Here is a 71,122-nt window from a genome sequence, read left to right as displayed (position 1 = left end):
CTCTCTCTCTCTCTCTCTCTCTCTCTCTCTCTCTCTGTCTCTCTCTCTCTCTTGCAAGTCGGTAGGGAGATGAATGGTCAGTCTTTTGTTAAGACTGCATAACCTCTGACCTAGGCAAAAGCAGATCTCTATCTCTCGGTGCCGGTGCTATCTTGTGGCCTGGTTGCGCAGTCCGGTAGGACTGGAACAACTCGAATAGTTGTTGTACTTTTTCTCCCATACCCTAGAAAACCCCTTTGATAACCCCAACCCTTCTTTCTCTGTCTCTGCAGATCCGGTCGTAAACTCCTTTGATAACTCCAACCCTTCTGTCTCTGTCTCTATAGATCTGGTCGTAAACTCACCCCCCTCTCCCCATCCTTTGTCCCAATATCCCATATCCTATCGTAAACTCACCCCCCCCTGCCCCACCCTTCTGTCCTTGTCCCCACATCCTATTGTAAACCCCCTTCACACCCCTTTCATCTCTCTCCGCAGGTCCTGGAGTAAAAGCCCCCCACCCCGTTTTATTTTTTCACTTCTCCACCTTATCTCCACCCTCTCCGCAGGTCCTGTTGCAGATCCCTGTCCCCATCCCATTGAATACTTGTTTATTGACGGGTACACTCACAGCACGACGTGCGAATAGTGTGTGCTTGGTCATTTAAGTGTTGGATATAGATAATAAGTTATCACAGCCTTTTGTCGTTCAGATAGAAATCAAGAAAAGTTTCTTTATCGATAAATAAGTTGTGAATTCCCGAAAAACCCAAACAATCTTAGTACTTCGCATCCCCTGTGCTGCGACCCCCACCCCCACCTAACCTCCCCCTCTCTCTCTCTAAACCCCCTTCACACCCCTTTGATCTCTCTCCGCAGGTCCTGGAGTAAAAGACCCCCACCCCTTTTTATTTTTTCCCTTCTCCACCTTAACGCCACCCTCTCCGCAGGTCCTGTTGCAGATCCCTGTCCCCATCCCATTGAATACTTGTTTATTGACGGGTACACTCACAGCACGACGTGCGAATAGTGTGTGCTTGGTCATTCAAGTGTTGGATATAGCCCCTGTGCCGCGACCCCCACCCCCACCTAACCTCCCCCTGCAGGCCAACCCCGGTACCTGCCTCAACGCTCCCCCTGCTAACCTACACCGGCATCTACCTCTACGCCTACCCCTGCTGGTTTGCAGCGGCGCCTATCCTGTACCCTCAACGCCTCCCCCTGCTGACCGAAACAACGCCTGCCGCACTCCTGCCGCAACACCAGACAGCGGCCCCCAACTGCTCACCCACGCCTAGCCCCAGCAGACGCGCCTTTCCAGACATCATGGCCTCGCTCGATGTGCTACCTCGCCTAACGGAAGCGAGACCTGACCCAGATACCCCGGCCCAGATGAGGGCGGCAGTAGCCAGGTATATGGCAGCGAACGCCCTGAAGGACAAAGCGTTGTCCACTGGACAACAGAAAACTTGGGCTAAGCGAGAAGAAAAGTACAGGAAGGAGTGGGAACGAGTTGGAGTTTGGCCTGTTGGCGTAAAAGTCACCACCGGCCTCACAACAGCGGCCTGGGAATACACCCTGAAGGAGAGCGAATGGGCTGCGACGAGACGCGCAAACGAGAACAAGGTACGAAACGCGGATTCAGTCGACTACAGGAAAAAGAGGGAGAGCTACGCCCGAGCCCTACTCAACGCCTACAATGCGGCAATAGACATGGAAGTACGGAAGAGGGAAGGGCGACCAACCGACCTTTCCCGCCAAGAGGACACAGTGTTGAAAGGGCTGCCTGCAGCACCTCACATCGAAGGGCGTGCGGCCCCACTAACCCTAGACGGAGCAGACGTGGGGGGCAAAGAGGCGCCATGTGCAGATGACAACACCGGCCTCCGCAACAACACCTACCCCAGCCTCGAAGAAAACACCCCTTTCCCAAACAATACAAAGGCCCCACCACCATACGGCTGCTATGACCATCCGGCGCCTCGAGATTCCAAAGGCCCTGCCCTCCAATTCCCAATGCTCCACATAGAGAAGGGGCCTGTGGACATCTCATACAACGATCAACCCCCACCGTCGTTCGCAGGAGAATGTCAAGATTACGGTGGCGTTGAGTACGACTCGAAGAAGGGGCCAAAGGACGGGACCGACCGCGTGATAAAAGGGAGGAGCGGCCCGGGTGCCATAATTGGTCGAGAAGCGGACCACCTTCCGGGCGCAACGAATGTCGGCATGCCCCAATCCTGCCCAACAGAGCAGCAGCAACAACAGCTGCAACCAAACCCACAACTCTACTGGACGCAGCAGCAGCAGTTTCAGCAGCAGTTTCAACCCATCACACAGCAGCAGCAGCAACAACTGCAACCAAACCCACAACCCTACTGGACGCAGCAGCAGCATCAGCAGCAGCAGCAGTTTCAACTCCACACGCAGCAGCAACAACAACAACAACAGCAACAGCAGCAGCAGTTTCAACTCAGCACGCAGCAGCAACAGCAGCAACAACAGCAGCTGCAGTTTCAGCAGCAGCTTCAACCCAGCACACAGCAGCAGTTTCAGCAACAGTTCCAACCCAGCACCCAAGAACAGCAGCAGCAGCAGCAGCAGCAGCAGCAGCAGCAGCAGCAGCTGCAACCCAACCCCCAACCCATCTCATCCACCATACAGCCCAGCACCCAACAGCAGCAGCAGCATCAGCAGCAGCTACAACACAACCCTCAACCTAACTCAACCCAGCAGCAGCAGCACCAACAGCAGCCGCTACAACCCAATTCAACCCAACAACAGCAGCTACAACCCAATCCCCAACCCTACTGGCCGCAGCAGCAGCTACAACCCAGCACCCAACAGCAGCAGCTACAACCCAGCACCCAACAGCAGCAGCTACAACCCATCCCCCAGCCCAACTCAACCCAGCAGCAGCAGCTACAACCCATCCCCCAGCCCAACTCAACCCAGCAGCAGCAGCATCAACAGCAGGAGCTACAACCCAATCCCCAACCCTACTGGCCGCAGCAGCAGCTACAACCCAGCACCCAACAGCAGCCGCTACAACCCAATTCAACCCAACAGCAGCAGCTACAACCCAATCCCCAACCCTACTGGCCGCAGCAGCAGCTACAACCCAGCACCCAACAGCAGCAGCTACAACCCATCCCCCAGCCCAACTCAACCCAACAGCAGCAGCTACAACCCAATCCCCAACCCTACTGGCCGCAGCTGCAGCTACAACCCAGCACCCAACAGCAGCAGCTACAACCCATCCCCCAGCCCAACTCAACCCAGCAGCAGCAGCTACAACCCATCCCCCAGCCCAACTCAACCCAGCAGCAGCAGCTACAACCCATCCCCCAGCCCAACTCAACCCAGCAGCAGCAGCTACAACCCATCCCCCAGCCCAACTCAACCCAGCAGCAGCAGCTACAACCCATCCCCCAACCCGACTCAACCCAACTCTACGCACCCCAACATCAGCTACAATACAATCCACAACTACCGCAACAGCAGAAAATACTACAACCCATCCAGCACCAACAAGGAAATCCAAACTGTTCCAACCAAGGATACATGGGGAACTCGAACTCCCCTAACATTCAAGGACAAGGACAAGACAACTGTGTAAACCCGCAATGCGTTCAAGAGAACCCCGTAAACAATGATCCAAGTACGGGGGCCATCCAGAAGACGAATGGCACTCCCGCCGGAGCCACCTCGGGACCTAAACAGGATCAACCTTGTGAAACAAGATCTGCCTCCCAACCCGCAACCCGAGGAAAAAACCACGCAACCAAGACGGATCGCCGCACTAGGAATACCAAGACGAAGAGTACCAGTCCGAACCGGTCGGACGACGAATGCTCAGACGAAGAGGACACCGACCTGATGGCACCCCTGATGACGGACGCATGGGACAGGAAAATATTTTCCTGTTGGGGACACCGAGAAAGGCACGTCCTGGCCCGCCGTTTGCCTTCGATCACGGCGGGAGCTCCGGCCTGGATCAGGACGTTCGAGGAGGAGACATCAGGTGATGTCCTGGCCATAGGAGATGTAAGAGCCATCATCGGAAAAGCCCATGGTTCCGGCAAAACAATAGAACTGGAAAGAATGACCCATACTACCCATGTGCCAGACAAAGCACCCTTCGACATATACCGGAATGCCTTCTGGGATAACCTCAAACGACAATACCCACCAGACCTCAGTGCAGTGGGAATCCAAGGCCTGGCCATCAAACCAGAAGAAACCATCCATGATTACGTAAGAAGAGCCGAAATCCTATGGGCAGACAAAAATGACTGCAGCCCGTACGAAAGCAACCTGGCAAACAACACCTTCCGAAAGGCGGTCTTGAGTGGGCTACCGCCCGAGGCCCAGACTGGACTGGAGACGGTGGTTGGACTGTGCGTCAAACCAAAAGCAGAGTGGATGGAACACCTCATTCACCACCTCAATCTAAGCAAAAAGAAGCAAGCAAAGAAAGACCACGACGGAGGTATAGAGGAAATATTCAAACAGATGTGCAGGGTGAACATAGAAAAGGACGTGGAGGTGACCCGGCAGCTCAAGAGAGCCGAAGAAGACCAGGATTACGAGGCCATGATGTCCCTAACGTCCGAAGCAGTCCCTCAGGTGACCCCACTTCCAGAGTGGCTACAACAGGGCAACGAACTCACCGCATACGCTGCATACGTGGCCGACGTCATGCAACAATCAGGTCAACAAAGACGGAACCAACCATACAGAGGAGGAGGAGCCGGAAGAGGAAGAGAAAGGCCAATAATTCAATATCCATGCATGCATTGCAGCCAAATGGGACACTGGATCAAGGACTGCCCCAAGTACCACTCCGACAGGGTCCAATCTAAGTTCCCGTCACAACCACAAAATCGGAATACTGGCCTCAAAAATCTGCCCGCATCGGGCAACTCCATGTTGAACTTACAACGATAGGGCTGCCCAGAGGACGAGCAGGCGAGAAAGGAACTGGGTCTCGGACAACCTACTGTGGAAGCATACGTAGGTGGACACAGATGCACGTTTCTAGTGGACTCGGGAGCATCCGTATCAACAATCGGAAGTCTCGCGGGAAAAACACCACCACTCTCTCGCCGCTCTCTAAAAACCATGGGATTCTCTGGGAAATCCATGGAACAACCGTTCACAACCCCACTCGACTTCGACATACTCGAACAGAAAGGAAGTCATTCATTCCTATACGCCCCAAAATGCCCCATCAATCTATTAGGAAGGGACCTAATGGGTTCCCTACAAATCACTCTTGCCTGCAACTTGGGAGGCATCACCCTATACCACCCCGCCAAACCCGCACCAGATGAAGCACACATGTTCATGTTGATAGACGACCCGAAGCCAGAAGCTCATGAAGATGCCACCATCTACTGGCAAGAACTGACGGGAACAGCACAGACGACTCCAGGACTGGAAAGCACATATCGAGAGTGGGAAATGTGGATCCAAGAAATCGGAGAATACAATGAACTGTTGGACCCATTACACTGCACGCTCAACATCACACACGAGCAGGACCTGACCTACGATGAACCGTGGTACAGCCAGAAAGATGGACAGCTGGAGGACCTACGATGTGGAGATATATACCTGGGACCCGAAGGAGTGGCGGCAGGAGTCGACCTCACAGAAGAACAACTATCCTGGTTCCAGCTGGAGCCAGAGAGTGTCCCTCATGTCTCCCTCTTGGTCAGCACAGACCACCAACCCAAACAACTCGGACCAATGGTAAAAAGAGCACAAGAGGTCCGTGAATGGCAAACCACAGACAACCAATATCTACACAGAAGCCCAAATGCAGAATTCTGGAGAATATCCTCACGTACCACGAACAAGGCAATCGGCCGAAGAGTGGACGGACATCGGATGGTGATCGACAACACCACCAAGAGCAACGAGCCAGAAGACCCAGAAGTGACCACAATGCTTACACGCATCAAGGAGACGGTGTGGGCAAATGGACCGTATGATGTGGGGCACACCCCGCAACACAACATTGTGGTGAACGTGAAGAATCCTCATCGCCCGGAATGGCGACATCAGTACAGGATAAAGCCAGAGGCGGAAGAGGGAATCAACGACACCATAACGGGCCTGCTGGAAGCAGGTGTGCTGGAGAAGACCACCTCAGAATGGAACACACCGATCCTGCCAGTGAAGAAAGCCGATGGGCTGACCTGGAGGATGGTGCATGACCTGAGGGCCATCAACATTCGGACCATAGCCCCCCCGGAGAAGGTCCCTAACCCATACGTGGCCCTAAACCCAATAAGCTCTGAACATCAATGGTTCACGGTGGTGGATCTCGCCAATGCATTCTTCTGCATCCCTTTGGCCACTGAGTCAAGACAATTCTTCGCTTTCACATATAGAAATCAACAATACACGTACAAAAGGATGCCACAAGGTTTCCGAAGCACCCCCACCATCTTCAACAGCTGCCTCAAGGAGGACCTTGCAGGCCTGGATCTCCCTTCAGGCACGGTCCTGATACAATACGTGGACGACCTCCTCGTGGCAGCTGAAACAAAGGAAGCTTGCCTACAGGCAACTGAAAACTTGCTGCAAACAATAGCACAAAAAGGATACAAACTCAAGAAAACAAAACTACAACTAGTGAAACAAGAGATTACTTTCTTGGGGAAAGTAATAGGAGGGAATAGAAGAGAGATCGGCAAAAGTCACAGAAGCGCAATCAAAACCTATCCAAAGCCAATCACTGTCCGACAAATGCTAGCATTCCTAGGACTGACAGGATATAGCCGGACCTACATCCCTGATTACACCGGCGAAACAACTACACTGCGACAACTCATCACCAAAGCAGGACACAGAAATCTAAAAGCCCCCTTGGAATGGACCCCTGAAGCAGAAGAAGCATTCACCAGGCTAAAACAAAGCATGTATAGTGCCGCGGCCCTGGCCGCCCCGGACTACAAAGAACCTTTTCACCTGGATGTGTCAGTAAAAGACTGTGTGGTCAACGGAATCCTATGGCAGAAACAGCGAGGACAACGGAATGTCCTAGCCTACCACAGCTCTGCCCTGGAACCACCAGAAAAAGGACTCCCCGAGTGTGGAAAAGCTATATGCGCCATCGCCAAAAGCCTGGACAAGACGGCCTACATAGTAATGACACACCCAGTTGTGGTCCACACTATCCACGGGGTAAAAGCATACCTGGATAGTTCAGACTACACAATCACCACAGCAACCAGAAACGCAAAACTCCAGAGAATATTGGGGAATCCAATGGTCACCTTCACCACCCAAGGAGCCAACATGACGGACACCATGCCCGGACCCAACGATGGAGAACCTCACACATGCTCAGAAGAAATAAAGAAGGCAGTGAAGATTCGACCAGGACTGAAAGCGGAACCCCTACAGCCAGTGGACATGACCTTGTACACCGATGGATGCTGCTACAGAGCCGCCAATGGGGAAAACCTGGCCTCATGGGCTGTAGTGGAACAGACCAAACAAGGAATATGCAGCACTCTGGCTAGTGGCATATTAGAACAGCCCGCTTCAGCACAAAGAGCCGAACTATATGCTATGTGTGAAGCTCTACGGATAGCCAAGGGGCGAACGCTAAATCTCTACACCGATTCCAATTACTCATACGAACTAGCCCACCTAAACGGACAACAAATGATCAACAGACAGATGATCACCAGTGCAAACACCAAAGCAAAACACACAGACCTAATCTTGCTGTTAGCCAAAACAGCCCAACTACCTCAAGAAGTAGCCATCATGCACTGCCGAGGACATCAGAAAACAAAAACAATGGAGGCAAGAGGAAACCACGCAGCGGATGAAGCAGCTAAGAAAGCAGGCGGATACGTCCCAGTAGAACATCTAAAAGAAGGAGGATACACCCCGGTGGTACACCAGATGATGGTCAACGAAGAAACAGTCCTGGACCCAGATGAACAGATGGTCAAAGAAATGCAAGGAGGAGCAGGACCTTATGAGAAATCGGCGTGGAGAGGAAAAGGGGCCAGACAGAGCCCAGATGGAATATTCTACTCCACCACTGGAAAGCCGGTTGTCTCCTCCAAGGCCCTGCTGTTCCTCCTAAGGAAGGAACATGGATTGGCACACGAAGGAAAAGCCAAGACCCGGGAAAGGATTGAAAGATACTGGTGGCATCCAGCTCTCAAAGCTGTGTGCGACCAGTATGTCCAGGACTGTCAAACGTGCCAAGCCTGTAACCAAAGGCAGGGATACAAGATAACCAAAGGACAATTCCCCGTGCCCCAGCTCCCATTTCAAGAAATTTACATTGATTTCACAGATATGGGACAAGAAAACAGAGTTGACGGAAAACGGTTTATGTTAGTAGCCGTCGACAGGTTCACTAGATGGGTAGAAGCAATTCCGGTTAAAAAAGAGGACGGGAAAACAGTCATCAAATGGTTAACACAGGAACTCATTCCCCGCTGGGGATACCCAAAGCTTATCTGCTCAGATAATGGTACTCACTTCGCCAACGCCCACCTTCAGGAGGTGGAAACATACATAGGACTCAAACATAGATTCGGCTCAGTATATCACCCCCAATCGCAAGGCCTGGTAGAGCGAGCAAACCAGACAATCAAAAATCAACTAACAAAAATACTCAAAAGCAACGGACTGGAGAAATCTAGGGACAGCACAGAGGAGGTAGAAACTCGAACCTTAGGACGCATGCAGGTGAATCAGCTGACAGGGAAAGTTAAAGAAAAGACAGCAGGAAAGAAGATGACCTGGGTGACAGCTCTGCCATTGGCATTAATGGCCATAAGATCCTCTCCCTCTAACACCACCCTTCTCAGCCCCCATGAATTAGTCACAGGACGTCCCATGCAAGGACCATACAGCCCACCATCCAAAGGACCCCCATCTGACAGGTTTGATGAAGTAATGCAGGAGTACCTGCAAGCACTAACTCAAGCTTCTTTAAGGTTGTATTCCCAAATCACAGACCAGAAGCCGTCCGATCCAGAGGATCCATCACCAACGTTGGTGACACCTGGCGAGTGGATCTGGGTGAAAAAACACCATCGAAAGACCCTAGAAGACCGGTGGGAGGGGCCATACAAGGTACTCTTGGCCACACCCTTTTCTGTTTCTGTAGAGGACCGACGCGGAGCCCAGTGGCACCACCTGAGCCGGTGCCGCAAAGCGGATACTCCTGGCAGATCGTGGACTGAGACCCTGACCGACCTAGCTGCACTCCAAGCCAAGGACAAACACTCCTCATCCCAAGACGATGGGCCACAGCGTACCCTTGGTAAAGTACCTGGTAGGATTCCTTCTGGTAGTCCTGTTCCAAGAAGGAGCGGGAGACAACATCGCCAGCAGGTACCCACTGTCAAAACCAGCAACAACAGGTCAGGTCTGATTAAGGTACTGTCAAGGGATAGAAAGTATCTTTGAGACAATATATAGAATAAAATGCCACCATTTGTAGCACCTGTGTCTTAAGATAATCAATATCCTGGATTTACTTGAATAATTAATTATTGAACCACCAAGACGAATTGTGTTTGTTATTATATAGTATTGTTTGGTTATAAGTACAACTCGTTATTTCTGAATCGCTGCATTAATAATGGTACAGTTGATCTTCTTTGAGGCGATTGTTTTACAGGCCACCTGTTACTGACACGACGACGACGGAGAACCTGTTTGAAGGCTCCCATGATGTAGGAGTAACCCCTCTGAGTTGAGCCCTTGACAAGGAGGGACGAGTCTTGGGTTCATGAATTACAGGCCAGACGGCGACAGAAAAAACAATGACTGCAATAATAACAAGCCCAAAACCACCCACATGAACCGGCGCACCAAAACACGAAGATCACCTGAACCCCCCAAATCTATGCCCAAACCACCCACATGAACCGGCGCACCAATACACGAAGATCACCTGAACCCCCCAAATCCATGATAGCTTGTCAATTATTTTGAAATTTTAAAATTGTATTATGTCTACCAATTTTTACTTTACTTTTACACATGATGAAAATTGTATGGCCTTGTAGCACATAACCAAAAGTATTAGCTCAGGATTTCTATGAATAGTTTTGTTTGTGTGATATTTGGCCATGTGATTGTATGATAACAAGATTTATGTTCATTGTTGTATTGTTAAATAATGACCTGTATTTCCAATGAGACCCACAAGGTGGATGCCATTTCAGTATTATGAGCCCGTTGTGGTTTTTCCCCTCTATTCAAGAGTTTTCCACAACGGTAGATGGTGTTGATCCTAATTTGACTGTTTTCGGTGTGGTAAATGGTGTTTATGATTTAAAATATTATTGTATGGTCATCTGAGATGACCAAGGAGGGACTGTTACGTATTTTAAGAATCTAAGCTACCCACACATAGACCCAATGAAGACCAAACATATTAGCCGTAAATACCATACATAGCCACAAGGGGAGCCTTACTGAAGGCTGCAATAGATACTTTATCCACAGAGGGCAGCACCACAGACCAAGCGAGGAAAACCGAGGATTACGTCCCACCGGTTTTCTCCAAGTCTTCCGGTCCTCCGAGTCCATAAGAAAGCCTCCACATCTTGGAGACAGGTAGAACTCTCCAGGCTGAGCTAGGGCATCGGTGGGTTAGTGTCTTGGACCAGCTAGGAGAACACTCTCGCACGTGCTAAGGCACATCTTCAATCTCTCTTAACTTCAGAGCATCAGTTTACCATACCGAAAATACTTTATACAAATAAAGTATCTTTAAAGCTATTCCTTTGGATTCGACCCCTCTTTCCTTGAAGAACATAATAGTAGCTATAGAGTTGCCGTGTAGTAGGTGGATTGATAGGTGAAAATCAATATTAAAATTAATTTAGCCCTACGCGAAAATATTCTATGGATAGGCCTACAGATTTTATGGCCCTTCTTTCTATAATGTAATTGGTTGTGGGGTGTGGCAGAACCACTATGAACAAATATCAGAAATCACACGGTTTATTCTTATCCATCTACACCTAACCTCCAGCAGCTCCATCTCCTCAAAGTTGACATGGGTCTGGCAAATGTTGCAAGCTTTAATAAATCCTGCCATTATGCTCACTACTTCTAGAAACAGAACAGAATGGAATCTTAATGGAAATATCAAGACATGGATGGACAACAATTAGAAAAAAAAAACTTGGAAACAATCACCAGCTGCCGAAAGCACTGCGATGCGCTATACATAACGTTATAAAATATAATAAATAAATAAATGATTTACTACAGTAGCCCAGGCTGTGACACATAACAGTTTCACAGGGGCTTTTAGATGAGTGAGCTAACGTTTGTACTTACAGAAAGGTAGCTATAGAGTTGCCGTGTAGTTGGTGGGTATCATGTGTCACATTATACGTGTTGATTTATAACAACGTTTAATTCATTTGCGTTCGTGATTTTCACACAAGCCCTCTGACAACGTCCCAGCGAGCCAAGTCCCAGCCAACAAGTCCCAGCCAATCAGGGATGAGCTTCCCGCTACCACCCTGCAAAAAAAAAAATTCCCTGCCCGCGGTCAGAGCAGCTAGCTGCGGTGTTGGTCGTCCCTGTTTCACAATTTCTAGCTGAGAAAATCCTTCTCGAAAAAGTATTTTTCAACAAGTCGACCGCAATATCCAGTCCTTCTCCTCTGTCATCCATTGTAATTAAAGTGAATCTTATCAACAACAAAAAACGAACCTAATGATCTATATTCTATATCATTTCGCTGCTAGCTAGTTGTAATTCCTTTTGTTTTCCTCCTGATGGCGCCAAACAACAAGGCCAGCTAGAAGGCCTAGACGTGTAAAAGGATACGCCCAACTTGGCATACTCGAAATCTGATTGGTTGAAGAACATGTCAATCAACAACATAGTCCTCATTAGCGTCAACAGCGAGGGGATTCTCAGGATTCTGAAGGCCCCAGCTAGATTATGTTTTACCCGGCGACAGCGCAGGGAAATAATCTGATTGGATAAGGGCTCTAATATATATATTATCGCGCTGGAGGCAACGCAACTGAAGGAAAAACAAATAAATACGTATCTAGACTTATGTGAACAAACTTATTAAAATAGATAGAATGAATGAAAAAATATATATATTAGAAGGTATAAATTATATATTTATAAAAATAATAATATAACTTTGTAAGTGTGGCAATGTCCATGCTACACACCCCATAGGTGGCTGCCACACTCCCAGTAGCTTTACTGGGCTCCACCAAAACAAGGACGCAGGGGGGCTGTATTGGAACCGTTTTATGCCATGGTTGAGTTTGACACCCAGCAGGATGTGTGCTGTGCTGCCAGGCCAGAGATCTCTTCCTGAGTGTGTGTGGTGGTGACGGCTGGTTTAACCTGTACTATACAGGTTAAACCAGCCGTCACCACACACATCAATGTTTACAGGCTGTATGTATTGCTCAATGTACAACAGGTTTGCAGCCCTACCCAGAGGCCAATCATTGGGACTCGGGCCAGGTTTGGCTGCTCCCACCAGCCATCGTCCACACACATATGTTTAGAGTTAGGCAGATAGCCCTTTCTGAGAACTTCATCGTAAAGTCAACCATAGGAAGACTATGCTTCTGCAGTAGCAGGATCATTCGCCACCAGTAATGCAACACGCTTGCGCAGAATGCACATATCATGCTTGACGCATACACATTTGTGTTTGTGTTTCTGATTTGTCACTGTGGTCTCTGTTTTGTCTTTGTTCTTACCATTTCATAGATGCCGTTGTGTTTCCCATTTATATATGTCGTGGTGGTTTCTGCTTTGTGTGTGATTCCCGATCCGTTGTTGGGATTTCCTAAGTGCCATTGGCTCTTTTGGGGCGGCAGTAGCTCAGGAGGTAGAGAGGGTTGGCTGGTAACTGCAAGGTTGCTAGTTCAATCCCTGGCTCCTCCTGGCTGAGTGTCGAGGTGTCCCTGAGCAAGGCACCTAACCCTAACTGCTCCCGACGAGCTGGCTGTCACCTTTGCATGGCTGACTCTGCCGTCGTTGTATGAATGGGTGATTGTGAGGCAATATTGTAAAGTGCATTGGGTGGCCACTGGTTACAGAAAAAGTGCTATATAAATGCAGTCCATTTTAATTTGTTGTTTTTTTATTTGTTGAATTAGCATTTAAAGACCATATTTAATGAGATAGGCCTATACAAATAAAACTATGAATTGCAATGAAATACACAATTAATGGTTCTTGCCACCGAAATCCACAGACTGGTTTTAAACAACATAAATAGATGAAATATGTTACAAGGTTAATTCAACAATTCAATCAACCATGCAATTTAAAATGAAAGACTATTTCAAATTGAATCAACTTTGTAACACTTTTTACAAATACAATCCACGCATATAGCACATTGCACGTGCATTGAGCCCATCAATAGATGTGGGCCCTCAAAGGGCATACTAGATAATTAACAGGTAATATACACGTGCATTAAGTTAACGACATAAACAGATGCCCTTGGGAGGTCGCCACTGTCAGGTGTGAGAGGCCCAGTACACAACTCGACCTCATATGAAATGCTTGAAAAAAGCACAACTGTCTTAGGAGGCTGTGATTCCATACACATGAATGTTTCTATCTATACTATATATATATTTCTATACATTTCTATAGAATGTTGCTAGGGGCATGTGCTCAGCTGTGCCCACTGGGTGGTTGAACGGCGGCGGCTCGCGGCGGCTGAGGTCATCGCGCGGCGGCGGAGGCGGAGCAGACCGCCTCCCTCCACCGCCTCCATTTTGAATAGCGATGTAACGGGGGCTCCGCCGCGTCGTTAGCGTCGACCAGCCCGCTGCACGGTGTCAACAAGCCGCATCCAGACACCCTTCGACATGGACGACCTCTTCAGTCCGCGGAGGTAACTCGGCGAACTCAGAAGTTAGCGTTGTATTCGCGGTAATTCGCCGCCGCGTCGCCATATTACCGCGGTTATACGGGGGACGTCTGCGCGCCTGCGTGGAGCGCTCAGTGTGTCAAATTCGGTGAAGTTATTCGCTAAGACGCTAGCCGAATATCAGCTTACTGTCGTTAGCCGCGGAGCTAGCCACCTCGTTAGCGAAACCAGACCTGTACCAAACCATGGAAAACAATGCATTCCTCCCCGTTCGTGGAACCAAATGTTGTAAAATATACATGCACGATATGTACCGTACATGCATGCACGACTGACGGACATAGCATCCATTAAAGCGAACTAAAATGCTGATTACGGAGTGGATCCGCTGTGGTGGCCGTGTAGGTTATGTCAACAGTCGGGTGGTTAACGTGACATTACCGAGGGGAGACCTCTGATCATTGCACTACAGAGCTAGGGACGATGGTCACTGTGCAACGTGACGTGTTTTTCGTGTTAACAGGCTGTTTGATCGACTGTTTTGAACTAAAGGGTGGAAGTTAATGGCTTTATATAATATATAATATAAAGGCTGTAGATCGAACGGGTCCCCCGTGTCAGAGGAGGGTTTAGGCCACAAACACCAGGCTACTACTGACCGACCCAGTGCTACTGATCTTAACTACAGTGGATCATATCCGGAACACAGTCTACTTGTAGAGTATTGTATGAAATGTGTAATGACGCCTTAAGTTATAACTCACGTTACTACTGAGATCTGGTTTAAAGCCACCTGACAGTGGTGGACGGGGAGTCGGTGTGAAACATCATAAAGGGTCTCAAATGTAGTGACAGTCACCCTGTTAGGATGTTCTCGTCTCCTAGGGGTTTGTAAAAACAATAAATACATTAAAAAAGTAAAACAGTGATTTCCCCCCCCCCTCCAAGTAGCCCTATTCTGACGCTGATGTTTCGATTGTCTTGTTTATGTCCAGGAGCTTGAACAGCACCCAAGGGGAGATACGAGTGGGACCAAGTCACCAGGTGAATTCATAAATCTTAATAATGATCAATCAAAAAGTTAAACAATTAGCTAAATCAAACATTTAACCTGTTCATTAGTAAACAAACCAAAGATGGCCAATAAAAAAAACATGTTTATTAAACATGCATGTGTTATCTAGTCTAGGTAAAGTCATACACTTTTTCCACAAAAATGAACCACATACGCCACATTTGAAAGCTTGACATCCCTGAATGGAAAGGTCTACTAGGTTTGAAATGATCTTTTAAACTCCTCCACAGGTCATTTTGTATTCAGTAACCACTCATATTGAGAGCATTGTAACCTTGCTGGGATTACACCCTTATGAGTGAGGGTTTCTTTGGCTGTATGCAGGCCAAGCTTCCCGAGCTGCAGCCACGGTCAGCCCCTAGCCTCCAGACTCAGACGGAGAGCGAGGAGCTGGTGTGGACCCCGGGAGTCAATGACTGTGATCTACTCATGTACCTGAGAGCGGCAAGGTGAGAGTGTGTTATGAGGCTTTCGTGCAATTGGGTCTACTACGCCGGTATCAATTAACTACTAATACCTGTTGATTGTCCTAATAACATCCTGATTCTTATGGTTATTTTCTAACAAAAACTGGGTCAATAATATTCTAATGTTATAATCATTTCAGAATTATATATACATATATAAAACTTAGTTCTAAGTGATTGCTCGGAAAGATGGATTCTAACCAGAGGATACCCTTTAAGAAGGCCTCCTACAGAACCGTCAGCTAGAAACTGATGACGTTGTCATTGTTGGATCCCCTAGGTAGGCTATAAATCTAGCCTGAAGCGCATTCAAATAGGCCTACATCTATTGCAGTAGGCTTACCTACGGTCATGAACCCTTGTGTAAAAGTGTAAACACACCAGGTTATTGCTCCAACGTCCCGGAACTATTAAAAGTAATGTTAAATGATAAAAAATAAAAAAACATAACTGGGATAACACAAAAAAAACAGTATATATATAATATACATTGATATATGTATACAGTATATAAGGGATGTCCATGGTTAACCTGGTTAACTGATCTTTAACCGGTAAATAAACCGGTTAAAAATAAATTAAATCATCATAATTTCTCTCAGCTCAATTTTTATTGATATTGATACCATTTTCGAGACTTACTTAACAATCCAAGTCTTTATTGATAACACTATTGATACTTTTCTATTATTTTGTTGAAATAGAACTTGCATTATTGCTTTAATTGCTGATAAGATGATCATAGCTCAAGATAGGACGTTAAACAGGTCATAATTCCATCTTTACTATTTATTGTATATTGCTGGGAAAACAAGTTTTCGCCAAAATACCAAATTTCTTTTTTTTTGTGTTGCATTTTAACACAACAATCATATCACTGAGCCGACCTGAACACATCACATATGACACTGTTTGTTACTTTTTTTTCAGATAACTAGGTCTATAACCTGCCGATTTTAACATGGATTAAAAACTGGATTACTACTATTAACTGACGGGACTGAAGCTCGCTGTGGGCATGCATGAACCGTGAACCAACCTGTCGGCGGCTGGCTGTAAACAGCGCCGCGCCTACAAGTGACGTATTAATCGCGCGACTCAACGAATCGATGACCAAATTCGTTGCCAATGCTTTTAGCAATAGATTTTTATGGATTTTATAGATTCGTTGTTGCAGCCCTAGTCTTATTATTGTTTCGTATGTTGGACCTCTCCTCAACGGTAATAGGAAACAAGGAAAAAAATATCTCTTAAACAATATTTGCATGTTTACTAAAAAACTGAAAAGTAAGGTGTAGAAGAAAGGGCGTCCCTGGTCAGGTTCCAGCAGTCAACACCACTAGGCCCGCCGTGACTTTGAACCCCCAGTCTGCCTTTCGCTCCTCGCTATTAAAGGAGACATATTATGGTGTTTTCCCAACAAGTAAACATAGTATTTGAGTTCAAGAAAACATGTTTTTGAAGCTGTTTGCTGGAAATAGCTTTTAGGAGAAAAAAAATCGTATACCGCTATTCCCCTCTGTTTCAGTCCCTTCAGAATGCGCTGTTTCTGGTGTCTGTAGCTTTGATGCAAATGAGCTGCTGCCCATTGACCAATGAGCTGACAGACTGAACCACAGCATAGAGTAAAAGGGATTGTTGCCGTTTGCGGACTCCTGGAGCTCTATATCTATATAATATTATATTATATAATAATAATATTATATACAGGTATTTATATGATCTATTAGGGGTGGGAAAAATAATAGATTCTTCGATGCATCGCGATTCTCGCTGGAACGATTCTGTCTCGATGCAGATAAATTAATAATCAGAATTAAAAAAACATCATTCTGTTCGCCATAGAGGGTTATTTTTGTAATTTTAAAATTATTGAATTTATCTTCAGTGTGTATTTGCCAATCTGATTTGTCTTGTCACGATCGCGATTCAGCCTACGCATAGGCATGCACGCAAACTCACAGCCAGACACAAGTCCTCCTTCTAATTCAAGAGCAGCTTTTCCTTTAATGACAGAAAATAAAGATTAGAAATAAAATAAAACTGAAACCTATTTTCTGCATGCTTCCATATTGTGTTATAATGCAAGCTGCATTGATTATTGCATTGTTCCTAGAAAGTCATATTTGTGACAAAAGATTTCTCTCTTATGAAACATTAGATAAGTTAATTAATCTGTTGATGTCTTTAATGATCATCACAAAAGTAGGAAGTGATTAGCAAACTCTGAGTAGCAAACCCAGATGTATGTACCGTATTTTCCGGACTATACGTCGCTCCCGAGTATTAGTCGCATCAGTCAAAAAATGCTCCATGACGAGGAAAAAAACATATATACGTCGCATCGGTGTATAAGTCGCATTTATTTTTAAACATTTAAACAAGAACGTTTAGTCTGGAGAGACTGAATAAAATTGCAATAGCAATATAGGTGTGTCGGTCCCACTCGCAGTTCTGAGAGTATACCGAATTCAGTGACACCGGGATTCCACCGGACGCGTAGCGCCGCGGTCCTAAACCTGAGCGCACGATCGGGAGGTGGAAGTTTCGCTTTAGATGCCTTCACAAGTCCAGCGGAGGGCTCCAGTTTTCGCCGGCCAAGTCATGCGCTGTGATATGTGTGACAGCTATGTTGCACAACATTGCAGCTAAGGCTGGGGTAGCTTTGGTTGAACCGGAGAACATTGAGGACGATGACGACGAGAATATAATTTATTCGGTGGTGCAGTAGGCTTGCAGCGTTCAGTTGTAGGCCTAATGAATGACGGTGCCATCTTGCGGCCGAAGATTATGTACGCACAATTTTGGCATATAAGTCGCTTCGAAATATAAGTCGCAGGGCAAGCCAAACTACAAAAAAACCGCGACTTATAGTCCGGAAAATACGGTATATATTTTTGAAAATCACGCATGGAAATGTACATAAAAAAGATTGATGCATCGAGATGCATCGATAATCGCTTCAGAATCGAATCGTTGACCTCATAATCGGAATCGAATCGTGAGGTGCCAAGAGATTCCCACCCCTATAATCTATCTAATATCACGGCCAAAAGCTATGTGCGCCTCGGATGATATTATGCATAATAAAGAATGTGTCTGACGTCTCTGGTACTTCCACAAGTAAAGACTCGTAGTGGGGGATATCTCGGCCATGGTTGAGGAAAATTAGGGGGAAGGAACTTTGGCATTGACTCTCTGAAGTCCATGAACCGCGAAATGGAGAAGAAAAGGATTGTACTCCGGGAGCTGAGCTGCCGGACTGCCTCCGAGCTCCCCGCGCCGGAGCTGCCGGCCGCCGTCGAAGCCGTCCGGCCGCAGTCCGGCAGCTCGGGCGGTGTACTCCGGGAGCTGAACTTGCACCGAAGCTAGGTGGCAGCTCCAGCAGACTAGCAGCTCCGGCGGACGAGTAGCTCCGGCTGGGGTAGCTCAGTGGCAGTCCGGCAGCTCAGCTCTGGGAGTACAATCCCTTTCTACTCCATGTCTCCTCCTCCCGACTTCCCTTCGGCGGCCGCTCCGGCGGGGTGAGCTCGGCAACAGAGAAAGGGATTGTACTCCCGGAGCTTAGCTGCAGGGCTAGCGCCGAGTTCCCCCCTCCGGAGCTGCTCATCTGCTGGTCAACAAAATCTTAGCGATGCTCTGATTGGAGGGGAGTGGGGAAGTGGGAGGTAATATTCAAATGTGCCCCCTTCTTACGTAGGAGGGGGTGCCGAAACTGACTCGTTTGTTTGGTAGCTGGAGGCGGGCTGCTTCCAGAAATGTGTATCTCACTCAAAAAATCATCTACAGACTTATTTCAAAGTTTGTATGCGTGTGGGAGCACCATCTACCCACAACACCCCAAATCCCAGGAAAAGTGCTGTTTTCATAATATTTCCCCTTTTAATTGCTTTATTATGGATAGATTTATTGCAGGCTTTGTGTGCTTTGAGGCCATTAGCGTACACAAAACCACCTAATCAATGCAGGCATGGACTACGCACAAACCCGTGCTGGTGAATTAGATTTTCTCTGTCGGTACTTTACACTGAGACGGATCATTCACTTTCATTAACAATTTCAATCCTTCAAACGCCTCTACATTCTCTTAATCGCTGGGGGTTTGGTCGGATTTGTTAGGCCACTTTCAGACTTCATAGATGTAACCTATATCTAATGCCATATTGAATACATATGCTGACGTGAACGGAAGGGCACATTATGGTCATATTGTGAAAAATTAGTCTGTAGAGGCTGTTGGTCATTTAATGAGCTGGACCTTGACTATAGACCGCTGCGGTTCATGCTTTTGGTTCATGCTTGCGTCACCCGTTTGAAGTAATATGAATGATGTGTGTTTGGTCTAAAGGAGCATGGCAGCGTTTGCAGGGATGTGTGATGGCGGCTCGACGGAGGATGGGTGCCTGGCGGCGTCCCGTGATGACACCACTCTCAACGCACTGAACATGGTACAGAACACTTACATAACCTCCCAGACAGGCCTCGGGGGCGCTGGTCCTACTGGTTAGGATGGCCCAATGGATGGATACTTGTCCGAAGATTGATGTGCTTCTAATTGTTTGTTCAACGAGTGCTTTTCTTCTTCTTCCTCTTAAATTCCAGTTGCATGCCAGCCATTACGATGCAGCCAAAGCTCTCCAGCATCTGGTGAAGAAACCAGTTCCAAAGCTGATTGAGAAGTGCTGGTCAGAGGACGATGTGGTGAGCCATCCTCACTCTCTAAACGTATTTAGTTATTAATCTGCTCAAGTCTATTATAAAAGTGTATTATTTATTTTTTAATCAGGTGACTCAATAAGTGGTTAACAATATTGTTTTTTTCTTTCCCTCAATAGAAACGCTTCATCAAAGGCCTTAGGCTTTACGGCAAGAACTTCTTCCGCATTCGAAAAGAGCTTCTGCCCAGCAAAAAGACGGTAATTAAAGTGTTCATTAAGATGGTAACCTCTTTGATACACTTTCCTGCTAGCCGAGTTCATTGATGGAATAACGTCCTGTTTCTGTTTCCAGGGTGAGCTGATCACGTTCTACTACCACTGGAAGAAGACGCCGGAGGCCTCAGGAACCAGAGCCTATCGCCAGCACCGTCGCCAGCCATCTTCACGCAAGGCTAAGACCCGGTCAGCCACGGCCCCCGTCAGCACGCCGTCCCGGTCCCACTCACGTAAGGGAGTCCTCTGATGGGTGGCTTTACTTCGTTCTTGGATGATAGAGTTGGGCTTTGGGTGTGTGTGACTAACTTGCTTAATCTTGGGGGTAGAACAATGATCCTGTTGTCTGATGGTGAGGGCTGAAGTCATGCAGCCTGTGTTTTGCCTTTGCAGTGGACATGAGCTCCGCCAGTGAGGATGACATGGAAAGTGAAGACAGTGAACAAGACTTGAAGCGGTCCACCTGCAGCCACTGTGGCACAACAGGTAAGAGAACACATTATCCGGTTCAGATGGCCATTCACAGATTATTGCTAAAGATCTGTTGTGTTGCGTTAAGAAGCAGCTGGCCGTGAGGTTGCAGATGGCAGCCAACTGAATCCCCCCTTACCCCTCCCTTTCCAGAGGCTATGGTGGCCCTTATTGCTAAAGGAGCCAAAACACTAGCCTCCAAACCAATCAGATTGAACAATCACAATCGAAAAACATCACAAAAACTAAAGCCTCAAAACATGGATGCCTGAATGAATGCATCCTGCAAATGATCATAATGCCTTTCATCCACAAACTGCTATTAAAAAGTGAGACATTATGTTTCAATATTCTAAATCAGTAGGATATTTTGGTGAAAATAGGGAGCATGCTCGGCTTCACTGTTTATATGAGGCGTTAAAAATTCTCAGACGTTAACATATGACAAGTGTGTGTAGCTCTGTCTGAACCTGCAGTTGATTTGGATGTCTGCGTCCGAGAGAGGGTGAGCTTCTGTGACACATAGTATTACACCACTGTGTGTGTGCGTGGATGGTTGGAGCTGCGTCTGAAGCCATGATTGGTTCTGATGCCAGTGTCGGTTAAGTGACTCAGACACACACACACACACATTACACATATAACGCGGCATGTGTAATGTGTGTGTGTGTGTGTGACGACACCGATGTGTGTAACGATTCACCGATACGAATCAGTATCCGGTTGGATTAGAACAGATGCGACTACATCAATACGTGGGCCCCTGAATCGATTTAATATTACCAAGAATCAGCCGATCGATTTAAACGTTGCGACCGGTTTAGCCTGATATCAAGACAGAATTGTCCACTCATTGCGATCCGGAAAACAAAACTTAAGAATGCGGGCGGATCCGTGAGTGTGTTTGTGTATGTTTGCGTGAGCGCCCTGCGTCCCCGTGCACGTCCTGCGTCTCGCGATCAGGGAACAACCAGAATTGTGAGTGTGCGAATAACATCCATATGTCCGAAAAGGGTGAAACGATTTTCAGTGCACCAGCGAATCAGAAATCAAACGTGTCGAAGGCCTTTGGGTCTTATAAGAAGGAGGGGAATATTGACAAAAGCTTCACTTTTTTTATTTAAATTGTGTAGGACAGCAACGAAGTCTATAAATAAACAAATAAATAGACATGTAGTTCTAAATTTATAAATGTGTCTTCCCTTTTTCCCCATGCCATAAAGAAATAAATATAAAAACCTAAGATTCCATGGTCCATATATATATTTGAAAGTAGGCAATGTCTCTTTTATAGAAGGCTTATTTTAATTAATAGAAAATGAATGTGTTAACGTTAAACAAATATTCATATTTTCAAAACGCACCGGATCGTTAGAACATTTAATCGAATCACATCGAATGGTTTGATATTAAAATGTATTGTCCCTGAATCGTATCATAGCTAGGGGTGGGAATCTCTTGGCACCTCAAGATTCGATTCCGATTATAAGGTCAATGATTCGATTCTAAAAAACGATTATCTATGCATCTGGATGCAACAATTTTTTTTTTGCGCATTTACATGCGTGATTCTCAAAAAAAAAAATATATACATTCTTTCTTTTCTATGTCATTGAAGAAAAAGCTGCTCTCCAATTAGCAGGAGTTATTTTGTCTGGCTGTGAGTTTTCATCCATGCTATGCGTAGGCTGAATCCCAATCGTGTCAAGACAAATCAGATTGGCCAATACACACTGACGACAGGGTTGCCGCGGTGTGGACATTTTCACACCAAGTAATACGCTCGTGTCAACACCGGTATTACCGGTATAAACGGTATTAACTTTGAAACTATAGGTCAACCGCCATCTTCTCCGTCAACTCCCTCTCACACTCAGCGGCTGGCAGCGCGCCAATTCTCGGCGTCTTATAACGTTCTATATATAATAGTATGATATAATTTTATATATCATAATATCACGGCCAAAAGCTCTGTGCGGCTCCGGATGGCCGTAGCGCGGGGAGCTCACGTAGGGATTGGGCTTCGCGGGGGTTGTTTACCGGCGTTGCTATGGTAACCGGTCTTGTAAGGAAGCACGTAAATTCTCGGCGCGACAATTTTCCCGCACAGAGCAGAACTGTGGCCTATTCTAGACATTATAACTCTCTTAATTATATTTTGTTCATTTTTACTCAATTTTTTTTTATTACTGAAAAAAAAAACAAAAAAAAAACTCGGTGTTGCCGGTGTGCATCACCGAGTAATCGGTGTTGGCCTCAACACCGGTAACACTGGTAATACCGTATACCGCGGCAACCCTAACTGACGATAAATTAAATAATTTAAAAATGACTAAAATTATCCCTCTCTGGCGAACAGAATGTTGCAGCAGGCAAACAAATTAAAAAAAACAAATGTAGCTGAAGGTGGTGTTTGGAGGTCAGAGGGTTTCAGATCCACTCTTGGTCAGAGTACGTAACGGCAGAGCTTCAATATAAAGCGGGGCACACACTAAAGTAGATTATCACAGACATGAATATAATCATAACTTAAGGCATTTGAAGAAATATACCGTCTTTTTGCTGTCGTCCTTTTTAACCTAATGCTGCAAGACCGACAACCTATCTGCTAACAATTAGTTTGGAGCCAAGGAAATGTTCAGTAAATTACGACTAGCAGTCTTCCTTAAATTGGGGGGGATCAGAGTTGTGAAAAGCGGCGTGTTTTGACCTCTTGTTTTATAAGTCTTATGCCCCTTTTCCATCGGCGGGTACGCTTCGGACTAGGGATGGCCACGAGTAGTAAATTCCAAACTCGAGTGATCGAATGAATTCCTCGAGGATCAATCGAGTACTCGTTTAATCAAATCTATTTTTAGAAGGCAACGCATCTAAAGCAGTTATAGGCCCAATGATGAACGGCAATATTACCAACCAAACATGTAATGCTTATTCTCAATCAAAACAGTCCGAGTTATCAGAGTATTGATTATTTATTTTTGCACACGTTCAAAACACATTTTCCTTACAAAAACAAATGTGCGTCTCACAATTTAAATCACGTCGAACAAAGGCCTGTAACGGTTTTAAAAAAATACGAAACAAGTAGCCTAACCATTGCAAATAATTTAAAGCTGCAAATAAAACAGGTTTTTTTGCAGCTGGGGGGGTTGGTGGCAGTACGGCAGCTCAGCGCCCGGATTCCAATCCCTTTCTCTTCCATGTTGCAGTTCAATATGGACTTCGGAGAGTCAAGGTCAAAGTTCCTTTCCCCCAATTCATCTCAACCATGGCCGAGATAACCCCCACTACGAGACTTTACTTGTTGTGGAAGTACCAGAGACATCAGACGCAGTCTTTATGATCATAATATCATCCACACATAGCTTTTGGCCGTGATATTAGATATAATAATATATATATTAGTGTTGGGCCGTTATCGGCGTTAACGCGAAACTTTTATCGCGCGATAAAAAAAATATCGCCGTTAATCTATTTTCAAACACTTCCTTGGTCGGACCCATCACGTGACTGAACTAACCAATCAGAAGCTAGAATTTGGACAGAGGTAAACGTGAGGGAATCAGAGAGGCAGATTCAACAGAATATCCTGACTGTGTTAAATATGTAAGAAATAATTGTAACATAAATATGTAAATGATTAACTGACTAAGCATTGTAAGTACATTTCTAGCAAATTAACTCCAATATAAATTATATTAATTTATTCTACAACTTTCAAATATTTAACTTCTAAACCTTACATTATTATGGATTATTACACGGCTCTTCTCAATGCTGTAGACTGCTCCATTCACTTGCATGGGACTTCCCAACGTTCAGCTGTCAATTATTTTTGTTTATGCTCCGTTCACTTGCATGGGCACTTCACAACTTCCGGCGGTGAATTATATTTGATAATTCACCGTTGCCAAGTGTGTATATATATATCTATATCTATATAGATATAGATATAGATATAGATATATATGAGAGAGCTCCAGGAGTCGGCAAACGGCAACAATCACTTCTCCTCAATGCGGTGGTTGACTCTGATAGGTCAATGAGCAGCAGCTCATTTGCATTAAAGCTACAGACACCAGAAACAGCGCATTCTGAAGGGACCGAAACGGAGGGGAATAGTAGTAGGCGAGATTTGTTTTTTCCCAAAACCTATTTCCAGCAAATGACTTCAAAAACACGTTTTCTGGGACTCGTATACTATGTTTACTTGTTGGGAAAACACCATAATATCTCTCCTTTAAAAGTAGAATATTTCAAAAAGTATAAAGTTAAAAATATTTATGGATGTATGGACTCAGACCTTTGTGACAGATGTTGAATGGAATCGATCTCGGTAGTTTTGGCCACATTAATGGCACAAGTTTGGTCGATAGAAGAATGACGGAAATGGGATATCAAGATTGTGCCTTCCTATGCACAATAATAAGAGATGTCATGATGCAGACATTTAGTTGACATTCTTTCCCATGTTATTGATTAAACAAAAGAAAGTGTTATCTATAAAAGTACTATATCTACAGTAATTGCTGTGGGGAGGAACTCGTTGTCTTGGTCTCGGTTAAGGCTTCCATGTAAGGCGGGTCATACATCAGATGGTCCCAGGGGAACCGCCTAATGCAAAGTCAACATACAAAGATTAGATCTGAGGGCTTCTGTGTTTAGTGTGTGGCAATGGATAAATGTTTTGGGCAGTGCTGGTGGTTGATGCTCCCTGTCACTGTATGGCGGTGACAGGGAGCGCTGTCACTGGTAAAGCGCTCCCTGTCGGCTTCAGTTCCGCTTAAGACAGCTTTGAGCAGAGTACTACTTAATACAAAAGAGGTTTGTACAGTCTGCGTAGTTTCAATGAAATCAAGATTATAGGCAACTAGCGCTGTTCAAGAACATGAAAGAAAAGACACACACACACACACACATGCTATTCTGGAGGACCCACCTCCAGGAAAGGAAAAAAGGCAGATTTGGTTATCTTCCTTCAGAAGTAAAATAGTGCTTGAGGCCCTTTCGCTGCTCAGGTGCATGCGTACCTCATCCCTGTTGCTCCATGCCACTGTCTTTTCTTTGGCTGTTTATTGTTAATAATATTTTATTATTGAGTTTACTGTACATTTCCATTTTCACCATATTATAGGGGCTATACTTTTTTTCAAAACATTGTACAATGTTGATGCTGGAAAAACAATGTAAATCTTGTCATTGTTAATTCGTCACCAATAAGAGTAGCGTTAAAGAACGGGAACGATAAGCACTATCGATAAGAGTAATAGCATCGTTAAACCCTTAACGATACCCCTCCTTATGGAGGTGTTAACGATGGTGCCCCCTTCCCTCCCGCCCCCTGCAGCCTCTAAGGACTGGCACCCCGCGGGGGGTCGTGTCAGCACCGTGCTGTGCGCCACGTGCCACGTCTACTTCAACAAGCATGGCCGCCTCCCAGCCGCTCAGAAACCGGCGGACCCTCCGTTCATGTTCAAACCTGTGAAGGAGGAAGACGAGGACTCCAGCGGGAAGCACGGGATGAGGACGCGACGGAGCAGAGCAGCCGTAAGTCTCCAAACACCACCACACCCCCCACTCTGTACCGTCACTCCTGGTCCAACCATGAGGACTTAAACAAGTCTTCATGGTTGGGCCAGGAGTGATGATTTGGATTGGAATTGTGTCTCTCTGTCAGAGCTGCAATGCTATGCAAGACAGCGTTAATGCAAATGCTGTTTGACTGTTTACTGAGAGAATGTTTTTCCATAAACTGATTTATGTCACAATGTTTAAAGCTACGGTGGGCAATTTCTTGAAAGGTACAGTGTGTAGAATTGACCGGCATCTGAACGGGCCTGAAATGGAATTTAAAGTTAATAAATAGGTTTGGTATAACCCCTTGAAAATAGGAATCGGGTACTCTAGAATGAACCATTTACATAATTATTTTTCCCGTGTTCTTACATGAGGGCCTCCATGTTGCACCGCCATGTACATCCATGTACAGTAGCCCAGAACAGACAAACATCTATAGAGTGTTTTTAATGAAATTAAAATAATGTGATTGTGAAGAGTTGTAGGAAGGTGAGGGCCAGACAGACGCTTAACCCTCTCTCGGACATCAAAATCAACCACTGGCGAGACGGAAATCCTTGCATCTTTATACACACCATGGCATTATAATCTGGGTGCCCAAGCTTAACCCCTTTCTCGGACACGCCTCTTTAAAGCCTAGGGAAGCTGAGCATGTTCCGTCCTACAAATAAAATATGCAGTATATTTGGAGGATTCAATGGGCGTCATGTTATCAAAAGCAAACAATATTCACATGCTGCAATGCAAGCTAAGGGTTATCGAGGTGAATGATTGATGCATATAACAGATAGCCATGATGATATGTCTATGAATGTAGTTTACTACCGGAGGCAGTGTGTGAATAGACTTAAACAGGCTGGCACGTCCACCATGTCCTACAACATGAACAGAAACCACGGTTGCTCTGATCAAGATACCGTGTTGGCTCAACTAAGGCTAAAGCCGTCATGAATTAACCTCTGTGCGCTAAACAACATTTAGCTTTTTCCACAGAACCCGAATCGCTGTGTATGTGTACAGTCCAATTTAGCTCCGTGATTGATAATTATATAATTATTGACACACAGAGCAGCGCCAGGTGAAGATAACGTGTTATCCTAGTTTTCTCCAATGTACACATATCAATGTGTTTAACCTGTATTTGGTATAGTCTATGTGCGTCACACCCACCCCGGAGCTCCACTGGCCACTCTGTTTTTTAATCAGCTTTTCACTCTAGAGCTGGCAGGAAAAGCAATATTAATGTCCTATCCATCGGGTATCCGGTTCAATTGCATTTTAGTTAGGCTGTGGTTTAGGGCAGGCTACTTTGAAATCCACCTATTGAGTATATATTATTATATTGTATTATATTGTATATTGGCCCAAACGATGGCTCTATAGAGAGGAGTGCTGTTGGCCGACCATCTCCCGGGCAGATATACAGCGCTAGACTCACGAGACTCTTATAAACGTTCCCCGTGTCACATCGGTGTATTTCAGATTGTTGAATATACAATATCTTGGTTTTTCAATTTAAATCAACAAATGAAAATTCTTCCTTCAAGCTGCATTAAGTACCGCTGAGGTCGGTGATCCTTTTAATAGACCACCACAGCAGCAGTACGCTGCTATAAATGTCACCTTCAGTTCTGATGTGAAAAATGACTACAAAACAATTCTCAATTACAATGTTTTTGTCAGTGTTTATGGTTAGCTTGACGGGGACTCAAGTTTGAAGCCCTAGTTCAGATATCAGGTCAACTAATGACTAATTAGTTGACAAATGACCGTTCAAATGTTTCATCTTGGATCCAGCTGTCGTCTCTGAGGAGCGGTCACAGGAGATTGACCGGCTCTCCTACCAGCGAGGAGCAGCAGTCCAGCAGCCAGCCCTCTCCCAGCGGGGCCAGCTCAGTTTCCAACGCCTCCAGGACCTCTTCCACCGACAGCAAGAGCGACTCCACCAAGAGGCCAAACAAGGTGGGGAAACCTCCGTCCATAAACCCTGACTCTCACACCCTGTCCCCTATACTGATGTGGATCTGCTTTCGGGCCTTTTGTGGACGCTTGTAATGAGGCTAGATATTTTATTCTTTCTTCTTGGGGCTTTTGCAGAGTTCTTCACGTTTTAAAAGGGAAAGGACATTTAACTAGTTAGAGGTGTTGGGGAGAGAGTAGAACGGACCGTGTCAATTATCCGAACGTACATGTCCTTTAAGAGATTGGATAATGGCCGGAGCATGGCTGAATCCGCTACCCTAGGTGGCGCTGTAGCCCTTTCAACAAGTGGTTATAGAGCCAATTCCGGTTGACCTCTATAACAACAAACACAGGTGGCATTCGAGACAGATGTTTTCAGCAGACAGTTGTCAGGTCACTTTGGGTCCATGTCATTTCTCCGACGCTCCATTGTTCCTACCTCTCGGTCGTATGCGGACTCCTCCGAGCGTCGGAGAAATGACATGGACCCAAAGTGAACTGACAGCTGTCCCGCATACGGCAACAATCCCTTTCTCCTCCATGTAGCGTTTCAATCTTGACTTCAGAGAGTCAAAGCCCAAATTCCATTCCCCCAATTTCTTCGCCACCATGGCCGAGATACGAGTCTTTGTTGTGGAAGTACCAGAGAGTCAGAGAACCTGACGCAATTTATAATATCAGAGAATAGCCCCGTCTGTTCGGTCGCGGCGCAATGAATGAATAAAGATCGTATACACGTCAGGAGAAAAAAACGTTTATTTTGACAGATGTGCCCGAAGTTACTACTTTACAGCCTTGTTGATGACCAACGTTTAAGAAAACATGTACTTTTAATTCAGCCTTGGGTGAAAAGCGTAGTGTGTACTGGATGCATGTTGATGATGATACACTTCTTATAGGGGGTAATGGCATGACGCCGGCTTCCTCCATCTTCTGCGTCACCTTTTTAAACAAATCTGTTTCTCGTTTTCTGACGGCGACAACCATAAACATATAAAGAAATAATTAAATATTTTTATTTATAAAGAAATAAGAATTGTTTCTATGTCTATGGCGACAACAACACGACTACCTTCTACTTCCGGCTCACGGCCCCAGGCCTCAAGATCTCCAGCATGCGCCGAATGCGAAATCCGACGCGGGTTTACATGCAGGTAGAAACCGGACTATGATCGAGTTATCTAGATGTTCTTATCCGATCTCGCTTGTCGGTTCATGTACTGATTTCGGTCCGAAGCAGATTGGGTAAAGGTGTTTACATGCATTTTAAAAGTCTGGTTGAGGTCTTATTTGATTCTTTATCCGATAATGACTGCATGTAAACACACTGATTGTAGCAAATATTGTGATTCATTTGTTTATTGAATCTCCTTTTGACTAGCTTCTCTTCTGAAGTTAGTCAAAGTGTTATAATAATAATGATAATAATGATAATAATAATAATGTCGTTTATTTATACAGCGCTTTTCTAAACAGAGCTACAAAGTGCTTTACAGATAAAAAGAAAGAAAGCAAAACAACTAAACAAAAATAAATGTATAAGAACATTTGTATCACAGGTCTTTTTATTTCTTTTCCTTTTTTTACAATTATGTAACAAAAAATACACGGATGAACAAGTGAGTCTTAATGAGGGAGTTAAAAAATGTCAATGAATCAGCTAACCTTATTTGCTCAGGCAATGCATTCCAAAGCTTTGGGGCTAACACAGTAAAATACCTGTCCCCTGTAGCAGCAAGCTGGGACTCAGGAATAGTTAGTAAACCTTTGCCTGAAGACCTTAATGTGCGAGTAGGACAATAGGGCACTAGCATTTCTGAGATGTAACTAGGAGAAAGGCCATGGAGCGCTTTAAAAGTTAGCAATACAATTTTAATTCTCAATTATCTGACAAATTGGCAGCCAGTGAAATAATGCAAGAATTGGAGTAATGTGTGGAGCCTGGCAGCAGAATTCTGTACTATTTGAAGCCTAAGTCTGGACTTTTGGGTGAGGCAAGTGAACAGCTGATCACCAACAGGCGAAAAACCGCACAGGTGTAATTCTAGGCAGAGCGCAGCGCAGAGGCAGACGCCCCGTCTTTAAAAAGACGCAGTAAAAGTTAGAACATTTTAAATAAACAATCAAAATAAAAAGGTGATCAATAACTGTAGCTAAACTAAACAAATGCATAATAATCAATGTAAAAATATCAGGAATAAAATATTAAATATAAAAAGTTAGGTCGCTGATACGTTACGCATCGTCATGGTGAGAGGCTTTAGGCTTCAGCAAAGATTCAAATCTAGAGCTGTTGATCTTCTGATTATATTGGAATTTGTAACGCTCAAATTGTACCTTTTTACAATGCCATTTCCACTATTAAACATCAGCGAGTAGCCAAATCTAAGTACTGTAGACGTTCTTCTAATTAAAGGGATACTTCACCGATGGAGATTTGAAGGTTAATGAAGTAAATAATCATATGTATTATAAATGTGCAAAAATAATTGAAATCGGTACACCTGGCCTGAGAAAAGGCAGAAAGTGTCTGGCTCAAAAGCAAGACATCCTCCAACTACCACAGTGCATTGCTCTCGCTGCACCGCCTGCCTGTTTCCGTTTGGTGGGGGAAGGACCCATGGTCCTAGCGCGAGTGTTATCACGAGCAAACTTTATGCAAACATATCCCTGTGATATGTTGACTAGTTCTAGACTTTAGACGTTTTTTCAAACGCATCATTTGTATATTACTGTACAGCATAAAAACATCTGCTAATTACAGTAGCTCAGCATATCAAGTATTTGTACTCAACCTTTTCTCCCCAGTTTAAATAAGTGTTTGTCTTATACAGTAGGCCTACTTTAGTATAACAGCACTTGGTTTGGTAAACAGATCACAACAACCAACATGAATTTAAAGTTTTATTCGTGAAAAAATATGAACTATTTACAAAAATAAAACGTGTAGTGTGCGTTTGCTAGAGTCAAAATAGTCACAGCTCATCTTCAGCATCTACTGTCTCCTGGAAGCCACGGTACTGCCCATCTTTTGCTGGGTAATTAGCTCTGATGGCCTGGACAACACAGGAAGCCGATACTGTCTAAGAAAGGAAGAGCAACATTAGCAAAGCAAGATAAATTATGCCTTGAGTAGCCTATACAGAATTACACAGACTTTAAGCTAATGTAACGTAGCCTATGATCTGCCAATAAGATCGGCTACTTTTGGATAAATACATTGTCATGTTCCCCGGGACTCAAAACTATGTAGCCAATGTTTTAGTAAAAAAACAAACACTTACTCTATGCTCAGACGTCTGTTTCTCACAGCGAGCTTTGGCTGGCGTTTCCAGTACACTATCTGGGTCCGGAAATGTTTATCCAATACCCAACTGTTCAGATTTGGCGTAAAGCCTGGGGTGTGAAACTCGGGTGATCGACAACACACGTCCGTGTCATCCTCCGATTCTGTGATTTCGTCCTGAAGAAATTGGCACCGCTGGAATTCTCGGCAGCGGACAGACTCTTGTTCTGTGTCCATTGGCGCACAGTGATAGCACAGGCACCACCAATCCGCCCCAGCTCGAGCCATTGTGGGCTCTTCGTCTGCGGCAGGCAGGTCGTCTGCCTCGGCTGTAGCGACGGCAGCTTCAGCCGCCTCCTGTTCCTCCATAGCCCTCAGCTGCTCGTCGCTATATTGTGGCTCATAAAGGTAGCCACAAACGTCTGTTTCTACCATAACTTCTTCAAAATCCCAATCCTCCATATTGTGTCCGTCTGCATATTCAGTACCTTCGGCCATGTTTTCTAACGCACTGGCACAGATCTGTGATAGGTCTGTTATTGCATTAGGTCTCACCCCCTATGGGCGGATTTGAAAGGGTGTGACTAGTGCTTGTAGTCTCAATAGAAATCCCCCCTATTGTATTTCCTTCTGGCAATGACGTAAAATTACGATTTTTGCGTCATTGCCAGAAAGAAGTGTAAGAGGTAAATACGTATTTCTCCCGTCTCAGGGGAAAATTAGATAGTGTTGCATGACCATTCAAAAGTATGACTTGGTTTCTAACAATGCAAAGCTTAATGCAAGTGGGTGGAGTGTTCCTTTAACTTTTTGAATGTACCCTCGGAAACGTATCGAAAAACCAACGTCGGGAAAATATGAAGGAAAAATAAAAAAAGACATTGTTGATCCTTTTTCGCTCCACAAACATTCATCCATTCTGAAAAGCAAACGTATTCTAATTTCTTAGCGGTGAATGGTGTGTGTTGCTGGTCAGCAGATAGATATCGCGCCCCAATTCCCTATGTGATGTAATGTTAAATAATGTAAGTAGGGATTTGCATCTCCTTGTAACTGAGATCGTTTCCTCCTCATGTCGCCGGTCAGAAGCTCAAAGAAGAGGTTCTGTTACCAAAGACCACCAAGCGAGCAAGGGAGGTGGTGGCCCAGGAGACTGATGAGCTCAGCAAAATGACAGCCAAAAAGCCCAAGACCCAGGTAAGAAGTTATATATATATATATATACATCTACATATACATGGCTGAAAGGAAAGCCCTACAGCGAGTGGTGAAAACTGCTCAAAAAATTATTGGCACAACACTCCCTGTCATCGCTGACCTTCATCACTCACGGTGTCTGCGGCGTGCTTACAACATCATCAAGGACCACACACACCCCAGTCACGTACTGTTCTCTGTACTACCATCGGGGCGACGTTACAGGAGCCTCAGGGGTCCAACCAGCAGGCTCAGAAATTGCTTCTTTCATAGCACCGTAACACTACTCAACACAAAGGCCCCGCCACTGCCTCTGCCCTGCCCCGCCCCCCTCTCCTTTTGAACATGGACTATGGACTATCAGACTACCTCTGACATCTATGCACTTTATTAATGCCCTTCAACAATACACTTTACTTTATATGATCATACTGCTTCTATTTATGATATGGATGGTCTGATTGCTCATAACTCTATGCACTTTAATAATGGCAGTGTTTCCCATACATAGACCAATGTGTGGCGCAGCGCCACAGAATCAACAAATTGATTCTGCTTTTTCTTCCTTTTTAGCGATTTTTAAATCTAAATATCGTTCCGTTCATTAATCTCCGCGTAGCACTCTTTCTCCCTGTCATTCTCATTCACACACACACACACACACACACAGACAAGCGTGCATACATGCCAATGGTGCGCGGGTACACTACCACTTATTGGATAAACCCGCATATCATACATGCACACGCACTGACAGCGGATTCGCCCGCGCCTACAAAGGCAAACCCGAAGCAGTGGAAAATGTAAGGGATATTGCATAGAACGCCGGTCATTAACGGGAAAGTAAACCCTGTGTTGTACACTTCTTTCTTATTTTTGATAACCGTTCTGCTGTTGGTTTCATGGCACATAACACGTCGGTTCTTTGACGTCTCTGGTATTTCCCCAACGAGACTGTAGTCGGGATTATCTCTGCCATGGTTGAGAAATAATTGGGGGAAAGGAACTTTGGCTTTGACTCCCTGAAGTACATGCACTGCGACATGGAGGAGAAAGGGATTGTTGCCCTTGATTGTCTCCCGCCGGAGCCCCACTGCCCACTGCCGTGAGGCACCACCACCGCGAAGCACCACCGCCCGGCAGCGGGCAGCGGGCAGCGGGCGGTTCAGTCTACTTCAGATTGATGTGGGCGTGGAAGAACCAGAGACGTTGGAGAACCCGATGCAGTCGTTTGAGATTCATAATATCGTCTGTAGGCGCACACAGCTTTTGGCCGTGATAATATATATTAAATGGTTCTGATATCTACGTATAATGTGATATTATTTAGATACAGAGCTCAAAGACCCCCGCCGGAGCACCCGGAGTTGTCTAGAATACTTACAGAACACGGCCAAAGGCTGTGTGCGCCTCGCCATTGCGATATATCCACTGTAAACAGAGCGCATGGGACCGTGGCCAAAAGCTGCTCAGGGCCACACCCCCACCCTCTTCCTTGACCCGCCTCTCTCCTCGTCATTTGCATTAAAGCTACTGACAAAGAAACGGCGCATTTGGGGAAAGCTCAATGTGCGACTGGCTCGTAGTGGCTGTAATTCTGCACCACGGCAGAATTTCGGGAACGTATTCAAATGCTGTGGGTGGGGCCCACTAATATCTATATTAAAGCATCCATAATGTAGCATGCCATGGGACCTTTATGCTTTAACTAACTCTAACTACACCAGCCGTACAGTTCTGTATGGCTGGTGTAGATGTTATCTTCTAAAAGGGCAGCCAACGTGTCCGTGTTCATGCATGGTTTTTGGACACTTCTCAAACCGTGCCGTTTCTGTAAAACTGTTGCGTTACCAGGCGAGGACTGCTGCCTTTCTCTATGCTTATTATTCAGTTGTCGTATTGTACACATATCAACACGTGGTGAGCTCAGATTAATTCACCATTAATTCACCATATAATAATAACCGGTATAATAATCAGTGCATTAAATGAGAAATGAAATACAAACTCTTACGTGTCATTCAAAACCATTATTGTGGTAAATTCCATTAACTATTCAACATATTCATACCAGTACACGGTATCTGCAGGTGCCCAAAGTTGAGCTCAATGTACCCACCCCTTAAAGGGGTGATATCATGCCACCAGGTTTGAGTGTGATGAGCCATTACAAGCCGTTTTGAAAATCCAGTGTTTCCTCCAGCACTGTATGATTAAGGCCTTGAAAAAATAGGGCCCCACCTTTACTACTTCTATAGATTATTATGCAAAAACAAAGTAGAAAACTTGTAGGGAAAGAAAACATACTTCCATCAGGTATAAAGAATAAAGATAAATAATGCATTGGTACTACTGTTTACAACAATGGTCATGCCATAAAGCTTTTTGAATGGAATTGAACCGGCGGCATCAACTGAAACCCTCACGAACCCTGCAGGGCCATGAGACCCCCCGCTCCTAGACCACCTTGACGAAGACATTTTCTGGGGGAAACGCTGTAATCGGCCGTTCCCCGTGCCCTTGTGACATCACTAGGGGGCGTGTCTAGTACAACCCAGTGGACTGGGTCAGATCAGCTTATCCATCACTATGATGGGCCTGGCTCATGACGTCAGCCCTTGAATGTAATCTTCAGGCCCAGCTCAGTGCGCGCCCTATGCTCCTGCAGGAGGCGCTGGTGTCTCGGTCGGAGGGTGAGGTGGAGGAGGAGAGCTCCGACAGCCGCAGTGCCAACGAGGACGGCAGTGACACCAAAGACATCGACCAGGACAACCGCAGCTCCTCCCCCAGCATCCCCAGCCCGCAGCCTGGCAATGAGAGCGACTCGGACTCCTCCCCGCAGCCCAGCGGCCCGCAGACCGCCGCCCCGCATGTCCTCGCTCACCAGCCCCCCCACGGCGCTCCGGACCCCCTCCACGCTCCACCCGCCCCGGGCCCGCTCCCTGTGGCCCAGGCGCCGCCTCACGGCCCCCCGCGCCAAGCCCCGCCCCACTTCTCCAGGGAGCCCCTGGTCCCGAAGGCCCCTCCCTCCGTACCCCAGGCCAAGCCTCCCCCAACCACCCCCATCCCGCCCTCGCTCAGACAGTCGCCCCACCTGTCGGCGACGCATTTCACCCAGATGCCCACCAACCTGCCCCCGCCCCCGGCCCTCAAGCCCCTCAACGCCCTGCCTAACCAGCATGCCCCCGGGGCCCCCCCTCCCCCCCTGCAGCTCATGCAGAGCATCCCAGCCGCCCAGCTGGCTGCTCTCCCCCACCTTCAGAACCACCCCCGCGCCCATTCGTCTCATCTGCCCAACCCCCACCCCCAAACACTCTCCGCCATGGCACAGTCCAGCCACAACATAGGCCCCGCCCCCAGCCACAAAGTAGGCCCCGCCCCCAGCCACAACGTAAGCCCCGCCCCCAGCCACAACGTAGGCCCCGCCCCCAGCCACAACGTAGGCCCCAGCCACAACGTAGGCCCCGCCCCCAGCCACAACGTAGGCCCCGCCCCCAGCCACAACGTAGGCCCCGCCCCTGGCCACAACGTAGGCCCCGCCCCCGGCCACAACGTAGGCCCCTCCCCCGGCCACAACGTAGACCCCGCCCCCGGCCACAACGTAGGCCCCCCCCCCGGCCACAACGTAGGCCCCGCCCCTGGCCACAACGTAGGCCCCGCCCCCAGCCACAACGTTGGCCCCAGCCACAACGTTGGCCCCGCCCCCAGCCACAACGTCGGCCCCGCCCCCAGCCACAACATGGGCCCCGCCAACAGTAACAACACGGGCCCTGCTGCGAGCCCCAATATAGGCCCCGCCTCCATCCCAAACATAGTCCCTGCCCCCAACCACAAAATAGGCCCTGCCCCCAGCCACAATACAGGCCCTACCTCCAGCCACAAGATGGGCCCCGCCCCCAGCCTCAACCCATCCTTACCTCCTCACTCTCTGAGGCCCTGCGCCCCGACCAGCAGCCCACACAGGGCACATATTCACATCAAGGAGGAGCCAATGGATGAGCTAGAAGAAGCGGAAAGCCCGCCTCCTCCGGCCAGCAGTCCCTCGCCAGAGCCCACGGTCGTCAACATCGCCAGCCACGCCAGCCAGTCTGCCAGGTACCATATCCACCATGTCAGGGTAATGTATAGAACGCAGACAGCCAGTCTGCCAGGTACCCTATCCACTGTCAGGGTAATGTATAGAACGCAGACCGCCAGGTACCGTATCCACCATGTCAGGGCAATGTATAGAACGCAGACCGCCAGGTACCGTATCCACCATGTCAGGACAATGTATAGAACGCAGACCGCCAGGTACCGTATCCACTGTCAGGGTAATGTATAGAACGCAGACCGCCAGTCTGCCAGGTACCGTATCCACTGTCAGGGTAATGTATAGAACGCAGACCGGACTCCGACTCCAAGCGGAGGGGTCTTGCTTTGCCAAATCTAAAGAAATGACAATTTATTTGTTACCATTCGTAGTGTTGGAACAGTAGAGAACTATTTCAACAGAGATGTTGACGTCGCTTAGCAAACGAATACGCTGGGGTTGATAAGTTAACGGACCACTTGAAGTGGTTGGAGTGATTGGAAAGGCGTCAATCGGAGGCAAAAAAAATCACTTTCCTTGAAAGCGGTCAATTATGCTTTGCAATTATGCAAAAAAGAATTACTGCCAAACATTGGGAAGGCCCATTCGAGTGAACTAAGCATTCTACAGCATTAAGAAGAGCTGTGTAATAACAAAGAGTGACAAACTGCATCCCTCTTAGATCCAGGTCCTTTTTTCTATGTATATTAACATTGATGATGCAATATTTAATCTTTTATAAAATGTATTGATTGTTAAGACAACAAGAGGAAGCATGACTTATTTAAATGGTTACTAAAGCCTCTGTGACACATGCAGGCCGTTGAAAGTTCCAGGAGATTTCCTGCCTGGGCTGAATTATGTATAGGAACAGGGATCGATGTTAAAATCGTCGGAAATCTGCACAGGCAATTTGCCCCGCTCAAGACTTTGTAACATTTCCTGATCACTTGCGGAACACCTGTGTTGTCGTTGGGTGAAAGCAGAAACATGACTGGGAGAGTTCATGGGGAGCAAGAGAACCAATCATAAGACTCTGCTGAGGACAGAGAGAATCCACAACGGTTTACATTAACGCAACGGTGCTTTCCGGCCTATCCGATGACTATCAATACAGCTTATTTTGTTTGCAAAACAAATTCCATTTTTCTAGAAAAACTGGACAGGCCCTGAAATAAGGGAGTTCCTGTCACTCAGCGGGTTCTGGGGACTGTTAGACTCTGCTGGGCCGTCTCTTGGCCTGCTCAGTCCGGCGTCAGTAGGCCTATGAACGTCACTGTATGTGTGGATAGGGCAAATCACCAGGGGTACATGGAATGGAGCAGGAACAACGCAGACCTTAACTCTTCTAACATGTGTTCTCTCATCCAGGTTTATCAAACACTGGGACCGGGGCTGCAACTCCTGCTCCAGAACAGACCTGTTCTTCACACCGCTGGCCGCCTCAAAGCTGGCCAAGAAGAGGGAGGAGACGATGGAGAAGTCCAGGAGAGAGGCGGAGCTCGGCGCTCGCCAGGAGCGGGAGAGGGAGAAGGACCGGGAGAGAGAGCGAGAGAGGGAGGCAGACAAAAATGTGGTGAGTTAAGGTTTCACTTTTCTGTTTTTTCTGGTACTTCATTGGGGACGCTTGTAAATGTAAATGTTTAAATGACGGAACAGGCATGTAGTGTGATCACGCTTATTACGTGTAAGGATATTATATAGATATATAGCTCAGGAGGTGGAGTGGGATGACGTAACCTTGCTGGTACGATCCCCGGCTCCTCCTAGCTGAGTGTCATGGTGTCCCTGAGCGAGACACCTAAACCTAACCCGACAAGCTTGCTGTCGCCCTGCGTGGTTGACTCCGCCGTCGGAGTGTGAATGAGTGCATTAATGGTTGTAACTCGCTCTGGTTAAAAGCGTCTGCTGTATGCCCTCAATGTAAATGCCCACATGTCACTGTAGATTGATGACCGTCCCCCCTTTCCCCCCCAGAGAGTCTCCAGCTCATCCCAAGACAGTCGCATGAGCGATGCCCAGATGTCAGCCCAGATGTCCGCCCAGATGTCCGCCCAGATGTCCGCCCAGATGTCCGCCCAGATGTCCGCCCAGATGTCGGCTCAGATGTCGGCTCAGATGTCGGCCCAGATGTCCGCCCACGGCCACATGCGCTCCTCCTTCGAGCAGCCGCCCACCACGGTGGCGGCCGTGCCCCCCTACATCGGGCCGGACACGCCCGCCCTGCGCACGCTCAGCGAGTACGCGCGCCCCCACGTCATGTCGCCAACCAACCGCAACCACCCCTTCTTCATGTCCCTGAGCCCCGGGGAGCCTCTGCTGGCCTACCACATGCCCGGCCTGTACGGCAATGACCCGGGCCTCCGCGAGCGCGAGCTGCGCAACCTGCGGGAGCGGGAGCTCCGGGAGCGCATGAAGCCCGGCTACGAGATGAAGCCCCCGGAGCTGGAGGCCATGCACCCCTCGGCCAACCCAATGGAGCACTTCGCCCGGCACGGCGCTCTTGTGCTGCCGCACATGGCCGGCCCGCCGCACCACTTCGCCCAGTTCCACCCGGGGCTGAACCACCTGGAGCGCGAGCGCATGATGATGGCCAACCAGCAGCTGCGGCCGGAGCTGAGCTACGCAGAGCGGCTGACGGCCGAACGGCTGCACGCCGAGAGGATGGCGTCGGTGGCCAGCGACCCGGCCGCCCGGCTGCAGATGCTCAACGTGACGCCGCACCACCACCAGCACTCCCACATCCACTCACACCTCCACCTGCACCAGCAGGACCCCCTCAACCAAGGTGGGCCTCTTAAAGCACCACCCGGGGGCGCTGTTGGGTATTAAACCACCACTGAGCGCTTACTGAGGAAGGTTTCAATAAATACACATAGCTACATAGTGTGTATATAATGGAAAAGTAATCATCATTTTTCCTAAGGCAATATAGTCCCTTTAGACAGTATAATAAGCGGCGCATTAAAACTTAAACTGAATGGTTATGCAGTCAGTGGTGTACGTTGTCAAGGACCAGAACCCAATCCGTTTTATAATTAAAAAAAGTAAGAAAATAGAAAATGCTGATCCTAATATTGATGGTAGGTCAAATATTCAGACTGATAACCACTACTACTGCCGTGGCAATGGATCAACATGCACAATGTTTGTTAGCTTTTTAATAAGTGGAAGTAGGCATGCTGTCAGAATGAGATGGATCATTGGATCCGACAGCCACTGACGTCCACACAGCAGTCCTACCCAAGCTTTTTGTTTAATTCAAATAACACTAGAAATGAAAAGGAAAAGCGTTTAGCCGTTCTTTCTAGAAGCAGAGAAAACGTGTGGATGGTCTCAGCATGCACAGTTGTCAGGCAGAGAATGAGGAGTTTATCTTTTCTTTCATTTGGCAAACCTTTAAAAAGTTATTCAAAACTGTAAATGACGTATGGGGCTAGCCCTAAGTGATGGAAGTGATCATGAACTGAGGTATGAGGCAATGCAGCGCATCTTTTCATTTTCGGGTCTCATGTTTGTGACCTTTGACCTTCAGGCTCTTCTCCACACACTCTGGACCCCATGGCAACCGGGCCCCGCTTGGCCCGCTTCCCGTTCCCAAACGGGCCCGTCCCCAACCCCTTACTCAACGACCTCCCCCACGACCATGACATGCTGCGGCACCCGCTGTTCGGTGAGACCTCCCACCCAGCAGAGCGCTCCTGTTCCTCCCCCAGTCCCCTCCCTCCAGGCTAAGTGTGAGGTGTGCGTCTTGTCTCGCTCCAGGCGTTGCGTATCCGCGGGAGATGCAGGGCCAGATGCCCCAGATGTCGGCCGCCCACCAGCTGCAGGCGATGCACGCCCAGTCAGCGGAGCTGCAGCGCATGGCCCTGGAGCAGCAGTGGCTGCATGGGCACCACCACCTGCACGGCGGCGGCCCGCTGCCCGGCCAGGAGGACTACTACAGGTGGGTGTCCAGCACCGCTGGGCAGAGCGTTTGACTGACAGATGGTTAGTAGCTTTGGTCTGCGTTTGCATTTGCACCGGTAACGGCGCCAGTACCGATATCTGGACTATATAAGTTAGCCTGTCAAACATTTGTTCGTACCTCGGCAGTTAAATGTGTTTTGTGTTTGACCAGGTGTTATTTCAAATTAGAGCTGTGTTGGTCTGCTTTGCATTTCGCGTAACTATGTCAGCGTGCTTTGTAGGGGTGTGCATTGGCACTGCCCTCACGATTCGATAACGGTTCACCAGGTAACGATTCGATTCAATTCGATTCTACGATGCATTGCGATGCATAAAAATTCTACTGCACACAATAAGGCTAATTTTTTCACCTTCCACTCCCTAACCTACTGCAATTAAATGCCAGACTTTGTCCTTTCTAACATTGTCCTTATAAAAAGGATGATATGTTTCATAAATTATTTTATGTTGCTCCACTTCGAGAATCAGTCTCTCGTCGTCCATGTTGCCGACCCTCTGAGACCCTTTGATTGATTGACTGCTGACCTGGTGCCACCGGTCATGACGTTATGTTGATGTGAAGTTGTTATAGGCTACATGAGCTGAGTATTGTGTTTTATTTTGAAAATTGACCGGATGCTCTATGGCTTTTATTTTTTCACTTCCTGCCCGGCTCGATCTGCTCTGTTGAAATTGACGCGGTTCAGCAACGGTTTTCTGGGACGCTGCTGAGCCGGTGGAAATGGTTTCATTGATTAGGGTGGCAGTGATCAGCAGCGGTGACGCTTTCGTCCCTGGTGGAAATCAGGCTAGTGTTGTTGTTGTTGCTAGCGCCGCCGCTTAGCATGTACTTCACAACTCTATTGTCCACTCGAGGCCCAAAAATGAACAGCGACATAATCGATTATGGTACGTTGCTGCATCGATGCTGAATCGTGCATGCCCCGCATTGCGATGCATCGCCGAATCGATTATTGTTGACACCCCTAGTGCTTTGTCTGCGTGTAAACCCCCACGCCTTCAGCTCTCCATTGGTGGTTCTGGTGCGCACCACTGGATCCAACTCTGACGTAGTGATGCGTTTTCCCGCTGTAAAGGTTCCTGGTACAGAGCGGACAGAGTCAGGGTTGTTCTTGGCAAAAAAGGCGGTTTTAATCTAGTGTGCCATTAAATCATCTGAGCATGCCACAGCGGTAGCTGTGTGATTGTCCTTGCACAAGCTCTCGCTCACACTGGCCTTCCCTCCTCCTGCAAGACAAAAGCAGGCACATTAAGGCCCCGTTTACACGAGGACGCTTGCGGGTAAAAACGACAAAATATTTTATCGGAAGTGCCTTTCGTTTAGACGGTGACGGGGTTTTTGGGGCATGAAAACGCATAGATCTGAAACCACCCTCCAGAGTGGAAAAGTTGAATACGCTCCGCCGTAGCGTGTCCGTCTACACTGCTAAGACGCAAAACACTGCTCAGATCTGCTCACGTCGCGTACGCGTTTACGTCACATACATGTGCCAGTACAAGGAAATAAACAAACATGTCAGATTATTTCCATGCCTCGGATCTTCAAGCTGCTCTGGCAGCTCTAACAACCGTACAGGAGTCTTTCCACGAAATGTACAGGATATGTACAGATAGTATTACTGAACAGAGAAGCATCTTTTTGGTTTTTGCGGCACGGATAAGAGAAGAAGGAAGATTCTACGCATGCGCTCAGACATGGCGGTGTTGTGTGATAGTGTATCACACCACCACCTAGCCGCCTGGCATGCAAATGCATACCCAATCGAATTCCACACACTTTTGTGTCACCGTATGCATGCAGATTTCCTCCCGAAAAAGCTTGTCTAAACGCGGAATAAAAAGTGAAGACGCGACACCACTTTTGCGTCTTCTGTTCAGACCTTCATCGTGTCAAGGTAGCCTAATACACACTCCCTGGCAGGTCTGATTGCGAGCAGGTGCCCGCAATCAGACCCAATCAACCCGGCAGATCCGGTGAGCTCCAAACATGACCCATGCCCCACCTGCAGGCCAAACGCTGTGCTACCCCCCACACCCGCCTGCTTTCTAACGATCCGTACCGTATCGTACACTCTTACCAACCAGAGGCGCAGATTTAGTTAGCATGTATAGGTTCTCATTTGGTCGGCCCCCTGAACAGCACAGAGAGTCCTGTATTTACCTTACATGGTACTCTTACATTAATAAACATGTTGTATTACACTCTCACTGTCTGGTTATCTCAATCCTCATGGGTCTGTTTGGGTCTGTCTCCCCTCTTGCAGCCGTTTGAAGAAGGAAGGAGACAAGCCATCCTGAGGCCAAGGTGGGCCAGACACCATCTGAACAGAATCCAGTATACAGATGGTGTCAGCCTCCACCCTAACAGAATTCAGTATACAGATCAACTAGACTCCACACTAACGGATCCAGTACAGATCAACTAGACTCCACCCTAACAGATCCAGTATACAGATCAACTAGACTCCACCCTAACAGATCCAGTATACAGATTAACTAGACTCAACCCTAACAGATCCAGTATACAGATTAACTAGACTCCACCCTAACAGATCCAGTATACAGATTAACTAGACTCCACCCTAAAATAATCAAGTATACAGACGGGCCAGGGAGCACCCAAACATAATCCATTATCCAGATGGACCAGACTCCACCCTAACAGATCCAGTATCCAGATGGACCAGACTCCACCCTAACAGATCCAGTATCCAGATGGACCAGACTCCACCCTAACAGAATCCAGTATCCAGATGGACCAGACTCCACCCTAACAGAATCCAGTATCCAGATGGTGTCAGCCTCCACCCTAACAGAATCCAGTATCTAGTTGGCGCTCAGCCTCCACCCTAACAGAATCCAGTATCTAGTTGGCGCTCAGCCTCTACCCTAACAGAATCCAGTATACTTTTCAGAGACTGTACATTTTTTAAAGAGTGTGTGGGTCCCTTTGTTTTAATATATTGAAAATAAGAATCCTTGTGTGTCTATATGTGTATTCCTTGTTCCAGCACTTAATGGGATTGTCAAGAGGTTTGCTTGAGATTTTCTTACTAATAGACAGTAGTGTTAAGACTTTATACTGCCATAATCTCCTAATTTATTGTTATTTTACTTGTTCAGCAGACATGTGCGGTATTAGGGTAACCAGCATATCGCACACATCAAACTTTGATGTGTGCAGTATGATAGAATTGCTAATGATGCCCTAGGCTAGCAAGGATGCTATTGACCCAGCTGATGAACATTGGTAGTAGTATGAGCTGTTCTTTCATTTTTAAATGGTCTTGTGTAAATTTAAATTTTAAATCAGTGTTTGAATGATTGGCCTAACAACCTAGCATGACTGTCTTCACAATTCCGAAACTAGAGTAGCAAGTTACAATGTTGTGTCATTAGACTTGGAAAACTATACTACATGGATTTATTCTAAAACTGCTAAATATTTGTCTAAATTAAAAACATTTATATTTCAAGGTATCTTTCACAGTGTAACCTAAGCTTTTAGTCTCTTTGAGACTGTAAATACTACATGTGTAATAGTCTATATTACCAAGCATTATTGATATAGGTTTAATATTCTATATTAAGTATTATTGATCTTACTGTAAGTGTGAACTCTTGCCCCTAAATTTGGCACATAAAAAAACATTTGCTGTACACAGTTTAGTGTTATAAAATAAAATGATTGTAAATTATAAGCTATGATCTGTGTCACTGTTGCAGAGTGACATTAAAACAACATATTCCGATGTTTTTTTTAACAAAGCGGTGAGAGACGAGACCCACGTGATCTTAACATACATTTTAAAAACCCTGTTCCCTGTTTCAAAATTCAATATTTATGTGAAATAAGAAACAAAAATATTGCACAATTATTTCAATAAATAATTCTGCAATGACGAATTCTTGTCTGTGGTTGTATTTCTAATTAACCAGGAAATGTATACCGTTTTAACTATAGGCATCATGTTAACGCATAGACATCAGGCCTTCTACAAACTAACTGTTGACAATCATATTAAGAAATGGAGAGCTTTGACCATTTAAGGTTTATTCAACAAAACATTATTTGACAAATCTGAACACGGCAACATTCTGCATTTACCAACTAAATTGCGCACACAGGCTTAATCAAAAACCCTACAAGACCTACCTTATACCCTTTGACAACATTCTCATGAACCAGCCTAACATTTAACAAACTAAGCTTAACTGTCTATGCATTTGTACTTACTGAGCAAATACAAAGTGCCCATATTGTGTGTTAAAATATCAGGCACATGATATTACCCTTGACTGACATATTTACTAGCAATGGTCCATATCAATTCCAAGAATTGGAATTGATTGGACTGTTAAACAGATAAAAAGGTCTGATCGGTGATCAGTCGTATTGCATGGAAGCGTTGTGTTGTTGGACCCAGGGGAGATGTGCGTTGTGGTTCTGTCACTGACCGTCCTTAGCAGGTCTCCTCAGAACATAGTGTCGGAGGTACTGGATCGCTGATATTGCGCTCACATTTGCCAGCAAGGCTAAATGGTTATCGGAGAAAGTCAAAATCAGGTTATTTAATCATTTTAGCTGTTACAAATATCAACCATTTAAAAATCTTGAAATCGATTACATTTGAAATACGAATACATTTTTGTTAGAGCAGTTTTGTTCAAACCTGCTTTCCAAGAGTCTGCTGCGTGCGGGTCAGTGGACCTCAGGACCCACGACGCCACTGCAATGCACAACAAGCACATGTCTGACTGCTTCAGGGTGGAGAAGAGGCCGTCTTTATCTGAAAACAGACACATGATTAGTACAACATCTGTATATTGCTTTCATTCAAATGTGGAAGATTCAATTGATTGATATTGCCTTTAACCTTATTCACCAACCTGATAATGACACCGATGTCGGCATGAGTTTCAACATTTGCTGGTCGGCTGCCAGCTTTCTGACCAAGTGGTTGGGGAAAGAGGCAAACCCTCTCTGAGGGGTTAGTGTGTGGACTGCATTGGCGTCCCTGAAGGGGGTCCAGTGGGCTCCGATCGGGAACACCCAAGGCCAAGACCTAAGGCTCCAGCTGCTGCCGCTGTCTGGGAGGCGTATATTTCTGATGAACCAGCTGGACCAACATCTGTTGTTGAATAGAGCTTCGTCCGCGGCTGCAGACGAGAGGACGGGATAGACGCCCGGACAGGGGGCGTGAGGTACAGCCCAGATTGGCAGGCCGTGGCTCTCCATGTCCGGGTCAACGTGAATCTCTGTTGAACGTATGAGGTAGTCTGCCTCTGGGAATGTGAGCGCTCTAAGGGAGTGGCCGGAGCATGTGAAGATGGGGATTGGTTTTTCCTCTCTCCATTGGGAAGCTTGGATGGACAGGAGTCCGTCCTTAGACCCATATCTGGAGCTGGTGATGCCGTCGCAAAGAGAAGACAGTGATTGGTCATCATAGTTACTGACAGTCCCAAAGTCATCCTCTGTCTTGTTCTCATAGAAATACCCCAAAACTTCCGGGAGTGATATTCTGTAATCCTCGTCCAGAATGTCAGGGTTCGACAGCATAGTTGAGAAGGTTCCATCGACGAGAACGTTGTTCACCATTATGACAGGGATCATCTGCAGGGAAGGATCCTTTATACAGGGTGATCGCTCATCTCCATTCTCAAGGATCGGTTCGAAGGGCGTGCCCTTGTGAGTACTGTAGAGAGTTTGGATGTTATGCATGCTTTTGCTTTTTTGAATACCACTCTCATGTGCAGTTTGACCAGCTGAAAAACAGTTAAGGGAGTGTGGAACATCCAAACTTCCCTCTTCCCGCGTGCCTTCATTAGCCGGCGGTGTGTTCTTTGTGGAGTCCCGTGTGGGAGGAGAGACAGCTGGGCTTTGCGTGTGAAGGTTAGGGTCCAGAAGGTCAGTGCCCGTTTCTTGCCCGCCACCCAGTAGCTGACAGTACTCCTCATCCAGATCAGAGAATACGGAAACATCGCAACTCGAGCGATCTGGCTGAGAGTCATCGGGATTGGTAAAGTAGTCAGAGTCTGCGATGTCTGACGGATCTACCAGAGGGGTATCCGACCACAGAGGACCGGTGTCTGTCTTCATGTCCCGGTCATCATCATGGGGCCTTGCTGTGTCATGAATTGTAAGTGCTTTTCTGCTGGGTAGTTCCCCTGATTCTCTCAGCTGTAAAATGTCTCTAATTGTCAGTTTTTCCATCTCATCCCAAAAGGCAGACATGGCGAATACAGGCCGACAAGGGCCAAGTGATTCAGCATATGTTTCTTGGCTGTCCGGCACAGAGCCAGCTGTCGGATCACAAACGGAAGGAGATTGAGGTTGATCTGTTGTCATGCTACACAGTTCCACTTGCTTAGAGTCTGAAGGTTGAGACGTTAAATGGACTGTTTTATCAGCAGAGTTGTTCTCTAGTGTTAAACTATCACTTTGTTCAACAGGTAGACATGCCAAAGCAGGCTCAGTATATGCCTCCATACATTCCCCATTGGCCTCAGTTTTACAGCCATGGCTTTGCAAGGGCATAGGGTCCTGCAGGTATTCAATGTCATGTGACAAATGTTTAGCAGAATGCACATGCAGTGTCTCATCAGGAAACTGCACGTCATCTGTGTGTGGAACATTTTCCATCTCACTTAACTCCAACAGGTCACATGGTGTGGACAGCAATAGTTTGCGGCGGCGGGACCGTTGTTCCAGGTCCTCTGGTTTATTTTCAGAGCGATGGTCTTTGAATATAGGCCAAGTATCCTCTGGTGTGTCAGGTGCTGAAGCATAACTTTCACAATCAGAGCTGTTGCTTGAGCTGAAGTCTTCGGCACTTTTGAATTCCATAGACTCAATACTTTCAAATGATTGACAGTATTGTAATCTACTTGCACTTTTCAAGATAACTGCGTTAGGCAACATGGCGGTTTGATGTCTGGAATTGCAAATATTTGCCAAGCATAATCCTTGACCATTTTCAAAATCCTCAGACTTCACAACGTCCAGCACTGTAATATCTTGACCTTTAAATGCTAACTTGGATAACGTGGAGTTTGGGAGGGTCACTGACTGCGGAGCTGCCTCAGATAATGGACATGTTTCCAGTGTGGAAGGTTTAAAAGAACACAATTCAGAGTCTGAAAGAGAAGAGTCCTCATGGATTGGTTTTGTATCTGTGAGAACTGGTATCTGAATCCCATCGGATGACTCTGCAGCAGATGCTCCTTGGTGTGGTTGTGACGTTTCACAAGGCCCCGAGTCGTTGCCGCTCTCCACCTCTGATTGATTCATCTTGACCTCTGACCTGCGTTCAGGTGTGGGCTTCTGCATACCGCCGCACGGGGGAAAGGTTCTACTAGCTTTCTTTTTCTTTCGTCTTTTTCTTCGCAAAGGGCTGACATTCACCGTCACAAACCAACGCTCCTTCTCTTTCGTAATCAAGAAGCTTCTGTCTTTCCCGCAAAGTGTTTTCTCTGCATTGTGTGCACATTGTATCAGCCTGTCGTTCATATCACGGTCGGCTTTATGTCTGGGAAGTCGCTGGACTTCCTGTGTAGTTGTGGCGCAGACCGTGTCACTTAGCAGAATTCTCTGTAGGTCTGAAAGCGTTTCATGGGCTCCATCGTCAGTAGAACATTGGCTATCATTAGGGTCGCTTCGTTGTGAGAGTGTTTCATTTGTTGCAATGCCATAATTAACCATCTTCAATATCTCCTCATTCTCTTTTTGTGCTTCCATGGTGGAGAGAACATCTTCTTCGGAACACTGCGGTGTCTCTACAAGATTAAGGCGGGTATGAAGAGATCCTTTATCTGATCCCTTCTCTTCCCAGACCGCAGTCTGATCCTCTCCTTCTCCGTCTGTGTGCTTCTGGTTAACCTGTGAAAACTCTGCAAAGCAAGGGCCATGCTCCAGTGCGAGGTGGACTAATTCTGGCCCTGTTCTGGCAGCAGTGGTTTGCAGGGCATCACATTGTTCTGAATGTTCCTGACTCCAGGACTCTTCTGAATCACTCAGGCTGGAGTTGTCAACGTCTGCTTTGGAGGGCAATAGCAGGCAACATTCTTCACACTCATCATAAAAGCTCATCCACTCGTATTCCACTATGCTGATACTGTGATCAAGGTCGTCCATTTGCACACCTTAACATAGTGCTGCAACTGCAAGAGCGGGAAACACAAAGGAACAAGGCTTAGGACCTCCTCCAAGGTTACAGTAAATCCTGTATCAATGATGAGCCAATGGTATTGTCTCACAGGAAGAAGATTGATTTAAGATCGATTATATAGGTTCTTATTCTATCCATATGTTAAGTTTTCACGCCGTTGTATCGGTGCTGTGTGTTGATACTAACACTGTCAGTATCAACAATTTAGGTGAAATTCTGCTGGGATTTCAATCGTAAACTAAAGTTCGGATAACATCAGTCAATGTCACAGCACCAGGAATTTATACGTCCCAAAAAATGTACTATTCTTTCAACCGTAGTCTGGTAAATGTGACACAGCTAACCAACTATAGGGTCTCTGAGGTAAACAAACTGCTGCAAACTGACTCCTCCAATATAGCAAACTCACTCACCCATACTATATTATATGCCACCATGAAACATTTTTCAAATGGTCACTTTTACAACATTGCTAATAAATCGTGGTAAGTGACCATTGCAGTACTAAATGCATAATTAACATAAATCGTATTTATCAGACTATAGTTGGAACAATAGTTTTTAAAGAAGACACTGGTGAATGTTTTGTTGAAACAGTATATTATCACTGTATGTCGATAAAGGGTAAACCTACCTGATGCACACAGAGAAATCCTTGTGATCAAACTTTTTCTGCCGTGTCCCGACAATCACATTGTCCTGTGTCTGTCCGTGGGTCATACTGGTGCCTTTGAGCGGGTAAAAATAGAGCAGTATGTGGCAGCACATGCAGCGGCCTTCATGTCCTTCCCTTACTGAAGGTGTGATATTTCAGTCTCCCTCCCAGAATAGAACTGCTAAGAGTTGAGATCAATAATATAGGGCAGTTATTTGAATCTATGGGATTTTGAATGAATCGTCTGCGATTCTCAAATTGAAACAATCTTTCTCAATATATTACCTTACAGTAACTTGTTTACACAAGGTAAAAATAATAAATGTGTTTGAAGTTACCAACTAATTATAAAGATTAGCCCTAATACGTATACATGAACCTGTAGACATTACGTTTTCTTAGACTCATTGTTTCCTTTCATATTAATTGTTTTGCAGCACAATTCACTATTTGGTGTTCATTAGAAATCAATAACACTAAACTTATTTAACTCACAATGTTCAGCTGGTAAACTCATGTGTATAAAACAAACCACAACTATGCGAAAAGTGTTTTATTGTTGTAAAAGGTACATAGCGTCTTCATAACAAGCTAAATAAGTTTCAACTAGGACTCTCATCTACATCGTTTCAAATACTTATCTGTAAAAAACGATTTTGCATTCATGAATGGCTAAGCAAATAAAACATATTTTACAATCACTGCCTTGGGATATGGCCTCACTTCTTCATATTAAAAACTTTTGGATGTCAAGATGTCGCTTCAAACATTTACAGTCCAGCCACCAGCCTTACGATATAAGGTAAAGGCCACCATAGATTCAAACGAGCACACATTCATTACAGCTGAGATTAAAACGTTTGTGACCCTTCCTGATGTGAGACACAATGGCACAGTAATAAACGCAGAGCGTAAGATCCTAAAACAATGTTTGGCCAATATTAACAAAAAACAGTGAGCGGTTTCTGCATAAATGACTTCCTATCTACAGAGACACCGAGCCCAGTAGCCCTGCCTCAGCCTCAGAGAACCAGGCCCTCCCAGACACCGCTTCACACTTTGGGTTCAACACGTGGACGCAGAAATAAAGGAATTCAGCGAGACACTGAAGGAATGGACGCAAGTACATTTACAAAAGTCTTCCACAGATTATCTTTTCAATGATTTCATATGAATGTGATTCATACCTTCCCAAAATGTTGCCACACCGAGAGTATGTTATTGTTCTGGAAATGGTAAACGTGGAAGTTCAACATACACTATCAACATGCTATTAAGGTGCATTTAGATTTTATATTTATTCTGAGTTTAGATACTTTTTTGATTCGTTTCACAAAATTCAAATTGAACCGCCCCCAAATTTAAAAGGCATTATGTAAACTACAAAAAAACAGATTATGCGTGTTCTGATATGCAATCAGTGTGGTTTTTCAGATACTCAACTACAACCTTGGTTCAACTTGTTTTGAATGGAATCAAAAGATTATAATACATTCATCCTTGTTAAGTGTTTCAAAGTGCATATATATATATATGTAAGACGGTATTTCATAACACCCCAAATACACCCCCCAAAATAAACTCAAAGAAAAACAAGACAGAAAAGATAACATTGAGGTGACGATCAAAAACACTGAACTTGGACGCAAACCTCAGAGTAAACCCCAAACCACTCTTCTTCCTGGTTACTTTGGCCCCAATAAATATAGTGCAAACAGTCCTTGAAAGAATAAAAGAATAAGAATAAAAACGAAATAAAGAATCAAAGAAAAGAAGCGTTCCCATTCACAATTTGTTTAAATTGTTATTTGACAACACAAGAGCTGTTGCCACATGATTACATCCAGCTTAAAACGGCAAAATGTTTTCAAATTGAACAGCGACACACCGTCCAATGGCAGAGCCCAGGCAACTTAGCTAAAGCCTTTGGCATCATCAGGAGAATGCACTCATAACAGTCACTTTGTGCAGGGTCAGTAGTATTATCGTAGTATTATCATAGGGGGGATACTTGGCTGATGAGAGGAATAACCCGCCTGTGTATTCAGCGTTGAACCCCAGCATCATTAAACACCTGCCTCGCCAGGAGAGTGTGCACATGGTTTATTAGAGACTAATGAAGCGCCCTCACAGTGACACGCCCGTACCTTTCACCAGTCATTTACTCAACACATTCTTCCATCATATAAAGCTAAAATCCTGAGACTGTCTTCCTTACCAGCGCCGGCTGGGGGGCCGCGGCTACATGCTGTAGACCCTGGAGATGGCGGTGAGGGGGGGTCATGGCTGGGGGGGGGGGGGCCCGCGGCTACATGCTGTAGACCCTGGAGGTGGCGGTGAGGGGGGGGGGTCATGGCTGGGGGGGGGGGGCCGCGGCTACATGCTGTAGACCCTGGAGGTGGCGGTGAGGGGGGGTCATGGCTGGGGGGCCGCGGCTACATGCTGTAGACCCTGGAGGTGGCGGTGGGGGGGATCACTTCTGAGGGGGAGGTGACGGAGGGCCTCTCCCTCCTCACATACCGCTGTTTCCTCACTTGGACCACAAAAGGAAAGAGATTGAATGTGACACCGGAAGACGTAAATCAAAAACAAAAAGAACCATCGGACCTGTACAGGTTAGCTGCACACCACTCAACGAGTGTATCCGTTAAGGGATCTTACACTGGGAAACCTTTATTCTGTTCCATTTACCCTAGCTGCACACCCCTCAATGAGTGGATCCATTAAGGGATCTTACACTGGGAAACCTTTATTCTGTTCCACTAACCCTAGCTGCACACCACTCAATGAGTGGATCCATTAAGGGATCTTACACTGGGAAACCTTTATTCTGTTCCACAGTTTTTGTCTTTGTTGTTTCCGTCGTCCTCAATTGCTCCTCCATTGCTCGATTCAACAATACATTTTGGCACAGCATTTATATGGTAGATTTAGCAGAGATGTTAATCTGTAATAGAGTTTAGATTCTCTGCCCGAGCCCGAGCCGACCCGCGGGCTGATATTTCCCACCAATATCCTCGGGCTGGGTCGGGCCGGGGCTTTGATCGAGCATTTTTATTTTTATCATTGGTTTATTGGCCTAATCTGAGGAGAAATCTATGCCATAAACAGAAATATTATAGGCCTTTATTACACGGGTCTTCTCAATGCCGTGGAATGCTCCGTTCACTTGCATGGGTAGTACCCCAGCGTCTTCAGTTGCTAAGCGACGTCACCGTCTTTGCGGACAAATTATTTCTCTGCTGATCAACACTACGAATGCTGATAACGAATAAATGGTCAAAAAACACACCATGTGAAGTTATTTTTTCGTTTTGACAAGTAGCCGTGTAATAAGCGGGATAATGTAAAGAATGTCGCCGGTCATTTTCAAAAATAGGCCCCTTCAGGGCGAAGCAAGACACCTTCGCTGCGCGTCGGTGTACTGTTCGCCCTGTCGGGGCTTATTGTCCCGATAATGACGGCGTTCTATACATTATCCCATACATATATATTTAGCAGAGAAGGCCTAGTAACAAATGTGTACAAAGTTACATATGTATTCAAAAATTTGGGTTGAAATTGGGCTCAGGCTCATAATAATAATAAATAACCCTTAATGTGCCGGTAAATCAATCAATATATTTGATTCAAAGTCGGGCCGGGCTTCAAGATATTTACTTTTTCTATTTCTACAGCCATCCATGAGACCTCTGTAAATACTTTAAACTTGCAAAATCAAAAATAGCTTTTTGAAACTTAGTTCTGGACTTAAGCGGCCTTTCCTTCATGCACCATCACAGAAGCACAGCTCCATAAAACATAGAGATAACATATTTTAGCCACAGTCAAGTTTATCATCTTTACCACCATGCATAACCTATATTTTAAAATATTTCAATTTATTTTAATATCATCTGCTCATCTCCTAATTGTAACCAGATTGTTGGATTGATTGATTTGGATTAAACATGTCTCATATAATAAAACATTAAGCAACACATACCTGATGAGGATGGTATCATGACAGCCTAGGGAAAACACATTGAAAGTAGTCGTATGTCAATTGAATTTCATTCATATGTAAAACCAATTGGGGAAAAGCACTATGGAAATTTGATGAACTATCAGAGAACTGACTTACGGTCTCACTTGGCTGGAATATGCTGAGAGCTGAAAATCACAAAACAAAGAAAGCAATGACTTCAACATTCAAAATGTCCACAACAGAAACTCCAGGAGCACAGAGGAGGCTGACGGGTATAGCATTGTTTTGTCTCACAGGCTCAACAGCAGCCCACTGCTCACCCTTGTTTTGGCGGTAGAAGATGTTGGGCAGGCGGTGGGAGCGTTTGAGGTAGAAGAAGGAGGCGACAGACAGGATCAGAAACAGACTGATGAGCAGAGTCCCTAGGAGCAGAGAGGCGGCCACGCCCGGCCCACCTGCTCACACGGAGGAAGGACCAGCGTGATGATCTCACCAACTACTCGAACTTCTAACATGTACAACCATTACATTTACAATGTATAGGTCTTTTTAACCATAACTATTATTGCAATAACATAATAATACAATTACTGCAAGTGCAATACTCTACATAAGACGTGTTTGATCTACTTATTTTATTTTCCACAATATTTGCATCATGAAACTATTTTAGTGCCTACATGATTCATGATAACTGACAAAAGCTATCCAATATATCAGCCCATAAAATATGCATGGAATGAAAATATTCACTGAACCATAATGTGCAAGTTCTCACCAATCTTGGGAATGACGGTTGTAACGGTGGTCCGATTTTTTCTTTCCTCAGTGTAGTCTGCAGGTGCACACGAAAAAAAATGAAAACGGAATTGAAATGTCTCCGTCTTTTCTTATCTGTTTAAACATATACATTGCTGCAAATGTTTGCTCCTTACTGTAGCTGCATGCTGTTGAGTTCTCCAGATCCACGGCGGATGGGTCACAATAGATGCAAACTGTATTGGTGTTCTCTAGGAAACGCAGGTAGCATCCTTATATAGGTGCAAAGGCATAACTTAGATAAGTCATTTCGATAGTAATTTTGCATAAAGGTAATACAGTATTAGTCTGACAAAAACACAAACAATGTGTAGTAGCAACTTAGTATGACAACCTATTGATGAAGGTTGGTCATGAGATCTAGGACATAAGCCATTTTGATCAAATGAAATCTCAGTGTTGTTGGCAACGTCGTTCAATCATTCATTCATCCAGGTCACAACAACAATTGTGTTGAAACTGAAACCATGAAAATGAGGTTGCGAAATCAGCCTTACCTGGTTCACAGAGGGTGTCGTTTGAACATGAAGTGTTAGCTCTCTGTTTCTCACCACAGCACTGGAGTGTATTCGGATGAAGAGCCTACACAAACAAACGAAAAGCAACCTAAAATGAACACTTCTTAAGCAACTCCAACAGTCTGGGCCTTCATCCCATTGACATGCCTTACCTTGGTCACAGGTGTCTCGGGTTTGATAAGGATCGCAGTTGCAGCTAAGACCAAAAGCGACGTCAGGGCCATAATCAAACCTTTAAATACCAAACAGAATCAAATCAGCAGAAGGTCTGAGGATTGACATCGCCACATTGGGAAACAATCGCTAGGCTAGCCTCCTGAAACACCTGTCATCATGTACATGATGGCTGCAGTGGGAAGGAGAAGAGTTCCTCATTCAGAGCGAGCTTTCTATCACGATGTAGATTAACATGAACACTTAATGTGGAAATAAAACGTACCCTATGAGTCATGTTTCCAGATACATACCTCAAGACGAGTGACAGTTGAAAGCTTAGCATCAGGACGCATAACCATGACCACAAGAAGCAGGAAAACTTATCCGCAGCTCAGCAAACCAAAGCACTTCCGCTCAGGGTTTCAAAGTAAAAGCGGGACCACCTGTGCTTCTCAAACCAACGCACTCTCGTTAAGGGCTTCAAAGTAAAACGCGTCAAATGACGTTGGATATGGCAAGCCGAGTGTGCCACAATTCGACTTCAATTAAACGCGTTCTGAAACGCCAGCACGCGTGCCCAGAACGCGTTTTGGTTTTCCAGAACGCGTTCCGGCGTTTCAGCGCGCGCGCCCAGAACGCGTTCCGGCGTTTCAGCGCGCGCGCCCAGCGTTTCAGCGCGCGCGCCCAGAACGCGTTCTGGCATTTCAGCGCGCGCGCCAAGAACGCGTTCCGGCATTTCTGCGCGTGCGCTCAGAACGCATATTAGCATATTAACAGCACGCGTGCTGTTAATATGCGAATGCGCTCCTCCCCTCAATTTTCTCAGCCAATAGATTTGAGCCGTTTTCCCCTAATCATATGCTAGGGCAAACACACAGACAACATCAGTCGAAACCAGAGCTCTTCTTTCGCGAATCTTTTCTGTTGTGTCGTTCTTAAAGTCGAAAGATGTTAAGATGTTTCAAATTAGGTGGTTAATGTGGAGGTGGTGAACACTACAAGTACATACACTTTGACTATACACTATCTAAGCTACTTGACCGAACATTGTGTATGGTAAGTGCCGTGGCAACTATGATAACATAATTAAAAAATACTTTTATTTATAGCGTATCGTTTATTGCATTTATTTATTACAGCATTACATGAGTCAGCTTATTCGTCTTCTGAGTACAATAAAAACAATAAAAGAGTTCAGAAGTTAGAGTTAAAATTCCATTAGAAGTAAATAAGTCCGTCTGAAGTATTAACATGCAGTTGCAGGTTTTAGCCTGTACGTGGTAGTAGCCTATAAAACGAGGTATAATTCACTTCATCAGTTGGAATGAGACAGATAGAAAAAACTATATATATATATATATATAATATAGGGAGGTGAGGAGATAGATACTACTACAACTGATACTATTGGTAACCAACTGGTAGGTATTGGTACCCAACAGACCAAGCCCTTTAGGAAGACTTCCATCCCGCTCCTGTCACATTACATAAATAGTTGGTGTATAGCCTATATAAATGCAGAAAATATTGCAGCCAAAATTGCCCCCAAAATATTCACAACATTTACCATTTAACCATCCCTTTTCACATTAAACTGGCCTCTACTCTTGATACATTTGTAACTCACCTACAAACTCACTCATAGCCTTTAATTTAGTGAAACGTTTTGGTCACCTTTTTCCTATTTCTTTTTCACAGTGTCTACACGTCAGGTCATGGTGAGGAATATATTAATCATATATTTATATTAGTTAGTTAGTATGTTATTACTATATTGTTATTAAGTGAACATCAGTCCATGTGTTACAAACAAACAGCAGAAATCAAATGCCGGGAGGAGGGAGAAGCCTGTCTGGGCAGGCTCTATACACTGCGGTCCCGGTCCAACCAGCACCTGCCGAAAATCTCCTGATTAGGAGTGAGAGAAACACAGGCATACACACAGCAGGGGCCGGGTCAAAGACCCGCCTGGGTCATCACACCTGCAACTGAACACCTCCAAGAGAAATTGTGGTGGATTACAGGAGGACTAAATGACATATGCTACCAGTCTCCATTGAGAGGGGACAATGTGGAGGGGGTCACCACGTACAAATGCCAACACAGATGCACTCTAGAAAGAGCAGAGCCGGCTGTACTTGCTAAGGAGGCTGTGGTCCTTCAATGTCTGCAAGGTCCTCAGGATGTTTAACCAGTCTGTCATTGTACTCTCCTATATGCTGTTGTGGGGAGGCAGCGTTAAGAAGATGGATACTGGGCGACTGGACAGGTTGTTTCTCCTATTCTTCTCCATTGTTCAGAACTGAAGTATTTTTAAGCTTTAAGTTTCTATTTACAGAGGTGATGGACTTGGTGGGGACTTGATGTCCCTTATTGAGACTACGGTAATAGTAACATTATGATGATTATTAATAAATAGCATCTCAAGTCTGTCAGTCTCTCTCCAACAGGCTGTGTATATTTTGGTCTGTCTCTTTCCCCCCAAGCCTGCAGATAGAGCTGTCCGGATGGGCAGGTACTGAATCAAAGGAAGGCCTAATTGGGCAGACTTTAAAGCCTCTTGAAGAGCATGCTGCTCTCTGGCTCTGCTTGCTGCTCCGGCCTGTTGTTACACAGGGCTGGCTCAGGGCTTCTCCTTTACTGGTTTTTGACTTGTATAACAGTGTGGTCTTCTCTGTCAGTTGTACCTGTGTGGCCACATGCTGCTCTGGGTGTAGTAGTACCAGATAGGTTAAATGTAGAGAAAGAATTTCCACAACGGCTTAATAAAGTACACTATTATTGTATTTTTTCTATTACATTTTATATATTCTATATATATATATATCGTTTTTTCTATCTGTCTCATTCCAACTGATGAAGTGAATTATACCTCGTCTTATAGGCTACTACCACGTACAGGCTAAAACCTGCTACTGCATGTTAATACTTCAGACGGACTTATTTACTTCTAATGGAATTTTAACTCTAATAAGCTGACTCATGTAATGCTGTAATAAATAAATGTAATAAACGATACGCTATAAATAAAAGTATTTTTTAATTATGTTATCATAGTTGCCACGGCACTTACCATACACAATGTTCGGTCAAGTAGCTTAGATAGTGTATAGTCAAAGTGTATGTACTTGTAGTGTTCACCACCTCCACATTAACCACCTAATTTGAAACATCTTAACATCTTTCGACTTTAAGAACGACACAACAGAAAAGATTCGCGAAAGAAGAGCTCTGGTCTCGACTGATGTTGTCTGTGTGTTTGCCCTAGCATATGATTAGGGGAAAACGGCTCAAATCTATTGGCTGAGAAAATTGAGGGGAGGAGCGCATTAGCATATTAACAGCACGCGTGCTGTTAATATGCTAATATGCGTTCTGAGCGCACGCGCAGAAATGCCGGAACGCGTTCTTGGCGCGCGCGCTGAAATGCCAGAACGCGCTCTGGGCGCGCGCGCTGAAACGCCGGTGTAAGTACCATATTGGCTCGGCTACCAGATCGGCTCGGGGTCCGTCGTCTGCTGATTACGTTACACAATATCATTGGCTGTACGCTTGAATGGGCGTAGGCTACATTGTGATTGGCTGCTAAGGGACAGTTGTGATTGGCTGTTTTGTGCTGTAGCTCTGGCTGTCGTCATAGCAACCACAGCGAGCACATGTGTGAGCGCGAGTAGGTCTGTCTAGTTTCGGTTTGTGTTGCCAGATTGGGCATATATCCCGTTTTTCCAGCCTAACGTGATTCAAAGTAGCCAAATCAGGCTGAAAATGTGCCCAATCTGGCAACACGGACGGCTTATCTTAACAGCCAAGATGATTCCGAGGGATGTTTTGTTTTTAGAAGAAAACTATCCATACAGATAGGTTGGGAATGGTCTATGTTCAAAATGAAAGATCATTACAGGCTCTTTAATTTAAACCATAAAAGACCTTATTGCTGTAGATAGCGTATTGTGTGACGTAATCAGCAGACGACGGACCCCGAGCCGATCTGGTAGCCGAGCCAATATGGAACTTACACCGGAACGCGTTCTGGAAAACCAAAACGCGTTCTGGGCACGCGTGCTGGCGTTTCAGAACGCGTTTAATTGAAGTCGAATTGTGGCACACTCGGCTTGCCATAGTTGGAAGGTTCTTGAACATTCGCGAACTCGTTCATTGAGCGCGACAAGACAGATAACACTTATTTTACAATTATATATTAGCGTTCCTAACTTTATATTTGTATTGTATTGCATTGTATTTATCTATTTCCCTACACAGTAATAGCTAAATGTTATGGGGATAACGTGAATAATAATAATAAAAAACATTTACCAGTTAGTAAATGCCTGCTCACCTATCTACCCATCTATCTATCTATCTATCTATCTATCTATCTATCTATCTATCTATCTATCTATCTATCTATCTATCTATCTATCTATCTATCTATCTATCTATCTATCTATCTATCTATCTATTACCTATAATCTATTCTCTAAATTAAATTAAGGAAATTAAATTAACACAAGCTAGCTAGACTATGATACACATTAAACACTCAGTTTACTAGCTAAATTCGATTAAACAATTAAATGCAATACAAATATAAATTAAAAACAAGTGTTATCTACGATCCGTTATCTGTATTATATTATTTCGTCTTCGGCAACATGAGCGCGATTGAAATCTGCCTGGCAACGGACAACCCCTTACGTCAGGGCTATTCAACCTCCTTAACAAGGGGGCTGAAAAGGAAAACCACTGGGGGTTCATGGGCCACACAGAGTAAAATTACGTGAATGAATCACTACAAATAAATCCTACTTAAAGTAGTGTTAACTTAATATATATAGTACTACTACATGGAATAAACTTGTCAGACGCATTCCTTCCTTCTTCACTTTTAATCGTATCATTATAAAAGATTTTGTTCTCACATATTCTGGACACGTATTTATGTCAGTGAGAAAGATTGCACTGCCTTGTTTGCCTAGTTTGGCTCTTCCTGAGACACTCATGCAGCTTCTCATAGGTCATGGAGCAACGTGCCCTTGTTCTGATGGCATTCATATGAGAAAAGCTAGACTCACACGTATCGGTTGAGCCAAACATTGTCAGAATAAGTGATGCCAGTTCCTGATTGTGGGGTACTGATACTGGCTAGTAGGCCTATCACCGGCTACACAGAGAAACCTGATTTGCATGCAACTATGTTTCACCTATATTTTATTTATTTTTTGCATGCAACCTTGCGGGCCAGAAAAAAATTAAGAGGGGCCGCCTTTGGCCCACGGGCCGCTAGTTGAATAGGCCTGCCTTACGTAATCAGTTGTCCGTTGCCTGGCAACGGACAACTGATTACGTACCCGGTACAATTTTCGCCCCCGGTACAATTTTAACGTGACAGCGCGTTTTATTGGTTCGCTATCTCGGGCTATGGCCTTGTCATATAAAGTACATGGTTAACCTGGTTAATATCCGGTGTTATCATACATAGTACATGGTTAACCTGGTTAATATCCGGTGTTATCATATATAGTACATGGTTAACCTGGTTAATATACATCTGCAAGAGCAAGATCCACAAAGTTGTGGACATTACTGCAGTGGCACTAGGGGAGCTCGGAATACTCCGCCGGACGGAGACTACACCGGACTCGACTGTTACCCCTCCCCCGGAAAGGAAGCCTCGGAAGCGGTGTGCGAGGAAGCAGAAGAGGGGCAAGCGCGGAGGTATCCGGGCTAGGCTAGCGGCTAGCCCAACTCGCCCAGCCATACCATCCATCATCCTAGCAAACGTACGCTCCTTGGACAATAAAATGGATCATATCAGACTGCTGCGCTCAACTAATCGGACAGTGAGTAACTGCTGTATGCTTGTTTTCACTGAAACATGGCTCAGTGACAACATCCCCGACTCCGCTGTACAACTGGAACAGCTGACATGCTATAGAGCTGACAGAGCCCTCGTACACGGAGGCAAGACCCGAGGGGGCGGGGTCTGTGTTTACATCCGTGATGCGTGGTGCCGTGATGCTGTAGTCAGGGCCGTCGATAAGGGGTGAAAGGTGATGACGATTCAGGGGGCCCACAGCCCAGGGGGGGGCCCACAAAAAAAAAAAAAAAAAATTTTTTTTTATTATAAATTATTATTATATCACCAGCCCATAGTACTACCATAGTACCCCCCCCCCCCCCCCCCCCCCCGTCAACAATTCAGCGCAGGGGGGCCCATCAGTAAATCTTGTCTAGGGGCCCAGGAATTGTAGCAACGGCCCTGGCTGTAGTGGTATGTAAACACTGTTCACCACTGGCGGAGGTTATGATAATTAAGTGCCGTCCTTATTACCTACCGAGGGAGTTTACTGCGATTCTGCTGGTTGCGGTATACATCCCCCCCACCTCCAACACCAGTGACAGGTACGCGGCACTTTGTGAATTATATCAAGCCATCAGTGAACAACAGACAGCACACCCAGATGGATTCACCATTCTCGCTGGAGATTTTAACCATGCAAATCCAAAAACTGTCCTTCCAAAACTCTACCAGCATGTCAATTTCCCTACAAGAGGAGGAAACACTTTGGACCAAGTTTTCACTTCACACAAGGGAGCATACAAGGCCTCCCCTCTCCCCCACATCGGACTCTCTGATCACATCACTGTGATGCTAATCCCAGCATACAGACCGAGAGTAAAAATCACTAAGCCGGTCTGGAAACAGGTACGTGTGTGGCCAGAGGGGGCCACCTCTGCTCTTCAGGACTGTTTTGCAACAACAGACTGGGAAATGTTTAAACAAGCAGCCACATACAACAGCCACACTGACATTAATGAATACACAGACACTGTTACCGCTTACATCAGTAAGTGCATTGATGATGTGACCCACACAAAGACCATCGTCACTCGGGCTAACCAGAAGCCATGGCTGACAGGGGATGTCCATCGGCTGCTGAGGGCCAGAGACAACGCCTTCAAAGCTGGGGAGGAAACTGGCCTGAGAACAGCAAGAGCCAACCTGTCCCGTGGCATCAGGAAAGTAAAACAGGACTATACAAAAAAGTTAACCTGCCACTTTAAAGACAGCAGAGACACGCGGAACCTGTGGAAGGGCATTCGGACCATCACAGACTACAAGCCCGCGCCACAGATCTGCGATGACAACATCTCTCTGCTCAACAACCTCAACAGCTTCTTTGCACGGTTCGAAGCAACTAACAACACAAGCCCAAAGAAAACTCCACCCCCTCCCCACGATCAGGTTCTGTGCCTGTCCGCTGCCAGTGTGAAGAGGATATTCGCCACTATCAATCCACGAAAAGCAACAGGCCCAGACAACATTCCAGGCCGGGTGTTGAAGGACTGCGCTGAGGAGTTAAAGAATGTCTTCACTGACGTCTTTAACATTTCTTTGAGGCAAGCTGTAGTTCCGTCACATTTCAAGGCCACTATCATCATACCTGTGCCAAAGAAACCTGCTCCATCCTGCTTCAATGACTACCGACCCGTTGCACTGACCCCCATCTTGATGAAGTGTTTTGAACGGCTAGTTATGTCACACATCAAGTCCTCCCTCCCAGCCACCCTAGACCCCTACCAGTTTGCTTATCGAGCCAAACGGTCCACCGAGGATGCGATCTGCTCTGCTCTCCACCCTGCCCTCACCCACCTGGACACAACAGACTCATACGTCAGAATGCTGTTCTTAGATTTTAGTTCCGCATTCAACACCATCATCCCACAACAACTTATCTGTAAACTGGTCCAGCTGGGGCTCAGCACCTCGCTTTGCAACTGGGTGCTGGACTTCCTCAGCGAGAGGCCACAGACAGTACGGGTCGGCAATAACACCCCGAGCAGCATCACACTCAGCACTGGGGCCCCCCAAGGCTGTGTGCTCTCACCCCTGCTCTTCACCCTGCTGACTCATGACTGCACACCAACCTACAGCACCAATCACATGGTGAAGTTTGCGGATGATACCACTCTGGTGGGTCTCATCACTAAGAACGATGAGACCAGCTATAGGAAGGAGGTCAACCTTCTGACCATGTGGTGCAGCAACAACAACCTCCTGCTGAATGTCAGCAAAACTAAGGAGATTGTTGTTGACTTCAGGAGACGCCACACTGAGCACCCACCACTGACCATCGATGGTGCGGCAGTGGAGCGAGTGAGTGGCACAAAATTCCTGGGGGTGTACATCAGCGACGACCTCTCCTGGACCACCAACACTGCATCACTGGCGAAGAAAGCCCATCAGCGCCTCTACTTCCTCCGAAAATTGAAGCAAGCACGAGCCCCCCCATCAATCATGTGCACATTCTACCGAGGCACCATTGAGAGCATCCTGTTCAGCTGCATCACCGTGTGGGGCGGGAGCTGCGCTGAATACAGCAGGAAAGCCCTGCAGCGCGTGGTTAACACAGCTGCAAAGATCATCGGTGCCCCACTCCCCTCCATGCAACACACATACAGCACTCGCCTCACCCGCAAAGCGACCAGGATTGTGAGCGAGGCCAGCCATCCCGCTCACAGTCTGTTCACCCTCCTGCCCTCTGGAAGAAGGTATCGGAGCCTGCATGCCCGCACCACCAGACTCAAAAACAGCTTCATCCACCAGGCTGTCAAGAAACTAAATTCTCTCCCCTCTCTCCCCTCAGCCACATCAACAGGGCTGTCAGTAAGCTGAAATACCCCCCCCCCCCCCTGCTTTCTGCCTTGCTACACTGTGGACTAACTGTATTTGCAATATTACTATTACTATTACTAGTTTAAATACACACCATACAGACTGAAATTGCTGCTATTATTTATTTATTTATCTATTTAAAAAATGCACTACTACATTACTTTTTGCTGCCAGTATTGACTGCCTCTTTGCACAATTATTTTTACTTATTTTATTCATACAGAACGCCTATATTTTATGTCATTGTCTATCTTGTCTATTTTTAGTGTTGTCTCGTATATTTGTGTTTGTGCCTTTGCACTTTTTATATGTTCACCGCGGGATAGGGGGAAACGTTTTCTCGATTCCCTCACATGTCTTGTACATGTGAAGTGTTGACAATAAAGCTGACTTTGACTTTTGACTTTGATATCCGGTGTTATCATATGTAGTACACGTCTAACCTGGTCCGCTGTAACGGTCCTCGTCTCGCGAGCCGCGGACTCTCTAAGGGCGGGATACTTAAACTGTCTGTTATTCAGCTGGTCATATTTAGATACCTCTATTTACGGACCTTGGTAACATAGACACCGAACCCCTTCTTTGTTTAATTTGACGGACTTGAATTTGCTTTGCTGTAGCAGGTGGATTAGAGCCATTACTACAACTAGCTTCTAATTCCAGTTATTTCCTCCACAATCAATATTTACGCGATACAGACTAGTTAGTGCACCGCGACCAGGTGCCCCGTGAAGCTAGCTCACTAGCCTACCTGGTTGTTAAACAGCTTCAATGAATCCCAACGTGTGGAACGTCAAGGACATCTTGAGCATCCCGACTGCAAGCAGGTAGGCGTAACACTGGAATATATATTATTTTTAAACCATTTTAGGATTTATTTCCCTTGCATTCATATTCAGTGTGTGTTGTTAATTTACTTACTAGTCGGACCAGAATCGCCAGCAGCAATGCAGCCACCAGCGGCTACTCCAGTCTATCTGATTCCCAGTATGGGTTTGGCTCCCAGTTCTGGCCAGAGAACTCCCAGGGCATGTCCCAGGAGATGAGCTTCACATCAAGAAACTCTCAACAGAGCTCCCAAGAGGTACATTTACCCATCACTATATTTCAAGGAAACTTGCACAGGTGTATCAGGTTTGGAAAATAACATAGCTACATTATAAAAGGTATGGGGGAATTAACCTTGCTGGAAACAGATAATGAGTAGTAGGGGGAGTAATGCTGATAAGACTGTGCCATTGTTTGTTTCATTTGGTAGATTTCCGTTCTTTCAGTCTTTGTCCAAGAAGTCCAGGGTTGATACTTTCTACATATAATCTCAATTAACCAATTTACATGTATATTGTTTCTAATGTCACCATATGCCAAATAATCTGATCCATGCAAGACATGGACAATCGTATGTAATTTTGGGCTGCTATTGGATACATAATTCAAAGCACAATAAATGCATTACGAATCATATCTTAACGGTTCATTCTAAAATGGTATGATGTGATGCCATTCAGGGGAATGAGCAAAAGATCTCAAGTAATTACCACACTAAACCGTTCCTGTTCGGAGGCGAGGGGAAGGACAAGGGCATCAAACCTCTAGGTTTACTGGAGAAGTTTGAAGAAGACAAGAGAAAAGCAAAAGAGAAAAATGAAAGGTATGTTTTGTGTTGAATATTATTCCATGCATCTTAATGTATGAGTTGTTTGGACAGTTTTTGAAAAAATAAATCTTATTTGCTTCATCAGTGATATGTTGTTCAAGGTATCCCTAAGTTTTCGAGAAATGCTCAACAATGTAAGTAATGCTGCCATTCTTTTATTTATCCATAAGCTTTTCATCAGTCCTCTAAGTTGAAAGTGTTTTTTATTTTTCAGATTCAACACTCCATCTTTGGCACAGAAAAAGATGTAGCAGTGTGCAAAACGATTCTGGAGGGATTCGACAAATTTGCTGTGACAGGTAATAGCTTTTTAGGCTTATTTCAAAGGAGTGAATTTAGTTGGTATTAGATGGTTCATGCTTTGGCAAAAAATAAAAAATGACCAACTGCCAGTAGATGGAGCTCTATAACCAGGTAAGTAACTAATTTTGGCATTCAATTTCTAAATACCAAAGTCGATTCAGTTTAATACATATACATATGTCTCCCCTTACAGTGCAGCAAAGTCAATCGAGCCTCTGCGATGGTGTTTCACATCATTTTGAGACCATGCTAAAAGAACTGATCTCTCAGAAACAGATGCTATCAAACATTGAGGGCAAGTTATTGGAGGTAATTAATATTCACTTCTGGCATTTCACATTTTCACATTTTTATCTCGTACTTGCCTATTGCTAATTCTTATTAATAATGATGAATTGTAGACTGGATTAGCCACCAGGGAACTAGGCTCATATGTGCATGGCTTGGAGAAAGGTCTAGAAGCTCTGAAACAGGATCATGTAAGAGGAAATCACCATCTGGAAGAGGCAGTGCAGCTGCTCAGCACCTTAGTCTCCAACCACTCAGCCAGAAAGAGCTGTGGTGGTGTAGCAGACAGTGCTATTCAGACCTCACCCGGACTGGGGCAGCCATCTCTCAAAGTGCAGCCGGACAGCCTGCCCGAGGGCACGGGGCCTCTGTGCTGCCAGCCTGAGAGCACTCAGCCGTCTGACGTGTCCTCGTGGAACCCCAGGTCCACCGCGGGGCCGAGGAAACCCCCTCGAAGAGCCCCCAGGAGGAGGCAGCTGAGGAGACCGCTGGGGATACCGAAGGGCAGGAAGAGGACCATCTGGGACGAAAACAGCCAGCCTCCCGTCAACAGCATTAAAGAAGAGACTTTATCACCGCTCAAGAAGATTTGCAAAGAGGCTGCCACAGCCCGCTGCCAAGGAGTTCCAGTTTTCCACCCTAATGGAGGCGGTAGATCTAATAAAGGTCTAAAAGCTTTTGTAGCCCCGTTCAGCCCCTGTTCTGAGGACAGCAGCAGTTCTGTCTGTGTTGCAGGGATTGAGATCACCCTCAAACCAGCTGAGCCAGAAGGAGAAATGCCTGAGAAAGAGAGAGGGCTCTGGCAGTTGTTTGATATGCATTGTGAGTCAGACTTCATTGTTTTAGAAGAGTGATCGTGGCTGGAAAAGCAGCTGTTTTTCGGATATTAAAAAGATGTTAGACTCACTACATTAGCTCTTTCAGTGTGTTGTGATCTTTTCATTATAGCAATAAACTTCTCTTCATACTAAAATTCATTGCCTACAGTTTACTATGGTATTTAAAAAAGAAGTACATCTCTAGTATTTGCAGATTGTCAGACAACTAATCGTCAATTGGTTTCTAGCACACAGTGAATATTTCATATTTCTTTTAGTTTCAAATATTGTGTATACAATAAATTTAAATATACATTGCTTTGGATAATAATAAGACCATATCATGAGTTGGAAAAAACAAATTAGGAGCACTCACTAATGTCTGACTGCATGAATGGATTTAATTTGCATTAGTGCACTAGAATACCTAGGAGCAGCAGCACTACCTACAATATCAATATCGTGTTAATGTTCAATTAGCTGCTAGTATTATAGATGCACCATTTTTTTTTTTTTTTTAATGACATGTTTTTAGATGCATGAAAATACTCACAAATGACTAAATCTGTAAACACATTTTTATTGATAAACTTAATTTAAATGAATTAACTTAATTGATAAACAATGGACATTCATTGTTTAAATTTGATTACTACACAGCCATCTACTCGGATCAGTCAAAAATCATGATGGGCTATTATTAGGTATTTGATGCAAATAATGTATTGAGTGCTTATTATTATTACTGAATATCATTTCAGGTTATTTATTGTAGTACATATTAAATGTCTTATGAACAAAAGAAGCAAACAAAATATATCTCAACAATTACTTGAATGAAATAAACAGTTCACCTTAAAATGAGAGAGAAATAATGCTCAACCCTCTGCAATAGGGTTCATATGTCTTTCTTAAGGCACCTTTAAAAATGTTTATATTTTAGGGGGAACTATTGTAAGTGCAGATATGTTTTCATGCTGCCCTTATTTTGGCCCAGGAGAGAAGTCTTCCCACTTTGTGATAAGGTATGCTAGTTGCATCCACACTCCTATGTCTGGGGAGGTTCCATTCAAATGTCCAGTATTCCTTCAGCCTTAGAGCTAAACTGATCCAGCATTTTTAAAGTGCAATACTCAACATATGCCCATCAACAGTGATATTGATGCATCATTTGACGTTGTGTTTTCATTCAAAATGAGGACATCCAACCAGGAACCACAATATCTGAAATATGCAGACTAGACCAGGCTCGACTGAACTTATTTCGGAATAATAAAGGTATGGGCAGACAATTTAGGAAACCAACTAGCATAAGCTAGATTTTGAAGAGCATCTAACTGAAAAGTCCCACCCCTTCCTTCAGGCAGCCCTCAAAAGCCTCTCCCTCAAAAACACGTGACAAGCTTGCTAGCTTTAGCAATTGGGCTGCCAAGCCTTTTGGAGCTGCGTAGGTATTGGTAGGGACAGGCATATTACAGGTCTGCGGCAGTAAGCATTTGATTTATTGATAGCTTACCCTACCTTTAACCGCATTGTTCATAAGCTTTGTAAAACATACAGACTTTGCTCGGAGCTCATTGACTCACTATCTAAGCTTCACTGACCAGGTCAGCTGGTGGGGACATGAGTCCACGCGGGTTGAGCTTTGCTACCAAGCAGACATCGTAGTTATCATGCATCAGGGCATGTCGAGCCACCGCCGTCCACCGGTTCTCCCACGGGTCCAGCTCTAAAACCTCCTTTGTTATGTCGTCATGGCGATCTAGGGGTCATTAAGGATTGAAACAAGCGTTATATTTATATAAACTGTACAAGGCAGAGCATCTTCCGAGAACGTTTGGAGCTCAGATCTAGATACGATTGACTACCTGCTCCTTTGTAGTAGCCACAGACATAAATCTTCCCCCCCACCACGCCTGCATTGGACGCATTGGAGCGTAGAGATAGTTGTGGTGACGGCAGCGGGGGCCCGTCCCTCCACTGGTCTTCGTCTGGGCTGTAGATCTCCACTGCGTCCAGGCAGCGACGGGACTGACCTCCATCCAGTCCCTCGCAGCCAATCCCTCCTGTCAGTGGAGATAAGGTTCATAGTAAATTAAATCATCTGAATGTGAATGACTATTAAAGATTAATAATCAGGATTAAAGGATCAAAAAGTGATTATCTTTGTTAATGTACTTCAAATGACTACAGCAAGCCTTTACATTTAGTAGATTTAATTGGTTGAATCAACAACAATCTTACCCATGACATAGATTTCTCCATTAAGCACAACTGCACTACATCTATATTTTGAATATTTCATGTGGCTTAGCTCCGCCCACTTGTTCCATTCAGGGTCGTAGACCAGGAGACGATTGCTAAGACGATCCGGTTCATCGTCTATCCTGTGAGACTAGGGAATCATAGAAGCATGATGCATTCATAGAATCAGACATTAAGAACTGAGCACAACACAATACCATGTGCCACTCGCTAGATTAGGAGTAAATATAGTGAGGAATATATTGTTCCAGCTAGTCCATCAATGTTCTACAATGCTCACTCAAGCATGATAGCTTTCTGAGATCAGAATGTGTGTTATAAAAAGTCCTTACCTGGGGAGTGCGACCTCCGATCACATAGAGGCGGTCCTTCAGCGTGACCGCGCTGTGAAAGGCCAAGGGAAGAGGCAGGGGAGCTGCACTGCGCCAGGGCCCGCCCTGCTTGCACCAGCGCTCCACCGAGTTAGTGATTAGTTGCTGGTTCTTCAGCATCATCTGCCCCCCCAGCAGGTACACCGTGTCGCCCAGGGACCCCAAGGCGAAGGAGTCCCGGTACTCTGCTGACGTCAGGCACTCCCAGCTGCCCTGAGCCTCCACCTTGTACCTGTTTCAGTCATGTGTGAAGGGCCAGTAATAAACCAACGGCACACTATTCTCACATTTCAGTCTCTACTAGCTGGCAGAAATTAGACTCAGTTGAGCATAAACCTAAATCCATTTTGATAAAACATGCCAACAAGCTGCTCCTCACCTAAAAATCTCCACGTTCCTTTCCTTCTGCCGAGCCATTTTACGCACCCCAACCTCACCCGCCAGTATGATGTCATTTTCTTCAGTTACGACCCCAGCACACACGTATCCCAGGGCCTCTCCGTAGCGAGGGGAAGTGATGTAGTAGCTGCGGCCCGTGCTTGGTGCATAGCAGAAGTTGCGGTCGGCGTAGCCGCCGTAGCGGGATCTAATCCCTCCACTGTCAGTACCGATGCAGAGCAGCAGGTCAGTGGTCTCCATGCCATAGCGCAGCCGGAGCTTTCGCGGCGCAGCAGAGTGATGCATGGCCGTGACGGCCAGGGCTTCATTCAGCATCTCTGTGCACTCTGCGTCAGCCAGCAGGGCCGTGTTCCTCCTCATGGCCTCTCTGAGGTAGTCAGCGTCTATCAGCGGCAGGCGGACCTTCCTGAGGAGCTCAGGGAGATGGTGGCTGCGCCCATCCTCCAGAGGACTGTGCCTGACCCAGCGCAGGACCACGTCCAGGATGGTCTCCTCTCGGGAGATGTTGAGGTCGTCTGAGCTGAGCAGCTTCCCCAGCTGGTGGGCCTCGAGCTCCAGCATCTCCTCACTCTGACAGACCTTGAGGAAGTTCTGTCGTAAGAAGCGCTGGGCTTGGTCGGCAAGGTTCTCTGCGCCTAGGTCGCGGGCGTAGAAGTACACGCCGAGGCAGTTGGAGGCGTCCATGTTGTCTGTCATGTGCAGCTGGCAGCATGCAAACACGTCGTCCATCTGCAGGAGGAAGGCGGCGATTGAGACCTCCTGGACGTTGGCGTTGCTCAGGGGCATCTCCGAGGTGTACATGTAGTTGATGAGCAGCGCTAGGCTTTGTGCGTCAGTGTCCCGGAGCAGGATCTCCCTGTTGTTACACTCCCGCAGGCCACAGGTGAACATGACACGGAAGTAGGGGCTGAAGGCTGACAGTACGACGCGGTGGCAGGGGAAACTGATTCCTTCAGCCACCAGCACCACGTCTGTGAGATTCTCAGTCTCCCTCATCTTTCGTAACTGGCTGAGGAGCGTCAGACTGTGTTTGGCGGTTCTATCCATGCTGTTTCACCTTGTGTAGCGTGGCAAATGATTCAATCAATTTGTTTTATTGTGAAAAAAAGATCAGTCTTTAAGTGTTGAGTTTCAACTAGTGAGGTCCTAGTCCTTGAAAAGGAATAAATAAATAATTGTTAAAGCAGAGCAAA

At 45.8% G+C, this 71,122-nt stretch overlaps 5 protein-coding genes across 7 annotated transcripts in view; 3 read left to right on the top strand and 2 right to left on the bottom strand.

Moving 5' to 3' along the window:
• The first annotated feature begins 13,706 nt into the window (after positions 1–13,706).
• Positions 13,707–46,365, top strand: rereb (arginine-glutamic acid dipeptide (RE) repeats b). Its single transcript, XM_056600486.1, has 18 exons — positions 13,707–13,885; positions 14,857–14,905; positions 15,261–15,385; positions 19,752–19,851; positions 20,006–20,104; positions 20,239–20,319; positions 20,414–20,567; positions 20,728–20,820; positions 26,153–26,352; positions 28,180–28,344; positions 32,717–32,827; positions 35,496–36,157; positions 36,260–36,922; positions 38,271–38,475; positions 38,877–39,687; positions 40,435–40,572; positions 40,665–40,845; positions 43,133–46,365. Exons 1-18 carry the CDS (start codon positions 13,860–13,862, stop codon positions 43,164–43,166), a joined length of 3,897 nt encoding a protein of 1,298 aa, XP_056456461.1. The 5' UTR covers positions 13,707–13,859; the 3' UTR covers positions 43,167–46,365.
• Positions 43,314–55,669, bottom strand: LOC130390660 (uncharacterized protein C1orf159-like). 2 transcript variants are annotated; one of them, XM_056600853.1, is made up of 9 exons: positions 55,463–55,669; positions 55,148–55,227; positions 54,975–55,059; positions 54,594–54,668; positions 54,437–54,493; positions 53,979–54,113; positions 53,815–53,843; positions 53,677–53,701; positions 52,082–52,224 (listed from the first exon to the last, which is right to left on the bottom strand). In XM_056600853.1, the coding sequence occupies exons 2-9, from the start codon at positions 55,217–55,219 to the stop codon at positions 52,127–52,129; spliced, it is 576 nt and encodes a 191-aa protein (XP_056456828.1). In that variant the 5' UTR covers positions 55,220–55,227; positions 55,463–55,669; the 3' UTR covers positions 52,082–52,126. The 2 variants fall into 2 exon arrangements, with proteins under 2 accessions (XP_056456750.1, XP_056456828.1); XM_056600775.1 differs by lacking the exons at positions 52,082–52,224; positions 53,677–53,701; positions 53,815–53,843; ... (4 more) ...; positions 55,148–55,227; positions 55,463–55,669 and adding exons at positions 43,314–45,404; positions 45,542–45,658; positions 45,759–49,028; positions 49,671–49,816.
• Positions 55,670–64,162: 8,493 nt separating this feature from the next.
• LOC130390536 (interactor of HORMAD1 protein 1) lies at positions 64,163–68,313 on the top strand. Of its 2 annotated transcripts, none has more exons than XM_056600586.1 (7): positions 64,163–64,655; positions 64,753–64,912; positions 65,337–65,479; positions 65,571–65,619; positions 65,700–65,784; positions 65,982–66,097; positions 66,190–68,313. In XM_056600586.1, the coding sequence occupies exons 1-7, from the start codon at positions 64,600–64,602 to the stop codon at positions 66,928–66,930; spliced, it is 1,350 nt and encodes a 449-aa protein (XP_056456561.1). In that variant the 5' UTR covers positions 64,163–64,599; the 3' UTR covers positions 66,931–68,313. The 2 variants fall into 2 exon arrangements, with proteins under 2 accessions (XP_056456561.1, XP_056456633.1); XM_056600658.1 differs by having other exon boundaries at positions 64,168–64,655; positions 66,501–66,727.
• The window catches only part of kbtbd12 (kelch repeat and BTB (POZ) domain containing 12), a 4,321-nt gene continuing 398 nt past the window's right edge, over positions 67,200–71,122 (bottom strand). Inside the window, exons 2-6 of the mRNA XM_056600467.1 lie at positions 69,910–71,081; positions 69,492–69,762; positions 69,139–69,289; positions 68,763–68,960; positions 67,200–68,656 (exon numbers count right to left, since the gene is read on the bottom strand). Coding sequence (XP_056456442.1) covers positions 68,484–68,656; positions 68,763–68,960; positions 69,139–69,289; positions 69,492–69,762; positions 69,910–70,976 — 1,860 coding nt within the window. The 5' untranslated portion in view covers positions 70,977–71,081 and the 3' untranslated portion in view covers positions 67,200–68,483. The remainder of the gene's footprint in view (positions 68,657–68,762; positions 68,961–69,138; positions 69,290–69,491; positions 69,763–69,909; positions 71,082–71,122) is intronic.
• The window catches only part of LOC130390485 (solute carrier family 26 member 6), a 3,737-nt gene continuing 2,131 nt past the window's right edge, over positions 69,517–71,122 (top strand). Inside the window, exon 1 of the mRNA XM_056600474.1 lies at positions 69,517–71,122. This exon is cut by the window's right edge and continues 1,368 nt beyond it. The gene's annotated coding sequence lies outside the window, so the exon portion shown is untranslated.

This window comes from Gadus chalcogrammus, chromosome 1, assembly GCF_026213295.1.
Source record: "Gadus chalcogrammus isolate NIFS_2021 chromosome 1, NIFS_Gcha_1.0, whole genome shotgun sequence".
Lineage (NCBI taxonomy): Eukaryota > Metazoa > Chordata > Actinopteri > Gadiformes > Gadidae > Gadus > Gadus chalcogrammus.
This window is presented reverse-complemented; position numbering and strand designations above follow the sequence as displayed.

Excerpts from the sequence above, each read along its gene's own strand:
- rereb (XM_056600486.1), top strand. The coding sequence starts at position 13,860 with ATGGACGACCTCTTCAGTCCGCGGAG. Across the intron at positions 19,852-20,005 it reads CTCTCAACGCACTGAACATG|TTGCATGCCAGCCATTACGA; the intron begins GTACAGAACACT and ends CTTAAATTCCAG. Across the intron at positions 40,846-43,132 it reads GGCCAGGAGGACTACTACAG|CCGTTTGAAGAAGGAAGGAG; the intron begins GTGGGTGTCCAG and ends CCCCTCTTGCAG.
- LOC130390660 (XM_056600775.1), bottom strand. The coding sequence starts at position 49,002 with ATGGACGACCTTGATCACAGTATCAGCATAGTGGAATACGAGTGGATG. Across the intron at positions 45,659-45,758 it reads GACATCGGTGTCATTATCAG|ATAAAGACGGCCTCTTCTCC; the intron begins GTTGGTGAATAA and ends GTCTGTTTTCAG. Across the intron at positions 45,405-45,541 it reads AGCAGACTCTTGGAAAGCAG|CCTTGCTGGCAAATGTGAGC; the intron begins GTTTGAACAAAA and ends ATAACCATTTAG.
- LOC130390536 (XM_056600586.1), top strand. The coding sequence starts at position 64,600 with ATGAATCCCAACGTGTGGAACGTCAAGGACATCTTGAGCATCCCGACT. Across the intron at positions 64,656-64,752 it reads AGCATCCCGACTGCAAGCAG|TCGGACCAGAATCGCCAGCA; the intron begins GTAGGCGTAACA and ends TTTACTTACTAG. Across the intron at positions 65,480-65,570 it reads GCAAAAGAGAAAAATGAAAG|TGATATGTTGTTCAAGGTAT; the intron begins GTATGTTTTGTG and ends TTGCTTCATCAG.